At 44.4% G+C, this 71,774-nt stretch overlaps 2 protein-coding genes across 3 annotated transcripts in view; both read left to right on the forward strand.

Annotated features, from left to right (window-relative positions):
* ARGLU1 (arginine and glutamate rich 1) overlaps window positions 1–1,004 on the forward strand; it is a 24,913-nt gene extending 23,909 nt beyond the window's left edge. The window contains exon 5 of one of the 2 annotated variants that reach the window (XR_009049006.1): window positions 167–381. Coding sequence is in view for 1 of the 2 variants with exons in the window: in XM_057707359.1 (XP_057563342.1) it covers window positions 167–331 (165 nt within the window). In the remaining variant the exon portion in view is untranslated. Of the gene's footprint in view, window positions 1–166 lie in introns of both variants that reach the window. The other variant, XM_057707359.1, reaches the window with a different exon arrangement.
* Window positions 1,005–7,979: 6,975 nt separating this feature from the next.
* Window positions 7,980–52,225, forward strand: EFNB2 (ephrin B2). The gene is made up of 5 exons (XM_057707671.1): window positions 7,980–8,481; window positions 30,782–31,065; window positions 47,367–47,459; window positions 48,182–48,295; window positions 50,012–52,225. Exons 1-5 carry the CDS (start codon window positions 8,360–8,362, stop codon window positions 50,398–50,400), a joined length of 1,002 nt encoding a protein of 333 aa, XP_057563654.1. The 5' UTR covers window positions 7,980–8,359; the 3' UTR covers window positions 50,401–52,225.
* The last annotated feature ends 19,549 nt before the right edge of the window (window positions 52,226–71,774 follow it).

Below are 71,774 nucleotides of genomic sequence, written 5' to 3' on the forward strand. Positions count from 1 at the left end.
CTTTTCTAATTCCTCGATATTTTTTGTTGATACTTTTTGTGTAATCTTAGGCAAGGTTTTTTAAACATATACTTTTGTATGCTCCTTTTGATTAATTTGTCACCCAATTTCCAGAATATTACTAATAGAAGACATGAAATTATAATTTTTTACTTTTAACTTTCAGGCTGAAGAACAGTTGAGAATTGTTGAAGAACAAAGAAAGATTCATGAGGAAAGGATGAAACTAGAACAAGAGCGACAACGTCAACAAAAAGAAGAACAAAAAATTATCCTGGGCAAGGGGAAGTCCAGGCCAAAACTGTCCTTCTCATTAAAAACCCAGGATTGAATTGCAGACTCGAAACTTTTTACAAAGAAAAATGGGAAAACTTTGTATGGTAGCTTCATGTTGAAGTGTTTTTTTTTTTGTTTGTTTTGTTTTGTTTTTGTTTTTTTAATTTGGAAAACCTGGAAAGTTCGCTTGTTCTAATAGGGACTGTGCTCTGCAGTTCCTCCGCCTCCTCCCCTTTGATGTCCATTAAGTCAAACCCTTATCAGATCGTTGTTCTCTTCTAAGAAGCGATATATTTTTCACCCGTTGGATTCTGTATCCGTGATCTGAAGAAGAGCAGATCACTTTGTAAACTATGGATGGTCTGATAAGGTTTTTACTGACCCACTGACTTCAGAGTTATACTCTGTTTACTGCATCATAATGCTGGTTTTGCTGACTTTTTGTTTTTTTATATATTTATAAAAAAAGAAAAAGTTGGTAATTGCATTGGAAGCACCCAGGGTGTCACTGGACCTTGGTGGTGTATTGTTAACCAGTGTCCTCGTGATACTGTTACTCTCGATGTTCCTGACACAGGTAAGGAAACAGTTGGTCAGCTCTGATACAAAATATATATACAGTTCAGTATTGTCTCTGTTCAACTTGTTTTTATTTCATTGATGAAATCAAACCAGCATTCCCCATGTGTAAATAAATGATTTTGCCGAATAAAGTCGTCTTAAATTCATATGTGGAAGCAATTTTTTTTATGAAGTTCTGTTAAGTCTTAAAGAGGGTGGTTTACTTTTTGATGGTCAACAATCTAGAAATCCTAGGACTATGCTATATATTTCTTCTCACTTTTAACATAGGATTTATATGTACATTAAATATACTTGAGAATTAGTATTTAATGGCTATTTTTACAAATATCTAATTTATGCTGATACAACAAATTATGACAGCAGTATTACCTTTAAGAAAGACTAAGCACCCAGAAAAAGATGTAAATTCTCAGTCCTGTGCCTCTATTTTAGGATATAAGTGTTATCACCACAAAGTATACTTAATAAAGACTAGAAAAATGCTTCTTAAAAATTTATAGTGTCTTAGATTATTTTCATAGTGGGCCATCAGAAAGAACTTAGCTTTTGTACTTTTACAAAAGGCTAAGGTAGTCAAATCATCTACAGTGTAGGGTACCTGCACGTTTATTTTTGGGACAAACACATTTAAACTTACAAGTTTTTTTTTTTGTTTGTTTTTGCATGTGATATCTTATGGATGACTTTTATACACTAGAATCTGCCTTATTTATCTTTACGTATGTTTAAGTCGACTGGTGTTAAAACATTTATTCAAGAAAAGGATATGGATATAAAAATGCTACCTGAGATACAGTATAGACCTATCATCAAAGTAGAGAAACTTTCCAATATTTTTGAGATAGTTTGCTAAGTTTTTTAAACGTGAAACATTAAGTTAATGAGATGACTAAATGGTAGACTATTTTGTGTGTGCATGCTAAGAAAAAATGCTGTTGCTTTAGTGTGATCTCATCAGTGAGTCTAATTGTGGTAAGGAACAATAAAATAGGTTTAAATATCCTTAAAGATAGAATTTTAAATAGGCATGAACTGTAGTGAGAACTGACTTCTAGTAAACTTGATACCTGTTATAAAACATTCACTTTACTTACCTAAAGAATTTAGGTTGCTTACGAATCTCTTTTAATCTCTAAATTAGGTTAGGTTTAAGAATTATTTCATGATTCTTACACTTTTTTTTTTTTAATCTTTTTTTGGGGTGCAGATCCATTGTTCCTCAAGTTGTATATTCAAGTTTTTGGAAATGTTTATTTAAAAGTTGTTTTGCTATACAAGTGTTCTAAACATTGTATCTAAGAGAGTAGCCTGGACTTAAAAATATTTGAAATCAGCTTATGCGTGCCTTTTAATTTTTAAAAAATTTCCTCCTGCCCCATATGGTGTGAAATCACAGTGAGTTGCTTAGTAACATATTGCAGTATCTGCTTGCTGTTGGAGACTCACATCAGATGATGAAATCGATCCTGTGCCAGGCTACAGGAAAGAGGATGTAATTGTTAATAAAATACACCCAGTCTTTTCTGTGCTACAACAATGTGCAGTAATTTGTTTTCATTTGTTTCTACTGCTTTTGTATACATATTATAACAGTTCAAATTCTTTCTCAAACTGCTAGTGGTTCAGATGTTCCCTAATTTATTAAGTATGCCTTTTATTCACAGTTTGTTTCTTAAGGTTATTAATTCTCAATGCATTATAGAATTAACTAATGACTGTTTATTTCAATTACAGTATTTAAAATATGTAGTTATTGCCATTTATATTGTGGAGTTTGCAGAATTAATTGTATAAACTAAACCTTTAAATTAGCTATGTGTGAGGACTCTTTAATGCTTGCAAAGAGGGGAAGGGGTGTGTAGTTTGGAGATTTACTGCTCCAGTTTCTCTTATGATGATGTAGCAAATTAGGCTTTCTATGTCCTCAGTTAATTTCTGAGTCAGTTGTGCTAGTGATATATGTCCATAGCTTTTCTTTATGGCCACCATTACTTTAAGAATTCCCCCCCTCCAAAATAACAGTAACAATCTAGTTTACAAAAAAAAAGAATTTGCTAAAGAAAGTTTGTACTTATATTTTCTGAGGTAATGTAAGTATAGAATCCTGGCCAGTTGAATTCTATATGTTGTTTCTGATGTCTCATTTTAGGGTCCTACTGAGCTAAAATTTATGCAAAGCTGTTAATAAAACGAGAGCTTCTGTTATGAGTTGTCCCAGTTTTCTGCTCCTTTAAGCCCAGAAGCATCCATCTGTTTTGTATTGGCCATAAGAAATTCTGAAAACAAGATATCTTAATTTTTGAGACTTGCCACTCCATCCAGGAGTCTTATAAAATACCGAAGTACCAGAGTGTTGTCAGTTAGCGAAAGGACCTGACAAAGGACCATTGAAGGTAAAAAATCTAGGACGGGTATTGAAGCCCAAGCAGTAGGCCCCACTCTTTCATTTGTTGAATTGGTGGTATTAATTTTCACCATTACCTTTGTCCCTAATGTTTTTTTTACTCTTGTGTTTTGAGGTTTGTTTGTTTTTTTTAACATTCTCTTGCCCAGTCATGGAGTTGCTAGTGGTGCAGTAATTTGCTAATAACACTGCACTGTATGCTTTGTAGTAGATTTGCCATAATTAGTTCTTAGATGATTAGACTGCATTGTCTGATCTATTATATATGGTGTATCCCAAATTACTGGGGTGCGTGACCTCCAGCTAGGAAACAATGGAAAGGGGATATAGAGGGCCCAATAGAAATTAAAGTTGGTGTGTGTGTGATGGAAATTCGTGGGAAGTCATTTTAAAAGAAGGTTGTTCCTTTCCTGAGCCGCCAGTGGTTGACCAGAGGATGCTGGAACAGTTCTGTTTCTTACACGTAATTCTTAATCTTTCCACATCTGAAGCCAGTACGTTTCAGAGTAATAAAGTCAACATTCCAGTAGTTGCACTATCACTCAGGCAAAGGTGTGTGTGTGTGTTCAGTAGTGTTAGTATCTTATTCTAAGATTGATAGGACTGCTGATTACTAAGCATGGTTTATCAAGGTTAGAATAAATGGGTTTCTTTCTTGTGTACATTTGGGTGATGATTGTTGCCTTCCTCATTTTCCAGGCTTTCACTGTTGATGGAATTAATGACAAGTACCATGAATTAACAAAGGAATATGTGATTGCATTTGGTTCTAGGTGCTGTTGAGTCACTTGTAAAGTGGGATAAAGGAGCAAAAATGGTTTGATGGACCCATGATAGGAGATGAGTTATCTCCTTATGACTGGTCAGTAATACTGCTTATATGTTGAGAGCAGAATTTAACTTTATTGTGACATACAGTATGCAGAGCATCTCAGTCCATAAAGTTAATGAGAGAGAAAACTGCACAGCTAGCTGTTACTCACTTGTTTATCTCCACCAAACTACGTAGGCCAGTTTGGAGTGGTGACTGGAAATGGTTGGTCCTCTAAACATGTTGATTTGCAAATAAAGAAATGAGGTCTTGTGCCAGGTACCCCATCTAGTTGGAACCATACCTGTATTCTTTCCACATATGCTGCTTTTGCATTAATAATGTTACAAAAGCAATGGTAATTTGAGCTAAAGACTTAAATTAACTGTAGTGGAAAATAATGGTATTTTGGTTCCATAAAGAATAGGTTGTGGTCTATAAGGTATGAGTTCTCATGAAACTTCCCAAAGGGAAAAATGATTCTTTTGACGAAGAGCCCCACGTAACTAATAAGTAGACACTAACATGCTACAATGTGTAATAATATGAATTTCAGAAGCAGATGGGGGCAGAAATGTATGGCAAAGTTGATCTAAGAAATTTACTCGTTTTGAAAGGTCTTCCCTGGAATAAGCCAAGCAAAGTGTCACTTTGTGAGAGAGTTCTAAAAACTTAAGTGACTTGTATGCAATAAACTGCATGCAGTTTAATAGAGGCTCCCAGCTATGTAGAAAGTTCATGGCTTGGACCACATTTGATCAGCATACGTAAATCAAATTTCAGTAATTTTTCTGTGTTTCTGTGACATTACATTTAGATGAGGCGTTCTTTATTTTCATAGAAGTTAAAGATGTCTTTTTAAGTACATCTTAGAATCAATGGATTACTGTACAAGGAATATATAAGAAACAACTAAGCTTGTGTATGAATTCAAAAGGGGCAGGAACATGACTGTTTAGTAAGGCACATTTACTTGGGCAAAATTCATTGCCCTCATGTTTTTAAAATGAACCATTCAACTTTTATATGTGCCACTTCATTCTACATTTATTCAAATTTGTATCCATCAAATTTTATACTTGGCTATGTCTCTGAAACCCCCCAAATTTTTATTAACTAGGCTTTTAGAAATTTCTTCCTTAACTCTGGAAACAGTTGAAGTAACTTTCTTTGCTGAAATAAAATCTCAGTTTTTGACATGGGGTTACATATGTGCTGGTAGAATTACAGATTTTCAAAAATAACCAAGTTTCTCCAACAATTGTAAAACAAAGTCCAAATACAGAGAGGTTTAAACTGATGTGATTGGTAGAATTTAAAGTTTCAACTTTGTCTTGTACATGCAGATGTTACTGATTTTTTTTTCCTCGCATGATATCTGTAGGATAGATTCAAGTGACTTGGGGTGATGCTTTTAATTACTGAAATTCTCCAAAGAGCAGTGGAGTTGCTACTGCTGATACTTTTCACATAGTTTCTACAGCTAATTATATTTACTGAAAGTAAGTTAATACATATTCACACACTAAAGTTATGCAATAGGAATCTTTTTATGTAGTATTTTACTTTTTGGTCAAATACACACTTTTGGTTTTGGGTTTTTTTTTTTTTCCACACTTTGTTTTAAAAAAGGAAGAAGTTTAAACATTACATTTACATTTTCCCCAAGGTAAAATGCTTTGGATGAGAGAGTATCAGGTTTACTAAAAATGGAAGCCAGGGTTATTTTCAGACAATGCAAATTTCCTTTATTTCCTCTATCTTACTTAAGAGAGGATGTCGATGCTAAGAGGTCACAACTTAAATTTCACAACATAAGTTTGCTAAATGTGAAACAGCTACAGAAATACTGTTTTAGTTCTTTTAGAAGATTATACTAAACTAGCTTTATATTAAATTTCAGATGAATAGCTTAAATGTTGTAAGCTTATTAGAAAATGACTTTCTTTTTTGCCTTTGTGAAATAATACCGCCTGCTCCTTCCTGGTTTTTCAGTCCTCTGGAATCTGACGATGACTTCGAATCTGTTTACTGCCTTTGAGCCTTTAAAGAAAAACATTTCCTCAAGGTGGAGGCTTTCATTTAAAAGTAGCAATTGCAGAAAACAAAGTTTTCTTCTTCCAAAGATCTACTTGGAATAATATGAATGTATTCGGTACCTCGCGTGCCTTAGTGTTTCGATCTTAACAAACCGGTCTTCACAAATATTTAACACCCGCAGTTGAAATGTACATTGTTACGTTTAATGTTCAAAAAAACGAATACTTAATGCACCATAAAACCCTTCAAAAATTGTTACAAAAAAAGCGAAAGGAAAACTAACAAGTATAGAAAGGAGATGTTTTTATCATATATATTTTCTCTTTTAAGTTTCGCTTAGCGGATAATTTGGCTTAAAAAAACAAGAATTGGTAGAAACAGTGGCCGGTTCTTCGCGTTTAAACCACTGAAGAAACCGGCCTAGAAAGGAATTTTTTTTAAAGCATGTTGTAGGTATAGGGCATAGTTTACCTATTTTTTTCAAACTGTGACTTGTGACACGGGCGCTGTGCATTACTCATGCCGCGCTCGGCCTGCTCGCCGGTCACGACAGCGGGCTTCCTCCGGCCCCTCCGCGCGGTGGGCTCTGGGGGGGCGCGGGATCCTGGGGGCGCTGGCACCGGGGGGCGCGGGGCCCGGGGGGGGCGCTGGCACCCGGGGGCGCGGGGTCCGGGGGGCCCGAGCGCCGCGCTCCCGCCGCGGAGCACGCAGGCCAGCCGCTAGTGGGCGCTGCGGGTCCGCGGGAGCCGCGCTGGGCGGGCGCTTGGCCGAGACGCCCGGGGAGGAGCGCCCGCCGCCCCTTGTCGGCGCCGCGTGTCCCCGCCGCCTCTGGCTCCCCGGCCGCCTCGGGGAGATGTGAGCGCGCCTGGGGGCCGATGAAGGAGCGGGCGCCGCGGCGGGCGCGGGTGCGCCGGCGACCCTGGCGGGCGGCGGGGGCTGCCCTCGATGGACTCGAGGCGCGGAGGGCGCGGCTCCCGGACGGCGCTCTGCACCCCGCGGCCCCGCCGCCTGAGGTCCGGCCCAGCCGACGTTCGGCCCTGAAGTCGGGGGGCAGCGCCCCCCTGAGAGGCCCGGCGCGGGCGGGCTGGGAGCGCGTCTCCGCAGACGGGGCGCCGCGCGGGACGAGAAGACCCGCGGGGAACCCCCCCGCCCCGCCGGGAAACTTTCGGGCCCGCCGCGGTCCCTCCGCGGACGCGGGCACGCATGCCGGGCCCCGAGGGCGCGTGCCGGGCGCGGGGACAGGTGCCCGGGCCGCCCCGCGCGCCCCCCACGCCGGCCGCATCCCCAGCCACGTCCCCATCCCGCCGCGCGGGGGGCGCCGCGTGCGCGCGCAGGCCGCCTCCCTCGCGGGCTCCCCCCGCGCTCCGCTCGCGCCGCCGCCGCCGGGGCCGGGAGCGGGGGCGGGGCTCACCTGTCAGCCGGCGCCCCGCCTCGCGGCGCCCAATGCCGGGCGGGGGCGGCTGACGGGCCGGCCGGCCGCCCAACCGGCTGGCGGCTGCCGAGCGGCGGGCCAATGGGCGGCGCGGCGCGGGGCGGGGCCGCGCGTTTATAGCGCTCTGACAGCGCGCCGGCCGCGCTGACTCTCCGCGGCGGGGACGGCGGCGCCGGCCGGGGCGAGGAGCCGCGCGCGGAGCTGGTCCCGGCGCCCTCCCCGCACACAAAGGCCCGCGCGCGTCCGGCGCCCGCGCCGAGGACCGAGCGCCTCCCGCCTGCTGCGCGGGCTGCGGAGCCGCGGGGACTGTGGAGGCTCCTGCGCGCCCGGAGGCGCCCCTCGCCGCCCGCGCGCCGCGCTCCGGGACATGGAACCGCGCCGAAGCGGCGCCCGCGCGCTCGGGCCGCTGCCCGCCCCCCTGGATCTATAGTGCGAGGCGGCCCCGCTCGGGGCGCAGCGCCCGCCGCCTCCGCCGACGCGTCTCTCCGCCTTTGTGTCCCGGCCGCGCGCCCTCCCTGCCGCCCCGCGCCCGGCACCCTGGAGCCGCACGGGAGCCGGCTGTCCGAGCTGCGTCCGGCGCGGCGCCCCGGAGCCCCGAGCCCGCCGCGCCGCCGCGCCCCGCGCGTGCGCTCCGGCCCCGCGCTCTGAGGGCCCCGAGGGGAGCGCCCCCGGCCTCGGCGACCGCTGGAGCTGCTCGGCGCGCCTCGGAGCTGCCTGCGGTCCCGCCTTGTCTGCCCAGAGGACTGGGGCTCCCGGCCCGCACCTGGTCCCTCCGACGCCGGGAGTGCGCGGAGCTGGGAGCGGCTTGGCCATGGCCGCGAGGAGGGACTCCGTGTGGAAGTACTGCTGGGGAGTTTTGATGGTTTTATGCAGAACTGCGATTTCCAGATCGATAGTTTTAGAGCCCATCTATTGGAATTCCTCGAACTCCAAGTAAGTAGCGTCCACGATCCCCCTCGATCGCCGCCCCGGGGTCCGCCGCGCCGCGCTGTCCCAGCGGGAGGAAGGGTCGGGCCGCGCAGCCTCGGAGCCTGTGTCTGGATCCTCGATTCCTCGCGCCCCCTTGTCCCCCACCCCCGCCACATTTCACTAGGTGGTGACTCCGCTCGGCCTTCCAGCTGGAGCGCCGGCCCTAAGGGGCGTCCTCCTCGCCCTCCTTCCCCTGTGGGCTCCCCGGCGCTAAAAGGCCCCTCTTGACTCGGGTGTCGCGACCGGGGAGGTGCCCGATGTCGATACCTGACCCTCACTTCTAGAGGACGGAGAACAGGGCCACAAACAGGGCCGACCGGCGCGCAGGGGCTGGCGGGCTCCGGAGAGGTGGGGATGCTGCGCCCCCGAGCAGCGGCGGAGCGCGGTCCGGGCCCCGCGGGCGGGCGAGGCGGGCGGGCCGGGGGCGGTGGAGCGCACCCCGGAGAAGGGAGCCTGTGGTCCCCCGGCCGCCCGCAGCTCGCGCGCTTCGGCGCCGTGCCGCCTGCCCCGGGGTGCGCGGGGAGCTCGGCTGCTCCGGAGAACTCGGGCGGCGAGCCCTTTCCTCCCCGCCCGGGAGACGGGCCTTAGGCTGCTCCCGGGGAACCCTCTGCACCTCGGCCTCTCCCTTCGTTTCTCAACCGATGGCCTCGAACTCTGTGGTCCCAGTAGCTAACTTGATTTTAAGAACGCTTTCTGCAAAAGCTTCGTTAAGGCCCTGCCCAGTCGACACAGCTCCTGAAGCTTTCGCGCTTGGGAAGCCCGGGCGGGAACGGGATCCTTGGATCCGACTTGTTTTTATCAAACAGCGCAGGCGGGAGAAAGCCAGGCCTTGCGGAGATTAAGTTTCAGTGTGAGCAACCAGAGTACATTTAGAATTTAGAAAAGGCCATCCATCCCTAAATGTGTACATATGGCCGTGACTCGTAATTACTCATCTGTGCCTTCAGTATTGCATATTACCTCATTCTCGGCATACATTTCGAATCCTAGCCAAAAATATTTTACAGAATCATGGAATTTTAACCTTGGGAAACTAGGGGAAAGTACGAAGACGTTGGCTGTTCAGGAGCAAGCATTTGAGGTCAGAAGCAAAATCAATGACCTAATTGAAGTTGAGCAAGTTGGCCATGGGTTTAGGAATAAAGGGATGGGGGACTGATTTAAAGATCACATCTTAATTTAAAAATTATCTTCACTCTTTTAAAAGTGGTAAGTTTCAAATTCACCAACATGCTAACCAAGAATTCCCTATTAAAGGGCGAAAAACGTCACCGCTGTAAATCGGATTAAACAGAGATTCTTGCACGGCGTTAGATGGCATTTCCCAGCACGGCTCCGGTGTGAAAGTTACTTAATGCAGCCTCCTTGCCTGTAGCCTGATCTTGAATGGACTTCTGTTTTTTCCTTGGTGCACGATAACCGTAATTGCTGAGAAAGTGGTGGCAGTGACAGCTCTCCGCCGCTACCGCAGCGTGAGGCGCCGGGTGGTGCGGGAGAGCGCGGGGCCGGGACCTGCGGGCCGGGGGCCGGGGGCCGGGCGCGGGGCCGGGGGAGCGGGGCCGAGACCCGCCGGCGCTCGCTTTCTGCCTCCAGAGGTCACTCTTCCCTGCGCGATGCTCGGCGCGCCGGCCCTCACCTCTTCCCCCAGGCGGCCTGCTCTGCTCCGCTTGGCACTTTCACTCACCGACTGCCTTTGGGGGCTGGTTTTGGGGGGCTTTGGTACCCCCGCCTCAACAGGATGTAGTTTCTACATTTATATCTGGTGTAAAGAAATTCCCATGAACCCCTTCTGCGTTCAGCTCAGTAGAAGTTATCTTTGCCTTATTAACTACCGGTTTGTAGGATTACAAATACCTACTTGGAAAAAATAAAGGTAGAGCAGTAATTATTTCAACCCGAGGTTTCGACAGGAATATCTTCTTTCCCTCGTGTGTTGGGGGAGGGGGAACGGCTGTTATTTACTCACCAGCTTGATATGAAGATCAGGCTGTTTTTCTGAGGTGTGGCCACAGATTGAGACCCTCCCCGAGGCCTGCTTTTGGAGAAGCCTGCCTCCGCGCACTGACCGTGTTGCCGTGGGCGTGATTGCTCTGGCACTCAAGGGTAGAATTTCTTTTAAAATTCTTACGATCTGGCTGGGCTAAAGGAAGGGATCACTTATCCCCTGGAAAAAGTCTGCTCGACAAAGTTATGCAGCTGAATGCTGGCTTGAGAGATCAGAAAGATTTCTTCCTGGAGGAATGATATGAAAGAGCCTTTTCTAAGTTTGAGGATGAATTAAAAACCCCGGTGCCAAGGAGTTGCTCTATCTGTTAGGGAAGCTGCGTGTTTATCTCCAGGGAAAAGTTTCGGTCAGTAACTGTGATGTGGCAGGAAGGTAATCAGATGCATTGAAGTTGCACATCAGTTCATCCCAAGTGTAGAACAATTCATTTGTAATGAAGCAGCCATCAGTAATTAGATTTGTTTCATGCGGAGGTCAGCTTTGTGAGCAGGTGGTGGACAGAGGGAGGGTGCAGCAGCTGTTTGGGTCCAGGGTCCAGAAAATCCTTTGTAAATTCACCGTCTCCATAACTACTTTAATCACGCTGTCTGCCTCTCCCACCTGGGAGAGTTTTTGCAGTAGTGGGAAGAAGTTCTACTGAAATGGAAATGACTGCAACCATAGGTTCTGGAAGAGTTGTGTCCATTGTAGCCATTTGAGTTGTGTAGCTTTTTTTTTTTTAAACTCTGGAGAGAAAAGCAAAGCCTGGCTTTCATTGTTAATTAACATTTCAGTAGAACAATTTTTTCCAAGCATGATGTTTGTGCCAAAATAAAGTGGTTGGCTCTTTTTTAAAATAAATGTATTAACTTCAGAGTGAGCAAGTCTGTATTGGTATGGTATCCTAGAGTGAATTACATTGACTGTTGAAGATTTCAGCAGAGCATTCATTTCTTATGTCTGGGGTGCTGTTCCCTGTACACCAAATACGAGTTACACCAAACGTTTTGCTTTCCCAGGTCATTTTCTCCTACATGATGGTGAATTTCTGATATTAATTGACGTGATACAAAAGAATGGCTGGATAATATCCAGATAACCTATAAGGCACGGGCCCCACCACAGCCAGGCTCTGAATAAATACGGACCTGTCAGAGATTGATAAACTACAATGGATAGTGCTGTTTAAACAGTCCATTCAACACCATATATAAGCCAGCCTGCCCTCCATTGTGTCTGAAATTCTTATTTTTGTAGGTAAACAAATGCACATTCAGCACGGATTGAATAGCCCCTTGAACTATGCTCCCCAGTTTGCGTTTGGGTTAATCTTGTCGGTTTTAATATAGAGAGGAAAAAAAAAAAGGCGCAGAGCACCAGGGGTGGAACTGTTGGTGCTTTCACATCTACATTCCTCACATTTCATCAGGATGATAAACTGTAGGTAATGGACTGTCGCTGTTGCACGGGACAAAGACGGGGCTGCCGCGAGATCTCACGACAGGCTCGGGGGCCTTCTTTTCAGACGAGGAGAGAATTTATTTGGGAATCGTGTGTCCAGGGACTGCACTTTTTAACCTCAGCAATTACCGCTTCGAGCCCCAGAAACGGGAGCCGGAGGTTAAGATGATTTGTGAAGCACTTGGTTCTAAATCTTTCACAAAGCGCAGCTCTTGACACTTGTCCCAGGATGCAAAGAAATGCAAATGCCTCCAGCATTCCGAAGTGTTCCCAGCTCCCAGGCTGAAGCCGGGGGACAGGTAAATCAGCCATCAGGCCCCAGACCAGCTGAGAACTGCCGATGGGCATGGATTCTCCGTACAGAGCCAGCTGAAGAGTAAGCGGTGTGCTTAGAATAATTATTGTAAAACCTCTTATCTGGAAATTTACAGAGAGGAACCCTTTGGCTGGTGGGTCAGCGTGATAATTACCTTCAGAGGGACATCACTACCTGGCCTGGCACGGAAATGCTTCAGGTAGCGCCGGGCAGGTTGAGTGTGACAGCCACCATCCGGCGACGTTTCCCAGCATGGTCACCTAATGGGAAACGATTTGAGATCTCAGCGTGACTGCAGTGACGCGTCACAGGAATGGGAGTGGCGGGGGAAGGAAATACAGACTGGAGACCCTCATCAGAAAAGAAAAAAAGAGAAAGAAAACCGCTAAGAAGGATATTTCTTGAACATTTCATGAAAACTTTATTCTGAAACTCTCCCACTACAAATTAGACAAAAAGAAGGGCTCTTCTAAGGAAAACAGTCATTGAAATGGTCCTCAGGCCCACCTAATCTCTGCCTTCGCGGGCTGCTGACAGAAAGAGCCTGTTTTTCAGGTCACTTATCATATATCTACATAGATTTGCTTATGAGCTCTCCCTTTGTGCGGTGGAGTAGAGCTTTAAAATAGGAGTGTTCAACTGTTTAAAATATTTTGATTAAAATATGCAGAACCCATAGAACTAGAAGCTTCTAGTCAGGAATTAGCTCTTTCAGGAAAGAGCTCCCCCCCCAATCTTTGGTTTTTTTTTTTTTTAGGGGAGGAATTAGAATGAGGCTGGGAGAGGGGAGGAAGAAAAGCAAAGAGGGAAGGGTAGGGTATGGGACAGGGTTCCTACCAGCTTGGAAAAACTCCTGTGGCTTCATTGTCTCTCTAAAGGCAAAGAATACAAAGACGTAAGCAATTCAGCCCTTCTCCCATGATGGAAAATGTAAACCGTGGACATGGCTTCTCCTGTTTGACTTGTTTAATTCTCATTTTAAATTCAGTACTATACGAGCCGTGTGAACTCTGCAGATTTCTTTAGTAATCCATTTTGTAGTTCCGAATCAAAAACAAAGTGAAAGGGGCTGACACAATTTGCTTTTATTTTTAGGCAAATCAACCCTGGTCATAGTTAATAAGGGGATTACAACCCAGACTGGGTCTTTACAGATGTAATGTAAATCAAGGGCAGAGTATAAAGAAACTGATCCCTTTTGATTGAAGTATGGTAAAAAGGCATAGAGAAACTAGCAGCGGTAATCTGATTGTATGGCAATAAAACCACCATTTTCTGTCTTTCAGATAAAAATAATGTGGTAAATCCATGCAGTTCATAAGATGTAAAGGCAGATAAAGGGTGAAGCCATGGCAACATATAGATTAGCTGGATGTGGGGAATGACACGTCTCTGAAAAGGGTGTAGAAAGGAAGGCCCTTGCTCCAGGCTGTTGGCTATTATGTGCAAGCCACACAGACTTGGAAACTCGGATTAGAAAGTATGAAAGCCCCACTTGTGGCCGGGGAGGGTTGAAGCCGGGAAGAAAAGATGCTCAGTTCTTGCTCATTGGTGGCGGATAATACGGCAAAGGTAGGTTCCATTGACCGCCTTTTCCAGAGATTGAGATTGGGGGCTGATTAAAACTTCAGATCCCTGCAGTTAGTGCAGGCCTGCAAGCTTTTCCTTTTTAACTCCTGGCCTGACAGCGGCAGCCGTGGTGTAGGATTAGCTGCACTTGGCGGTGCTCGCCTTCATCTCTTTGGGCTCCCGGCAGGGACCCGCTGGGAAGGCACAGAGCCCGGAGGGGCTAGGTAAGGCCGGAGGGGTCTGAAAAGAAAACACAGACCTTTTGATTTCAGCCATCTTTCAGCCCCAGCCCGGGGGAAGCTGAGGTCAACATTGTCCCCCTCCCTCTGCCCGAGAGCTCTTCTCTGAGTTTTGTCTTTCCCACCCTGGAAAAAAAACACCTAATAAATAACAGGGGCAATTGCGTTTTCATTCGAATCCGTGGTAGTGCAATATGTCCAAACCGATGGGCCCTGTGGAGGTGAGGTTTCGCTCCTAACTGTGAGTTGAGTTGAATGGGACAGGTCCCCTTCATGTAAAGGATAGGGTTATAAAAGTGTGAGCGCTGCCAGCTCGAAAGTGAAGAACAGAAGAGGCTCGCTGGGCTGCTGGATCTTATTGCCCCCTGTCCGGAACAGCCTTGTGAATAAGCTGGGCTTTTGTTTTGGCGTCCACACTCTCCATTTTAGTCATTAACCAGAATCAGCCCTTGAAGCTGTTACTGGGTTCTGGGCAGAGTGGTGTCCACAGTTGGGTCAAGCCAGAAAGGAGGTTTTTGCTTTGTTGCCTCCTATTTGGCGTCTTAGAAAAGTCCCAGTGTTTCTTTAAGAAAGTCTGACCTCTTAAGACGCTGACAGTACTCAACGCTAGGAACACCCCAAGTGTGTGTCTTGCAGGAGATGATGGAGGGGACTGAATAGCAACATGGGGACTTTCTGGACGAACGCTTTCTGTGTCTGAAGATCTTCCCTAAATCCTAACGCTTCTATGTCAGACCCATTTCGTGGATTTTGTTCCTAATTCTCAGAGCGCTGACTCGACTGTCTGGAGCCGAGGGTTTACTGCACTCGTTGCCTGTTTTTCTGGTCACTACTGTGTAGCTTTCACCATTTAAAAACATGTAAAGCATGGCACAGAGACCTGCCCTACCCGGTCCCAGCTACTTTACCTTTCTTTCTAATTTAATTCAGAAATCATATCAAAAGATCCAGTGCGTTTGTCCAGATTCATCAAAGAGAAGGGACACCCCCTAATTTATAAGCTGGTCACATCCCAGCACCTTGCATTCTCCGTCTGACAATGATTGCTAATGGCCCGTTCAGCGAGAGTATTTGCTTGTTAGCAGGGAACAGAGCATGATAAATGTCCGGCAAGCTTGCGGCCTCCTTCAGCCTTTCACAAGCAGACTGGTGCATATTTATGGCAGGCAAGTGACAAAGGGAGCCGTTGAATTGCCCTGGCCTCCAGCTTTCTATGAGGAACAGGGTTAAAGTGATTAAAGAAATGATTCAGGAAAGTCCTGCCACTTGTTTACGAACCAGCATCCAACACCAGCATCCAAGACTAGCTTTGGGTTCTACCTGCAATAACCCATTGCAGGAGCGTTAGGGATAAGGATGGTTGGCCCCGTGAAAAGAGTAGGTGATCAATTAGGACATGTTTTCCACACACGCTGAATGCCTGGTGCACCAATTGGGGTGGCTCCGGCAGAGAATCAGCAGAGGCCCTTTATTTCCCTTTTTGTGTGTAAATATCAAATATGTAATTCTAGGCCAAAGCATTTTGTGGCCGGTGAGTGCAGACGTGCTGGTTTCAAATAGAAAAACCGTAGCCGGAGAAAGCACCATTCAAGGAAAACAAGTTGTTTCTGCCCTTAGTAATCCCCCAAACAGAATGTGAAGAAACAATTGGCAGCAGCAAAGTGTTAAGAGTTTGCTCTTTCCATTCTCAGGAGCACGGGTAGGTAAATGTTCTCACTGCTCAGTGGTGGGCAGGCATTCAGACGATGACGAGTGAACCGTGCTTCGAAAACATCATTTTCTTCGTGTTTTCTATATGAAGCTCTTACACAGTCCAGCGCGTCCTCTCCGTTTACGTTTGGTCACATCCAGTTTTGATTACCGTCCTTGGATCCTTCTACCAGCCCTTGCGAGTTACATCTCTCTTGCTCCTGAGGCGTTACTCGGTGCTTTTCATGTACTGAGGATTCCCTGTCCTGCCAGAGTCCTGATGACTGCTACCCCCACACCCCTGTGCACATCAGAAGCTCTGACCTGCAGAGCCAGTGTCTCAAATACCACCTTCCAGCCTCTCTCCAGCCTCTCATGCTCGAGGTGAGAAACCTGAGGTCCAGCGGCGGTGCCGCCGCCTGATGAAATGCTTCTGAACCTCTGTCCTTGCTTTTTCCACCTGTTAAGCTGGCTCACCGTGGCCTGAAACGTTTGTCCTGAATGGGAACTGTCTGATGAGGGAGTGGGGCCAAGACAGTCCTACATTTGAGGCCAGCTCAGAACGCATTTACCTGCACAAGTTAGAGAACGTCAGTTTTCACTTAGTTTACCAGAACTGCATCTGGGGTACATTGTAGATGAGAACAGGCTCCGCTTCGCCCTGCATGCCCCTTTGTCTATGGAAAGATGGATCTTCATGAAAAGGGACTGTCCTTAAAGTTCACAGTTTCCCTGAAATGACTGCTCTCTTGTTATGGTGTAGATCAAACGTAATTTCTTTAAATCTTTTCTCTGTAATCCCACGGCACTTTAGTTAAGTACCGCGGGCATAGGAAGAGCGTGATACATGGCGTTGTCATGATTCATACGCGAGTCTTAATCCCCTTCACCACCCTGCCCATCCCTGAGAGGCAGGGACCAGTGTTCTTTCATGTCATCCAGCTCCGCCGGTGAGCACTGAAATCCAGTAAGTATGAGTCGAAATGAGCAGACACAGCCCAGATGTCTGTTTCTGGCTGTCCCCGTTAACACATCACCTGCTACTGGAGATCTACCTCCAGCCCAGAACTTTAGGACATCAGAATCACTGGAGGGCTCAGTAAAACAGGTTTGCCGCCCGCCTCCAGAGTTCTGGATTCCTGAGCTCTGGGTGAGACTTGAAATTCACATTTCTAGCAAGCTCTCAGCTGATGCCGCTCTGAGACCACACCTTGAGAACTGTTGCCCTAGATCAACTTTTTTGGGGGGAAACAACTCAAGATTAGATCATCACCCTCTTATAGGCTGTTGTGGATCGCTGAAAAGAAATATGTGGCTCTTGCCTCCCTGCTCTCGGCCTCCATCCTTGCCTGGTTGATCATGCATGCTGGATAATTCATTGATTTGTTCGACCAGCGCTTATGGACTGAGAGGTCTGTTACACTAGGCTCTGAGAATACAGAGAAGGGCAGTCTCTACCCTCGAGAGACTTAAATCCTAAGGGAGTAGGGGTTTCCCTGGTGGAAGCAAGCACATTCTGTGCCATGGAGCACGGCGAGTGTGTCCCTGGGAACAGAGGGAGGAAGGGAATGGCGTTCCTCCCAGGGGAGGGGAAACTGAGTCAGGAGGGACAACGGGCTGCGCTAAGCAAAGTCCCGGGAGATCTCCACACAATAACCACAGTATGCAAGTCAAAGTGATACATTTCAGCTAAGAGCGGTGAGTGTCTACACGGTACATCTGTAATAATCTACATCATTTCCTACATCTGAGCAGAGCTCAAAGACAGATTCCCACAAATGAACAAATGGACCCTGTGGGAGAGCTAACCCAGCAATCTCAGCCGCTGTCTTCTCAGGAGAATTAGCAGTACCTATTGGTTTTCAAAAGGTCTGCACTGATAATGGACAGGTCAGGCAATTCAATTTAGCAAAGTGAGCTGGGCCAGTGCTATTTTCGTTTAGTTAAGAGGATGTGCCTTGGACTCTGGCTGTAAGAGCCCACTCCCAGTTTAGTCATGTTTCAGCTGTGTGACTTTGGAAGCAGAGTCCTCCATGTCTCTCACTTGTCCCATCTCTAAAATGGGGACAGTGATCTAACAGTACTGAAGAAAAGAGTGATGAAATTGTGGTCCGGATTTAAAGACCTTAGCTCTGGACTTGGCACAATGAACCAATAAATGTCAGCGCCTGTTACTGAAAGTTAACTGAGCATCTGCTGTGTGCCTGACCCTCGTCCATTTGCCTTCTCCATGCAGATGCAGAAGAAATAAAAAGAAAATGTCAATAAAGATTATGACATGGCATCTGCCCCTGTGAAAGTCCCTGATGTTATATGGGACCGTGTTTCGCTGACAGACTTCCACTGATTCTTGCAGACTTCTCTGCCACGTGAAGCACCTTTTTATTTCCCTTCTACTAGCAAATTAGATGCTCTCTCCTCTGCTTCCTACCCTGATGCCTTGTTGTAACATTTATACCCCTGAATTCATTCAGCTTCTCCACTATGGGTGGGCTGAGTCCCCTTTATGTGCAGGGTACAGTAAGGGATTGGGTTGGGTTTTTTGTTGGTTTTGTTTTCTTTTATTTTTTTAATTAATTTTATTTTTTTTAAGAAGTTTATTTATTTATTTTTATTGGCTGTGTTGCCGCGCAGGCGGGCTTTCTCTAGTTGTGGCGAGTGGGGGCTACTCTTCATTGCAGTGCGCGGGCTTCTCATTGCGGTGGCGTCTCTTGTTGCAGAGTGGGCTCTAGGCGCTCATGGGCTTCAGTAGTTAATGGCACTCAGGCTCAGTAGTTGTGGCTCGTGGGCTCTAGAGTGCAGGCTCAGTAGTCGTGGCACACAGCCTTGGTTGCATGTGGAATATTCCCGGCCCAGGGCTCAAACCCACGTCCCCTGCATTGGCAGGTGGATTCTTAACCACTGCGCCACCAGGGACATCCCAAGGGCCTGGGTTAGGGATGAGCAGTGTAGCCTTTTTGCATTCATGTTACCTGCTGTTTCTTACTCAAAAACCTCCTCCCCTGGTGGACACAGTTTGCTTCAGTTAACAGCAGGGGTGTGTGGCACACACTAGGGGCCAGTGGCTGTTCTAACTGCTCCACAAATACTGACTCATTAAACCTTCATAATAGCCATCTGAGGGAGGTATTGCCATGATCCCCAATGGGGAAACCAAAGCAGAGACGGGTCCCCTATCTTGCCCAAGGTCACCTAGCTCATAAGTGGAGTGGTTGGCGTTTGAACCTGAGTTTCCTGAGCCCAGGATCCTTCCTCTTCATTTTCCAGCCCTTTCTTAGGCTGTTGTGAAGAGTGATTAGGAATCACATCGCTAAATGAAGCGTGCGTTTGCTCCAAGTAGGACACACGAGGTGGATTAAAAGAAGGTCTGGGGTATAACTCTTCCCTCGTCCACCTGAGTTTATAATCTTTCCCGTGATGGGTGTGCGATTCTGATTGGATCCTTTGCATCTTTGATAATGAGGTTCTACCCAGTGGAAACTAGACGGTTACGAAAGTCTATCATATTAATGCATTTATTGAGTATTTTCCCATTGACTCTTAACAACCTCCTTTTAAAAGTGGAAACGTTTGCTCGTTTCTCTGCTGCGAGGAGACAAGGTCAGGTTTCCGAGGAGAGTGCCATGGGGTTCGATGCTGCGCGTGTGTCAAGCTAAGGAGATAGTATGACATCTTTTTTAGAGTCTAGTCACAATGAAATGCCATTTTATTTTAGATTTTGGGACCTGTGCCAGCTTCCAGCTTGTCAGAGCTGAGAAGACTCAAATCAAGTCCAGGCCTATTTCTACAGCACACTGGGCTTCTGGCGCCCTGCCTGTGCATTCATTCAGTGTCGCCCATCTGGCTCTTGATGTTCTGCGACTTTGGAGCAGTTTGTTTCAGGAAGCGGGGCGGGGAGGCTCGGTGGGCCTGGGGTGCTCTGGACTCCTGAGCAGTCCCTGGTTGCATCTCCCCAGGCCTCAGGGTCTGCTCACCTGCAGCCCCCGGGGGTCTCACACCACCAGCCCCTCACTCCTTTCAGAGCTCAGGACCTCAAGGCATCCTCTTACCCCCTCGTGGTCCAGTTCCCCTCCCTGAGTTCAGTAGCAGCCCAAGTGACTCGGGGTGTTTAAGTTTGTGTTTGTTTTTTCGAAAAGTCAGGATCATTCCAGGCTGCTCGTAGCGACAGAGCAGGAAATATATTCTCTGCGAAGTGACAGTGGCACAGCATTCACATTTTTTTTCTACTGTGTACAGTTTGGGGGTGATCTGTGTAGGCGTCAGTCACCTGGTCCAGTTTTCGTCCTTTTTGGTGTTCCCGGCACAGCCTTGACTTACGGAGCTGCTTTCTTTCTCTTCCGTGTTCTGCCGCGGCTCTCTGGGCTGTTGCCGAGCCAGGAGAGGTGCAGGGGTGTGGCTGCTGCCCCTGCCCACAGCACACCCGCCCCTGACCCGCCTGGGAGCCAGGAAGAAGGAAGTGTCCAGAAGGCGGCCGTGTAGGTGGCTGTGAAGGGCTGGCGCACAGCCGTGTGAGTTGTGTTGGTAGATTATGCTTGCCTGGCGAGGGGAATCTCTGCTTACAGCAAGAGACAACTAGAGTCTGGTCTCTCTTTCAAACCTTACTTATGAAAGTGCTGCTTTGACAATTACACAAACACCCACTGAGCACCCATTCGACGCAAGGCACTGGGGTGGGGGGTCCGGGGTCCGGCAGTGAACATGACGGATGCGTTCCTGGGGTCACACTCCAGCCTGGAGAGGGGGCATCACATCCCCTTGACGTATACTTTCAGGGCTTTTTTCCCAACCAAAGGGAAGAGGTTTCATGCACCTGTAAAACATGGGTGAATGGGCTCTCTAAATAGGCAAAATTCTTTGAAGTTAAAAAAAATAAAGTGTTGATGGAAATGAAAGGGATGAGGAGGGTTGATGGAAAAGATACTTCTGAGCGCTCGATGGTGGTACTGCGCTAAGATCTTAAGTCCATTCCTTCAGGTTCTTCAAATGCCAGCCCATTTCTGTATGAGGGCCATGTGCTTTTCCTCCCTGCAGTGCTCCCATGCGGGTAGATGAGCCTGTGGCTGTCCACCGTTAGGTCTAAAACAGCAGAGAGCCAGCTGGAAATGCCCTTCAAAGCTCTTTCTGTAGGAAAGCCAGTTTTCTCTCTGGGGCCTCACCTATGAATAATGAGAGTTCCACCTTCCTTTATAGACTCTTGCTAAGAGCATGGTTGGGAACAAGACCATACAGGTACAAACAAATTACACTCGGGAAAGAAGCTCGCACCGTCTCTCACCTCCGAGGGTTATGAAATCCCTGTTTCGATAATGGGGCCGCTTGGTCGGGCCAGCATGACAGAGGTTGGCCTCGGTGATTCACCCCCCAGCCAGTTTCCCACTGCACATCCCAGCATCCCGGCCCATCTTTTCCAGCACCCCCTCCCCCCGCCCTGCACCCCCGTCCCCTTTTGCCTCAGCTAGCTACAAAATTCATGGCTTTTTTTTTTTTTTTTTGGAAAGTTTTGAGGGAGGAGATGTTTGGATCCCTTCCATAAATAAAGACCTTGATTTTTTTGTTTGTTTTCGTTTTGAGCTAGGTGGTTGATTTTTGTTTCTAGTTCCGTGCCAGAGATTAACTAGTCTCTGTGAACCTGGGAAGAGAAAACGATGATCTCTGCCCATCACATGCTTCACGTCCGACTTACCAAGGGAAGGTATCTCGTCCACCTTCAGCTCATTATAGGCTATCCTTCTGTGAATTGGAGAGTTTTGTTACAGTGGAAATTATGGTACGGATAAAAAAATTAAATACGTACATGTGTTATTTTCCTGAACAGAAACGTAAACCATGAGCATCTTACCTTTGAGCATTGGAAAGTGAAATTTACTTTAGCCACCAGTTTTGAGCGTTATATCACAAATACCAAACAAGATTAACATCAAAAGGAGTCAGTTTTCATTCCATCATGCAGCATCCTAGGCTGTGAAATTTGATATTATTTTGACTTGTACGGTAATTGTAGAATGACAGAGGGAAATGGATTATGTTGAAATAAAAGGGTATACACCACAGTGCACACAGACTGCCAAAGACAGGTTGAGGTCGTTGGGCCAAGGATGGGGCCCCTGAGTGCCACTCCTGCAGATCAGAATTTTATAAATAAAACTTTGCTTCAGACTGCAGTTTACAGTTCTTTCAAGCGTCTGCATAGATGAAGAGGCAGCCTCCTGGTGAAGAGTTGCAGAACTGGATTGGGCACCTAGAGGCTCCCATTGCTTGTGAACTTTGATGCTTCTCATCTTTCCTTGCCTTGAAAAGATGCTGCTTGTCCTCGGTGTCAAGTTTGAGATGCACCCCGCCCCCCACGCTCAGCGCTCGGATTTAGACCGCTGTGATGGTCCAAATTGTAGAGCCTGCTTTTATGCACCTTTTCTTTTCCTTGAATACATCAGTTTCATGTTGCAGGTGATATTTGTTTTTAGAAAAGTGTGAAAGAAGGGGCACCTGTGAAAACAGGCAATGGTCCCAGCACCCACACACACTGGCATCAAAGCAGAAAATGCCAATTAAAGCCTCTAGTTACTACCTTATTTCTTGGAGCTTTAAAGGCACTGAGAAGTTAGTGGTGCATGTACTTGGAGTTTTAAGGTAATTACTTGTTCCTCCAAGCCTGGTGTCTGGTAACCTAATTCTGTGTCAGCCTGACACCCTATAGCGACACCCCACTATCTCTCTGGTTTCAGAATGTTTGTGCAGAAACTTGTTCTGATATTAAAGTGCAAAAGGGGGCAGTAAAGTGCTATCCACAAAAACAGGAAAATTGTTTCCCCAAGTATTTCTTATGGTCAATACTGCCTGAGTCTTTCTTGGGCCCCGCTTTTCTTCATTTATGACAAACTCTTCTGTTTGGGGCATTTGGAGTTGATTTTATTACCCCGTAGCAGCAACCTAGCACTAAAAGGAAGTAAGGCAAGCCCGAATATCCTGCCTGTTTATGAAATGTGCCGTCAAATTCACATGCTCGTGAAATTGTCGTTTTTTCCTGGAGGCCTTATGTTCCCCAGTGTACAGAGCATTTCTGAGAGGACCTCGGGCTTCTGTGTTAATGCTGTTTTTTCTCCACGTAGACCTGGAAGGCCCCAAGTGCATGAGCAGGGTATGGGGTCAAGGGTTTGGGCTCCTCCGAAGCAGTGAGCATCCTTTGTCAGGAAGGAACTGGGAAGATGAGCCTCAGTGAGAGCAAAGCAGCAGCGGGCTTGTCCTCACTCAATTTCAGACAGACCAGTTTACAAACTGACTGCTCTTCCTCCTGCAGCCTTTGCCATTTAATTAAAAATAAAAGCATTTTCTGGGAAAAGTGCACATTTTCCAAAATGTGGTAAACTCGAAGTGTATTTAGTACAGAACTCTGGCTTGTGAATAAACCTATTCTGTGGTATGATTTGGGGTGTGCCAACTGCTAGGGTAATAAACTTGTTCTCAAAGCTGGGATTCAGAGTCCCTGAAGTGTTAGCCAACTCCCAGATCTGGGCACTTGAATGATTAAGCATAAACTGTATCCCATATTTTTCATCTATTTGAATAAACTAGTTGTATGTCACTACAGCTTTTGTAAACTCGAGAACTGATTTGTTAAATAGACCACAATTCAGAGAAGAATAATTTTATGTAGTTGCATTCTCAGGAAACATCACAAAAAAGTTCAGAAGTCTACAGGCCTTGAATATTTTGTTTTAAACCAGAGTCATGAAGGATTGCTCAAGAACATGCTAGTTTGTTCTTTGAAACTGTACATTGAAACCGTGTTCCAATCTGATCACAAAAGCATTTGACGTTTATTGCAGAAAATTCTGAAAAACACAGAAAGCTAAAAATCACCCCAAGTCCACCATCCAGTAGCCCAAAGCAGCCTCAGATAAAGGCCCTGTGTTTGACCGTTTGTGTGTGTGTTCTCTGTATGGTCAGCAAAAAAAGCAGAACAACACGCCACCCACTGTGTATATGTGTATATTTTCAACTGAACTTAACCATTTACTTACGATAATCATATACTCTAATGATGTAATTTTGAAACGAAAGGAAAAATCAGTTCTCACTCAGACACTGAATCTTCGTTTGCTTGGCAATTTGCTCAGAGGTAGAAGAGTATCATCTGTAGGTCTCTTCTCCCCCAGTATGCACACTGGCAGGATTTGCATTGGTCCTGTTATATGAGTAACATGGTCCTGTTTTTCAGGCGGATGATACCTGCCGAAAGTATGCAGAAATATGAGATATTTAAATAGATGTTAAAATTGAATGTCACAACAATACACAGAAATGGCTTTGGACCTGAGCCAACACTAAATCGTCTGGAGGGGGTTTGCGTGATCCAGTTTTTTGGACACACAAGCTGGTCATTCTCGTCTACATCCTTTCATTCTGATCTCTTTCGTCCTGGGTCAGTTTGATATTTTTGCATTTGGCTACAACACATTGATTCGCCCTTGTTTCTGTGGTAGTTCGGCATACCCTTCCGTCATTTACCTCCATGCATTGTTTCCCTCAAGAGAACGAGGGCTCCTTATTTCAAGTCTCTTTTCAAGTCTCTTTCAGCATCAAGGGGCCACAGAGATTTGGCTCTTCTTCTAGGTTCTCCTACATATGTTTGGCAACCTTGAAGAAAAGTGTGAGATGTCATTGCACGTGTGTCCTGAGGTGCATGTGTGATGATCAGGGGAAGATGCAGGAGCGGGAAGGGGGGAACAGAGAAGCGGGGGAAGTGGGGCATCCAGGTGGGGGGAGGAGAGCAGCTGTGACTCCACTACCCAGCTAGCCCTGAGCATCTCAGCTCCAGAAGTCAATCAGGCAGCCATTGCCTGTACCTGGTTTACCCAGTGAGACCTGGGAATGTGGTGCTGGTCAACAGACATGGTCCAGGCTGGAGATCACAGCGCATGATGCTCTGATCTGTCAAAGAAAATTGTATGTTGTGACCCCGAACTCTCACGTGGCAGGCTTAGGCTTTTGGATGCATTATGCTAGGGTTTTAAACAAGCATGGGATCCTAGTGTGGATTAAAACACTAAAGAATATTGTGTCGCCAGGGAACTATATTCAATATCCTGTGATAAACCAAAATGGAAAAAAATATGAAAAAGAATGTATATGCATGTATAACTGGATCCCTTTGCTGTACAGCAGAAATTAACACATTGTAAATCAACTCTACTTCAATAAAACAGATTTTTTAAAAAAAGAATGTTGTGTCACATATGGCTGTGTTATTTTAAAAGCTTCTACAACGATGAATAGGAAGTTGAAATGTCTAATTGAGATTATTAGAGATCTAATTTAGATTATTAAATATTAAAGTCTAATTTGGGTTATTAGATTGATTCAGAGTATTCCCCGTGGAAGTATTAGAGTCTAGTTTGGTGAGTAACTTTTAAAAACTTGGATTCAGGTTGATAGGTAATCAGAAGATTAAAAACAAATTCTAGTATCACTCATTTCATTTCAGGGACTTCCCTAGCAGTCCAGTGATTAAGACTCTGAGCTTCCACCGCAGGGGGTGTGAGTTCAATCCCTGGTCAGGGAACTAAGATCCTGCAGGCGTGGTGCTGCAAAAAAAAAAAAAAAAAAATCGCTTTGTTTCAGGCAGGGAAACTTCAGAAGCCCTGCTCAGAGTTTCCACTTTACTCCACATTATACTGCCTCCGGATTTGGTTCAGAGTTATCTTATTGCATTGCTTGGGAGTGATTCACTGGGAAAACCACAGGAGTCACCCATCTCTGCTCAGCACACCCCACTCGTGCGGCATCCCCAGGGAACCCTCCAGCGAGAGACACAGAAGCACAGCACCGATGCCCGGGAAGCAGTCCTGACCCTAGATTCTTCTGATGGGGTGGAAGATGCTGCTTCCGCCTCCCAGGAGGGCAGCACAGGGTGACTTGCTCTGACTTTGAGTACCTGGCCCAGAAGGGGATCTGGCCCCCTGTGTTCACTGTCCCGTACAGGACGAGAGGCACTGTGAGTCTCCTTTGTTTTTTGTTTTGAATTAAAAACCAGCAGGTATTATTAGAGAAGACCTCTAAGCACTTTTATTTTGGATGTGGTTTAACAAAAACAACCTCACCTCTGCGGTATGGGTTACGAACATGGGGATTTTCCTCTAGGCTTCTTTGGCTACAAAAATGGACATTATCTCATCACACAGAAAGAAATCTGCATTTGATATTCACTAGGCAGAGTCAGTGTAGTAATTTAAAATTAGCCGGTTGTCACCACCATAATCATTCATTAAAAAAAAATTTCCAAAGTCAACAATAAGAGAAGTATCTTGTTGACTATTCCCAAATATTCAGGGCATAGATGTGCTATGCGGTCTGACGTGTTAAAGTCTCTGAGCAATCTGGAGGTAACAAAATCCAAATATAAGTGACCTGGCTTCAAAAATAGAACTCTGTGGTTACTGGCTTGATTTTAACCTCTGAGATGCATTGTTTTCCATTTGAAAATGATATCATTAAAAAATTCACCCCATTTCCTTTTCATGTACGTTCTGCAATTCTCATGAATTGTCTAGATCCATTTGTAATGTTACATTTAAAACACAGGTTCCATATGTGGTCAGTTTCTTCCTCACCCTTTGGTCCTTGGCTCCCCAGGACGCGGCAGGGGTACCAGATGGCCACCCCTGTGATGGACAAGAAGATGGACCCCTCTGGCTCTGAGCATCCTCATCTCTGAAGCCTGGACAAATGCGTGCGCGTGGATGGACTTTCTTTCTCTTGATTTGCCTTAACTTCGTGCCTTATCTATGAAAAGCTTAATTTAGAAAAGGCTGCGTTTCCTCAAACCAGATTTGCGCTTTAATGTGATGCAGCGTGAGCTGAGAAGTGTGCAGGCAAAGGGGCTTTTCCTGTCGCATCTCGCGTTTGGCCTGGCCTGTCTTCATCTGCTTTGCGTGTCAAGCCCGTGTGAGGGGACTGAATGCAGGCAGTGGTGGAAGGTGCTTTGATGGGTGCCTAGCAAAGAGTCAGTGCTGGAAAGCAGCAGTGCTTCTGTTATGAGTGCTTCTGGGGGTAGTGAATTGCCTTGCATTTTAACTAGGGAGGGATTGCAGAAAACTGCCAATATGCATAAATCCAGAGAGAACGAGTCCAGAACTCCATCTGCACCGCTCCTTGCTGTCCAGAAGCACCATCGGGCCGGGGGTGATCCTGCTGCTCTCAGCACCCCCCCGTCCCAACTGGAGCTGGTCCTGTGTTCAGAGTTCCTCCCGTGCCTGCGATCTGCAAATATCAGAAGTTCGTGGCACTAAATTTGACTTAAATTTATTGTGTATATCTTAGCTGCCATGTGTTCTTTCCTATTTTAAGCATCTACAGTTGTCAGTCCTTGGGCATTCAGTATTGAGTCAGCCACACGTGGGACCTGCCTGCCCTCAGGAAGCTGGATTGTAAAATCTTGACCGTCCTGTTCCTAGTTTTCTGTCACTCAGAGCATCTGGTGTGGAGGTGCCTTAGCTGTTACACTCACATTACTCTATTTGCTCCCATGTTTCGAAGCACATGGAGAGACCCGGAGGGTATCGTGCTTAGTGAAATAAGTCAGAGACAAGTATTGTAGGTGATCACTTATATGTGGAATCTAAAAATCAAAACAAACTAGTGAATATAACAAAACAGTAACAGGCTCACCATTATAGAGAACAAACTAGAGGTATATATTATAATATTACTATTTATTATTATATTATATGTAATAATTATATGTAATTATATAATAATTGTTAATATTACTTAAATGGAGTAGAACTATAAAAGTTTTGAATCATTATGTTGTACACCTAAAACTAATATAATACTGTAAATCAACTATATCTCAATTAAAAAAAAAAAAAAACCCGTGAAGCCTCCTGGGAGGCAAAGAGACTTCTGGGCTCAGTGCACTTAGTGGTAACGTGTACAAAAAACCTATGACTTGGGCGCTCAGCTCAACCACAACCTTTGCTGAGAAACCATGATGTCATCAATTAAAGAGACTGGTGTGCTGACTGGCTTGTATGTTTATATACCTAGATACGCTTAAAAAGTAAACCTCTAAAGCACTCAGTATTGGGATCTTTTATATAAATTTAAGTAAAGAAGCAAAAAAGGGTTTTTTTAGGAACTCTTGCAACCATTTTTCAGGCTGAAGGAGCAAATCCTTGCCTTACTTTTTGCCACAGTGTCTTCCGAAAAGGGAACTGATGCTTTTTGAAGCATTAGGAGTAGTGGGTTTTATCAGGAGTTACTTTTTATGAGGGTACCAGATACGCTTATTGAAATTGAGATTCCTTCCTTTCACTTTTATTTTGAAAAGCCATCCCATGGGTTAATTCCTGCCTATATATTGCTCCTGCATCACTGACCGTGAAAGCTTTTTGCGTGAGATCCTTGTAGCCAAACCAACCCACGTGTTCTCTGTCCTTGACTTGACCCCATCGACCCCAACAAAAACTAGAACTTGTATTTGGTAAGTGAAGAGAGAGTCATGAGGAGGTTCTCACGTGGCCGGGGAGGACATCAACAGTGAGTCTTCAGTTAAGCAGGAAGAAATCATCTTCGTGAAGGAATCAGGATCTTGGTAGCATTTTGAATGAAGAAAGAGCTTGGTGAGCCAAGCTTCAGATGTAGCTGTGATGTGGGAGAGTTCTAAGATGTGGCAGAGATGATACACAGCTTTGGGGTGGGGGCGGGTCTGATGTATCCTCTTCAAGAAATTGAATGGATGGGCGAGAAGATGGATCCTGATGTCTGAAGCCTGGGCGGCCCCCAGGGAACGTGCTCCAGGGTGAAAGTCACTCAGTGTGGAGAGCAAAGCTAAAAGGACACAGGTACCAGAGTCCAGGCTGCAGACTTCAGTTCTGATTCAGGAATACTTTTCACTACAGCTAGCATGTGGTGCTTGCTCTGTGCCGCTGCTAAGGGAGCAGGTTTAGGAGAGAAGATGTTTGGTGTCCAGTGAGAAACCCCAGGAAGGCATTGGCCTCTGGTTTTTGGATGCAGTAAAGATTTCCTAATAAGGTCCAGGAGTAAGACATGAGAAAAAGGATGTGTCAGGAAGGTGAGGCATGTGATACTCACCATGTCTCATTTATATTGACGCCAGGCACCTTGTGCCGCCTCCCAACCACAGAAGAATCACTGTGGGGCCAGGGCCGAAAGACTGAAAAGCTTCATCACAAACATTCGGATACAGTCCTTCAATCTGTCCACTGGAAACCAGAGCTGTGTTCTAATCACAGAGATGATGGAGAGCTCTGGCCCTCGGGTGGTGGAGAGAAAATCTCGGAGGGCTTCCATCCGCTGGAGTTGAATTTTCCAAGTGCCTCCCTAGAAAACTGCAGAAATGGCCAAGAAGGTCACAGAGAGGCTCTTCCTAAGTGGTGATCTACATTTGTCAACAATCCTAGAGAATTCTATAAGGGTGCACACATGGTTGTCTGAAATTTGTCATTCGAGTTCTACTTCACAGAAAGATTTTGTTAGGTGGTTCTCATTCACTTATCTTCTTTCTTTTTTAACCTTTTTTTTTTTTTTAATAAATGTTATATGTGCTTGCTTTAGCAAACTCAGTTTAAAAAAAATAAGAAAGAAATGGGGACCACCCTCTCGTTGGGATCGTAAAAGAACAGATTCCCAAGGAAGAGAGACAAACCGCTGTGTACAACATGCATTTTTCCCTGCCATAAAGAGTATTGGTTTATAATATATATCTATAATGTAATTTCTATGTTCTATGATGCTTTATAATCAACCTCACGCATGTTTCAGAAAAATTAATACCACTCATTAGCATACATCATCATCTGTTCTTTCAGTATCAGTTTGAAGTTGGGGATGCCCCATCATCCTGGTTGTCTCTCTCTCTCTCCCCTCTTCTCTCTCTTTCCTTCTCTCTCTCTGAATTATGACCCATTCATCATGGCTGGTGGGCTTCCCTGGTTCAATAAAAGGTTGGATTGGAAGGATTCAGACGTGGTGCTTTGTTCTCTGGCTTTAATATTTTAATGAGCCTGCAGGCCTGGCTCCTTTGGAAGGAATGAGATGGGATTTCTAAGTGTGTTTTTGGTGTTAGCACTTGTAGAAGGATTTTCATTAGGAAGCTCTTGTTTCACTTTCTCGGAGACACTCCCCATTAGGAAAGATCTTTCAGCAGCGGGGCTGGGAAGAAAGAGAAAGGGGAGCAGGGAGCCTGTTAGCTGTAAACATTGAGGGGATAGTGTATCAGTAGTTTGGGTTCTAAAGATTTGCTTCTAAGAATTAATTGGAGCAAATACATCTCAAGGGAGGTGGGGAAAATGTTTGTGGGGCAAGGACAGTAGTTGCTGTCCTCCGGAGTCGGAGACTTTTCATCTTGCAGCTGAATCAATACTCCAACTAATTATTTCTGGTTATCTCTTATGGATTTGTAAGACATTTCTTTTGTTTGGGGTAATAAAAAACCCATTGTTTGATCAGTGACTGACTAATTATGATAAGTAATTTGAAACATTCTTGATGAAACTTGTCTGTTAATTGGCATCAACAGCAAATGGAAACTACCAGGACAACAAAGTCTTAGTGAATCCACTGTTCCCTGGAATTGCTGCCGTCTTTCTGTGGCATGCCCAATAAACTGAGGCTGCCAGTGGGTAAAAAATAACAAACAGGTGGGAAGGTCTGACTCACCACCGGGGAAAAGTCATTGTGAAGTTACACAAAGGAGCACTGAAATATTACAAGCGAGGCGAAGGTAAAGAAATGTCAGCAGGTTGACCTGATCCTATTGGGTAAAGTCAGGAGTGTGGTTTCTTTCTTTTTCTTTTTTCTTTTTTTTCTTTAAAACCTAATTCCTACATACATTCATTCCATGCCGATCTGAACTTTTGCGCAATAAAAGTATGGATTTATAAAACTGTAGTTTGGAATTCTTGATGTTATCTGGCTATATTGTCATTATCGTTAATACTGTTAATTTTTTATCAACTCAATGGCACTTTTTTTTTATGCTTTTAGATTTCTACCTGGACAAGGACTGGTACTATACCCACAGATAGGAGACAAATTGGATATTATTTGCCCCAAAGTGGACTCTAAAACTGTTGGCCAGTATGAATATTATAAAGTTTATATGGTGGATAAAGACCAAGCAGACAGATGCACTATTAAGAAGGAAAATACCCCTCTCCTCAACTGTGCGAGACCAGATCAAGATGTAAAATTCACTATCAAGTTCCAAGAATTCAGCCCTAACCTCTGGGGTCTAGAATTTCAGAAGAACAGAGATTATTACATTATATGTAAGTATAATTCTATTCATTTACTTTATAGAAATTAGGATAAGCTAAATAGGTTTGTATCAATTTTTGTTTCCTTAAAATTACTACTGTGGTAAGTAATTTGGTGAGACTCTTTACTGAAAAATTTTTTAAAGACGGCTTAATTGAATGAGGGACCCTGTACTAGTAGTGCTCATTAATATAAATACCCAAAGAGAAAAAGCCTCCTAGAGTTTTTGTAGTATTGAAATAAGTGGATATATATGAATATACTCAGTATCTCTGCTGACGAAACCATTTTTAAGAACCATTGGTGAGATTTTGATAGGTGAATCTTGTGCGATGACTTTTCTCTTCACCATTAATCCATTCACGCGTCCATCATTCATCCATGCATCCATCCATCCACTCGTTCATTTAGTATTTACTCTGCCAAAAACTGTGCATAAGTGCTGGGGGTTCAGCAGTGAACCAGATGGTAAAATGGTACCATTCCTCATGGAGCTTGTAGTTTCAAAGGATGGAAGTTACAGGCAACCCACACTAGTACATGGGCACATTACAACCAGATTTGGAAGAATAAGAAAAATCTTGGGTTTGTTCAATGAATTACTTGTTTTCTGTGTGTACAGTAACTTGACACATTGTTTTAGGAATAGATACTGTGTATCCTCTGGGTCATCTCTGAGCTGCTGTTCACTCCTGAGGCTGTGAAATCTGATGAATGAAACATGTGGCTACTAGGTGCAGGTCACCAGCTGGCACAGAATTAGGATCCTTCCAGGCCCAGGGTCTGTCAGAGGGCAGTCTGGGTGACCAGGATAGCTGTTGACGTTACTCAAGCGATGAAATGGCTTTTCTCGGTTCCTTTGGTGGGAGCCTCCACCCACTTGTGATGGTGGGGTCCAGGTCATCAGAGGCACTGAGCTGCTGTCTGCTGGGTGTGCTCTCCCTTCTCTGGGTGATCAGGTTGAAACTCTGGCTTTCTCCACCTCCTAGCTGCTCTTGAGAATGCAAAATCAATAATTCATTGACTACTTATTAAGTACTCAATAATATACTATTTTCTATTTTTAATTACACTCATTAGTAATTAAAAGAAAGATGGTCATAGCCATATAATCCTTGTCCTTTGCTGTGAACCTGAAATGCCACAGAAGCTGAAAACCTGTTTTTAAACCAACGTGATGCACGGAGTGTGGCTTAGTGAGGATAAGTAACAGAGAAAAAGGGAAAGTGGTGAATTATATATTTAGAAGCACAATGATCATAAAATGAAAATAAAAGCATTTTGAGGAATGAGACAAGCAGATGGGGTGGTAAAGTATATGAAATAAGAGAGAAAGCTTTGAAAATATACAATAGTCATTAGGTAGAATAAATGGAAACCTTAAGCTTTTGGGAGTCCAACAGTGTCTTTTAAAAAAAAAAAAAAGGCTTTTTTAAGTAAAACTGTTTACTAGGATGCTAATGTTTAGGATAGCATTTATAGGGAGTGGAAACCCACCCTACAGAATTCATTAAGCAGGTTAAGACCCCTAAATAGGGTGGGAGAAAAGACATGGGGGCCTGGAGATCAGACGTTCCTCCAAGTTAAATATGTCTCTAAAACTGTGTCTACAGCCTGAGCTGCTGACTGGCTCCTCATGGAGATAGGCCACCAGACCCAGGTCCCTTCTCTTCCTTCAGTTTGTGACTTCATACAGATGGCTTTGTCCACCCTAAGTTCCCCCTGAGTGCAAGTGGGATTTCAGCAAACGCTGTGAGCTTAGTCTGAAATAATAGGCAAGAAATGCAAATGAATACCTGGCTTATCAACATCTTTGTGTCTGATGGAGTCAGCATGTAATGACGACTTCTTATCCACACATGATGGGTTTGTATTTAGAAGCACAATTTAATTTATAATTATAATATTAATCCACACAGTAATGGCACCTCTCATTTTTCTTTCTCTAAAAATTCATCATTAGGCTCCGTAACAGATTCACCAGCAGGTAGCTGAGCTACGCCGACCTCCAGAACCTTCCCTGGAGGTGTGGTTTACCATGGAAAAGCACATGGTAGCCCAGGATCAAAGAATCCTTCTTCAGATAGAGATGAGGGTTTCAGGTTTGAATGCTGCCGGTTGGGTGGTTGTCACAGGCAGGGTGGGGAAGTACCCACGGCTGAGGGGGTGGCCAGGAGCCCACGGAGACTGAGCACGCAGCTGAAAGACTTCCACCACGTCACAGATGTGGGAAGACACTTCTTCTTGGGGAGACACAGGCGCCGTTTCCCACCCATCCTGCAGCAAAGCCAGTGGGTGGACAGCTTTCCCTGGAAAGGAAATGAATGATGAGAAGTAAAACTCTTAAAAGAGTTGAAAAAGTTAATGTTGAGTTCCCATTGCTTCTTCAAGAATCACGAGGCACCCAAACAATTAAGAGATTTTTCAAAGTCTGTACTTTGCACAGCCAGCGATCACTCACACGTACACAGAGTCACACTCTACTTAAAATAGTACTATACTAGGTGACATGATGGAAGGCACACAGACTCACAGGTAAACTCTTAACACTGAAAGTCACCACTTCAACTTTGAGAGAGTTAACAACGTTGGTATTTTTGAGTTGCTACAGTGTATATATTACACGTGTTTAAGGCCAGATCTTCGTGTCTAGTAGTAAGCACCTTCATAACCAAGAGTATTAATAGGAACAGCACTATTGTGTCCTGGTTTCTTTCCATGAGAGGGAAGAAGAGAAGTGATAGTTTGGAGCGGAGCTTCATAACCCCAGAGGGGAACAGTCCAAGTTGCCAATGGACTGAATTTGAGTTGGTGTTGGGTCGTTCCTGAGATCAACTGATTCCAGGAGCACTGGCCCAAGAGCCCAGAGACCTGGGTTCTAGTCCTGCTGCCTGAGCTTGACAAGAAAGTCACTCTATTTCTTTGAATTTTTATTTCTTCTCTAGAAGCCTCTTTTAGTGTTGTTGTTATTCTGGCTGATGATGGAAATCTCCAGTTCCAATCCATTTTATGGTTAGACGCACACATCCAGTCAGGGTGGCTCTTCTCCAATTGAATGGACAGGAGCCGCTGTAAACTTTTTAAAGATGTTGAATTTGATTTGTAGGTTACCAGATTATTTAAAATACAGGCATCACACTTTTAAGTTTTAGAAGTCGATATTAATTTTAAATTGGGACTGTATTTTTAAACCTACCGAGTATCCACTACATTCCCCTGGGAAATGACATGACAAAATAATATGCACCCTCATTAGTTTTTCTCCTAGATGATTATTTGCTTTGACATGTGGCAAAATGATATATATGGGTTTTCTTAATGTTGAGAATTGACTTTTTCAAATGACCCGTTTCAGTCATTAGTCTTGGGTTTAATTTGCATAATAAAATCTCCTCATCTTAAATGATCCAAAGGTGGGGATGTTACGACCGTTTGGTCTGTTTTTCATTACATTCAGATTCTTAACTGCCTTACAAACAAGGTAAACATTTTATATAACCTACAGTTATTTTTATCATGTCTTTAAAAGTGTTTTTAAGTTTATAAAATATCTGTCTGTTCTGAAGTGGCCCATTGTCAAAGGAAGCTCTGTCTTAGGAAAACACTCCAGTTAATACAAGGCAAGCATTCCTGTGTTCTCAGCCTCCACAGGTATTTGCGCCAAAAAGTTTTCTTGCAGACACTTTCTGTGCTTGGTTTCTAGTTTCTTTTTAGAAGAGATAACTTAGAGTTGAATGAGTCGCAGCTTGGTATGGAGACCGTTTGCAGTATCTACCTTCAGGAAGGTTCCATGGCTGGGTCATTCAGCCTCAGCATAAAACCTTGCAAGATACCTTCAAAGAGGTTTTCTCCACACTACCAAAATCGCGTGAATCAGAGACAGATGGAAATGAATGCCATTGTGTGGATACTTTTTAAGTGAACAATGGCCACGGCCCAGCTGTTAGAAAGAACACCTCATGCCCAGGGCACCTCCCAGTTTAGCTTTGTGTGTTTTTTTTTCCCTTATTTTACCTCAGATCCATAGCCCAGACATGGATTTGTGGAACAGTCTCAAAGTCATCATTTCTAATGATTGTTTGATTAAATGTTTTTCTGTAACTACAGCCTGCTGTGTTCACCATGGTCCTTCCGAAAGCCACCCCTCACTTTTCTTGCCTGGGAAAGTCTTCCTTGAGAAACACTGAATGAATTCGAGTGTCACCATTTCATAGGCCCTTCACTGGTTTCACTCTCCAAACCAATTATTTAAAAAAAATTTTATCAGAGCATACAAAATTGGAACGCTCCTCAGTCAGCTTTGCTATTTTTTAGGCATACACTCCACTTATGAGCAAAATTGCAAAGTAAATTAAAATGCTTGCACGCAAATATACGGAAACACTATTCTTAAAGAATCAAAACAGAAGAGCAGCAGATTCCATTCCTGTATGTTTGTTGAGTGTTTGTTCTCTTTTTGTTTGTTTGTGTTTTCCTCTTCTGTTTTTGACTTACTTATTTCTGGGGAGTAAGTGTAGCAAGTGGCGCTAAAACGTACTGAATGTGCTGCAAGACCTTTCCCCAGCAGGATGGTTATGGGAGGTTTCAAATGTCCTTTTTACACATAGATTTCTTTTAGAATATATGCGTGGCCTCTGCAATGTGATTATGTGCTTTAGTTGATGAATTATTTGTATAATAAAGGTAGCAAAAGTTCCATTGCCATCACTAAATATCATCAAGTTCAGGGACGTGATGACATCAGCCTGTCACTGATCTGACTTTGGGGTGGGGATTTATGTCCGATCCTTTGCACGGAATTACTGAATTCAAGCGTTTAAACACATTTTTATTTTTAACTGACAACTGTTGGCTCTGTAATAGAACGGTCATCAGAATCTTGGGAGTTTGGAGGATATATACACAGACACCACTCAGAGCGACAGATTCACGTGGTAGTTAGTTAAGAGTCTGGAGTGAGACCTGGGTGCTTGCGTATGTCCTCCAGCAAGTAACCTAACAAGTCTCTGCTTCAGTCTCTTCATCTGCCCACTGGGGAAGATGTGCATTGAAATGGGATGATGTGTGTACAGTGCTTACTTCCACGGCTGGCACCAAATAAGTACAAGGGAGGGTCTCTTTGGGGGGAGGCGGGATGGGAGAGGAATGTGTGAGGCAGAAGATTAGAGGCAAACCGGTGCTCTCCCGCGAGCTGGTGGGCGGTGAAGGGGGGCTCAAAAAGTGTCCTTTATTTGCAAAACCATCCACAAAATGAAACTCCAGAGACTTTATAAGTTTCAGCAATGCTGCGTAACTTAATTATAAGATCTGCCCTCTTTTTTGTCTTCTTGGGGTGTTATAAAAGTTCTTTTGTCCTTGGGCTTTCCTTACCAAGAAACACGCATTTATGAATCTTTTTGTTGGTGGAATTGCCCAAGCTTGTTAGCAGATCCTCTGTAAGACCCAAAAGAGACAGACTGGGAGGAGTCTTCCACACGTATAATCATTTCCCACTTACCATCTCACCACCCTTGCCAGGGCCTTTTCTCTGTTGCCTGTTACACAAAGGAACCAAAGGAAATGCTTATTTTTATTGGTCATATCGGCAGCATTCCAGTGTAGTATAAATATTCTTCTAGAGAAGAGAGTACGTGTCAGGGTTGCCTTGTCACTGAGACGAGCTGGGACAGTACCTCATTGCACTAGTCTGGTAATGAAAAGCATCATTTCTTTTTCTTTTTGGCTGTGCCATGCGGCATGTGGGATCTTAGTTCCCCAACCGGGAATCGAACCCTCAGCCCCTGCAGCAGCAGCAGGGAGTTTTAACTGCAGGACCGCCAGGGAAGTTCCCTGAATTTCTCTTATTTTTGAACTTACCATTTCTGACCATATTGAAGGCTGTCTCCCAAAGTATATCAGTAAGGCTCCTTGTTCAGTTTAATATGAATACAGCTTAAATTCTCTATACTTGAAGGAATCAAATCTCAACTTCTGCTCAATGGGAGCTTGTGCTGAGAAACTTCTGGCTCAAGGATCTGATGGAGTCATGGCTGTTGGGATATTTATCCCGTATCTCTTGATGTTTAGGAGGATTAGGCTATTGTACGCTGAGACTCTGTTCATATTCACCTAGGCAGTAGTGACAGCTTATCTCATTTAAAGCTAGACAGAGATTGTCCTGTGAGCACTATTCCTTATTCCCAAAATAACCCATGAACAGACAAGGTGACTCTGCTTCTTAAAGCAACAGGGAAAGACTAAAAACCTCATGTGTAAAATAAGAGCAGATGAGAAATGAAGGCAATTCCTTGGAAAAAAAGAATTATTTAGGAATTGCTCAGAATAAAACTGCCTTTACTGTTTCATAAAATGCATCTTAATATCTCTAGCACCTGTATTTATAGCTTTTTCAAAGTTTACTTAGACTTGTAAATAATTCAGCAGTCCTAGAGACTTCGTACAAGCATGAGAACGAGTTTCTTTCTTAATAGCCTTTAAATATTTATGATGAAAATCAAAATTTAAAGCAAAATAAAGTCCTTTAAGAAACAGCTAAGAGGCATTAGACAGACGTGAAAAGATTACTGGGTGAAAACTTATTTATATACTTCTTAAGAGTCCCACATTCGTTCCTAATCACCTGAAGTCTCAGGCTGGCTGTTTGGTCACTTAGAGGGAAGTGTTAGGGCCTCACACATTCTGTGTCACTTTGCAGCCCCCAAACAGAGGAATTTTTATCACTGCGGGGAAATAGAAACTTAGAAAGAGTGAGTCGTTTAGTACGGTTCACACAGCCATGGAATGTCAGGGGCAAGACAAACCAGGGCTGTCAGACTCTTAGACCAGCGTCATTGGTTTATGACAGTGCCTCGTGGGTCACCAAGCACATACATTATACAGAGCGAGAGGAAAGATGGTCTGTGTTCAAAGCACGCTACACACATAGTATGGTAAAGAGAGTACAAGTACATGCACGTCACATGTATAGTGACAGTAAAGAGAGCATATGTACATACATAGTGCATATGATGTATCAAGGATGCTACTTGACATGGATACCCAGCGACCTCTATGCTCGGAGCAAACGTGTTGGACCAGAGGCCCTGTCCTATGTAATGTAACGTTTACCTAACTTCAGTCACATGCCCCATACAGAGAAAATTCTACAGAGTAGCAGGAAAGGAGAAAGGGCTATAGGTTACCCATGGTTGTGAAAGCAATCTGTCAGCTCTCCCGAACTTTCTTTTTTCTTTTTAGAGCTACTATCAATGAGTTCCATTTCTTCAATAAGACCATGCTTTTTGTTTTATCAAGTACAGTTGACCCTTGAACAACACAGGTTTGAGCTGCTTGGGTCCACGTACACACAGCTTTTTTTAGCAGGAAATACTCCAGCACTGCACAGTCCGCAGCTGGTTAGATCCTCGGATCCGGAGGAACTGCGGGTGCGCAGGGACAACGATAAGTTATACTCGGACTTTCCACTAGATGGGGGTTGGTGCCCCAACTCCCGTGTTGTTCAAGGGTCAAATGTACTTTGAGCCCCTCAATGGGAAGTGTCTAAACAGTCAAATGAAAAATAATAAAAAATCTTTCAAATGTACAAAAGAGGTAGTAGTAAGAGCCTTCAGATTTCCTTAGCCAAGTACAAGTGCTACAGCTTGTATGGATGGATGGGAGGATGGATGGAGGGAGGGAGGGAGGGAGGGGAGGAGGATGGGAGGGATGGATGGGCGGACGGATGGATGGATAGATGGAGGGATGAGCGGATGGATGGTTGGATGGATGGATGGATGGATGGATGGATGGATGGAAGGATGGATGGGTGGTAGGTGGGTGGATGGATGGATGGAAGGATGGATGGGTGGTAGGTGGGTGGATGGATGGATGGATGGATGGGTGGTAGGTGGGTGGATGGATGGATGGATGGATGGATGGATGGATGGAGGGATGAATGAGCAGATGGATAGATGAGTGGATGGACGGATGGATGGACAGGCAGAACCTCTGGCAGGAGCATAATTGATCACTTCAGAGAGGAGCCAGGCTGTGTGTTGCTAAAAGACAGTTCTGCTTCGCAAATGGCCTTTTGCATTAGTGGAGTAACCCAGTTTCATCGTTCGTGCTGTTAAACCAGGAGATGAAGGTATTCTTTTATTGAAGCAAACATGTGGAAAATTGCTCTGGCTTCTTGGAGTATAGAACATGTCCCCCGAACGGAATTAGGTTCATGGGTAGGGCACATTCAGACAGGGCACTTTATCGGGGTTACCACTGGTCTCTAGATGGTCAAAGCAAATAACATCATGTCCATCTAAGCTATTACGCCATCAGAGTGGTGCGTTTTCTCATCCGCAGTGTTGTGTTCTAAACTGTCAGCAAACATTAATTCAGTCACTGGTGAAGCCCTGCCACCCAGAGATGAACTCTGCCTCAGATGGAGGTTTTCCACTTCAGTGCCGCGGTCTCCCACTTACTGGGTCATTAATATCATTGCATGCGATTAGTGACAGCAGACTGAGCAGGAGGCTTGTGGGCGGTGTGCCCTCCCCACCATGAACTTTTTACTCTGAGCCTTCGCCATCTAGACATTTCCACATCTCCACAAAGATATTTTAATGATGAAGACTGTTAAAAACTCAGGAGCGGACTAGAAATTGTGTGCTAGAAATAATTCACTCAAACACATGCTCTTTCATAGCTCAGAATATTTTTATTAGATAGTATCACTATCTCTTGACAGGAAAGTCTCATTTTGTAAACCATCAGAATGCGTAAGTAAAGCTAATATAGACAATTAGGGAATTATGTTTTTATCTGTAGAACTCTGACGTCATTCTTGTCTTAATGTGAGTTTGGTCATTATATTGAAGTGGTCATCCGGCCCCCTGTCTTTAAAACACAATTCCTCTTAGTAGATTTCAGCCCGTATTAAGGTTGATTCTCATATATAAAGGTAATTATTCTTTTACCACTGACTATCACATTCTTACAGTTAATTCTGAATCATTGTGACAATAAGATGAACTCCCTTAAAGCACACTAGATATAAAGCTTTTTTAGGAAATCTTGTTGAAATTTTTTTTTTGCCCAATGAGCGATTCTACCTGCATAAATCATTATAACTTGCAGCAATACAATTTTAGCCTCAGAAAGGGATGGTTTCCTCCACAGAATTTATGAAAAATCAAGACATCAAGGTGTTGCAAGCCATATCTTGAGAGGAAATAAAGTAAGCCAATCATAGGTGATCTCATGTTTAAGCATGTCTCTTGTAAAAAGAGGGGACTGGCTATTTATTGCCAGGGCTGTTTGCTCTTTCTCAGGAGAGTGTCAGAGCACCATTGAGCCTGAAAGGTTTTCTGTCCTGGACATGTAACTGCTGTGTGTGTGCACACACTCACACACACAGTCACTGCTTCCCCTTTCCCCATCTTTTCTACTCTGGTTGTACACAGTCAGTGACTTTTCAGGGGTATCTCGTCAATGATTGTCACCACCTTGATCTTTGCATATACTTCTTAATGGTGAAGAGGTTTTATAGTAAGCTGTGATGGAATTTCTTATGTTCTAGGGATGGTGTTTATTACTTTATATTATCACTGTTTTCTCCATAGGCTGACCTCCCTCAATGTCCATGGGAGACGGGACATACAATAACATATATTGGCACCCTTAGACTTAGGTTTACCTAATATCTTTGTATCTTCCCTCTTCCCAACAGAGTTAAAGTGGCAAAGTAATGTCATCCAATCTTTTAATGAACACACAAACAAAAGCAGTTTATGAAACTGTTTTGAGATTGTTACATTTTTCAAAACTCTCATTTCTAAGCTGTCAGTAGAATATCCTCTTATTGTTCATGGTGAACGTTTAAAATTGAGGAAATAAAATTATACCATTTTACTCGAGAGCATCCATTTACACTGGATACCTGCTATCTTTACTCATATTTTAATATGGGAGGAGGGGCAAAATTGTGATTCTGGTTTTTTAATTCATTTTTCCAAATCGTGCTGTCTAGTGGAGAAACTAATGAATTGGGTCGTAAAGAAGTCACTGGGGCTAAGCTAGTTATTACCTCTTAATGCCTGATTTACTGCTTTCAAATTTCAAAACACAGCCAGAATGATGCTGGTTTACTGCAAGTGATTCTTCCCATCATACTGAAACACTGTTTCCTCAGGTGAAAAACACACACAGCCTGTATCTTCCTTTGTATTTTTCTTTCTTCAAATCGAGACCGTTTTAAGAAGTATCTATAAAACTTTTACTGTAAGATCAGGCATTCTGGGATGAAATGCCATATGATGTGAAATAATGCTGAACTGTTTTTGATATTACGCCAAGCGAAAATAGTGAGGCCCTTGGAAAATCATGACAGTATATTCGCCATTTCTTTGACTGTAAATCCACAGAGAAAAGCATATAAAAAGGAAGAAGTTAGAAGTTATTTTTTTTTTCATCACCCTTTCGGCACATTATACAGATGTTTTTGCTTCAGTTTTTATTAATTAAAGAAAAGGGCATTTATTTTTGGCATTTAGTGCCTATCATCATTTCCACGTTTAGAATTTTCCTTCTGAGTTGGTGTTAGAGGATAACCGTGATACCCAAGGCACTGAACTACGCTGACTTCTAGGCATTGAATTCCTGTCTCTTTAGTACAATATTTTGAATGTGCATCATATAATTTGAATTTGAATTCATGTCAGCGTGTGAAGTTAGATAGGTCTTAGCTTCCTGGGTTGTATATTCACATTAAGTAGTTATATTTTTATCAGCCTTCTGAAGTCTTCAACTTGCATATCTCAGTTAATTTTTTTTTTTATTTTAGACACTGAAAAATTTGCTAGCCCTGGTAGAAGAAAACAGTAACCTAGTTTATGTGTCATATTTACTTTAACGTCATGGCTTTACTTTTCACATTTCTCACTTGGTTTTGCTCCTTTGAGTTCCTCAGTTTGCCAGGTAATAGGCTTCTAGTTCTTCTAGTTCTTGGGTTGACTTTCAGGAGATTGATGCGTAGAAAGGCTGCCCTAAGAAATCAGAATTAGGAGGGCCAGCATATGATGGCCTGGTGGACTAGAATAGTGCCAAGAGGATGATGTTGGTAGAGGATTTTCTTAAAATGCTCTTTGTTTCATAATCAAAGAAGAGCAAATTATGTCATGTGCAGCTGTATATGAACACAAGGTTTTTTTATTCTTTCTAGAAAACCAAATTCTCTTGTTTTCCTGTCCCTGTATGCTTATTATCTGTGTCTCTTTTGTGGACCTTTCTGATGAAGTTGATAAAAAATATTTACTTTGGAATGTCCATCAACCCCGCACCCCATCCTCCCCGTCCCAATAAGCTACATTTTGAAATAGTACAGGGACTTCCTTGGTGGTCCAGTGGTTAAGACCCTGCACTTCCACTGCTGGGGCCGCGGGTTTGATCCCTGGTCAGGGATCTAAGACCCCACATGCCGTGTGGCACGGCCAAAAATAAATAAATAAATGAATAAATACATAAATAAAATAGTATAAAATGTCCTCCATAGTATGTTTTGGTGTTTCATTTTTTCCATCATAACCTAAGAATATTCCCTCATAGAGATGTACTTACTCTGCAGAATTTTTTTCTGCTGCCCTCATTCCTAACCTCTGTGCATGAGACCCATATGTCAGCGCACAGCCAGCAGTTAATTCTCCAACTGATACCGAAGTGAGAGACTAAAATAAAAACAGCCAACCTCCAGGGCAGCTTACCCTTCCCCGGGGGCAGAGCAATAACCACCAAATGAAGATGCAGTAAAATGCGATAGGACTTCCTCTCCGTGGGCAGTCTGAAAAACACAGCCGGAAGTATTCTTTTAATTTTGATTTTATTTTTATTAGTTATCTATTCTATACATATTAGTGTATATATGTCAACCCCAATCTCCCAATTCTTCCCACCACTCCCCCCCCCGCCCCGCACTTTCCCCCCTTGGAGTCCGTATGTTTATTCTCTACATCTGTGTATCCATTTCTGCCTTGCAAATTGGTTCATCCGTACCGTTTTTCTAGATTCCACATATATGCGTTACTATACGATATTTGTTTTTCTCTTTCTGACTTACTTCACTCCGTATGACAGTCTCTAGGTCCATCCACATCTCTACAAATGACCCAGTTTTGTCCCTTTTTTATGACAGCCAGAAGTATTCTTGTCCTTTTGGTCTGCTTTGCCCACTGGTTCTCCTTGTTTCCACTCAGATAACCAGTACCCCAGTGAGTAAGAGCTGCAGACAAGCTCATGTACAAATAAAGGGAAAGCACAGATGCTGGCAGAATAGTTATCAGATGTGAAGAGAACTTTTAGGCAGTGTGAACTCAGGGTCCTTTTTTGCTGAGCAGTGATCTCCACCCACTTAAAATCAGGCCCTGGGGGAACAATCTAGTGATTTCAGTACACTCACTACATGCAATTAGATCCCTGAAGCAAAAGCTTTTAAAAGCAGGCTATCAAATGCCCATGTATCTTTATTAAACCTGTTTTCTAACTAGATAATACTTTTCTAGTAATTTTTAATTTCATAAAGCCTATTTTTTTCCCTGGACCAAGGCGGGGAAAAACAGTCTGGGCACTAAAAGCTTAGATATAACAATGTTATTTTTTCTATCTCTAAATGATTAAATGCAATTTCATCCATTTAGTACAGTAATACTATGATTGTGGTGGCATTACAGGATGCCGGTAGAGAGATGCAGAGAAAAACTAAGTAGAATGAGGTTAACAATTTATTTTGACTTTCTCCAAGTTAAAACTTCCCAATACATTCAAATCAACAGTAAGAATAATTGCACAACTGTCTCCTAAAATGGAAGCAGATTTTATCCCCAGGCATTAGCCATTTCTTGTCATATTTCAAAGTCAGCCACTAAGCCTTTTAAAGCTTCTTGGTGACTGGCTGTTGCGGCAGAAATCACAGTATTAATCTTGAGGCTTTATTTCAGAGTTCACTGCCAGTACAGGCACCATCAGTGCTGAAGACTTTCAGCTGGGCCATTTCTCAAGGTGGTGGGGGTAGGGAGGGCAGAACACCTCTAGAATGAGGCCCACACTCCCTGCACTCCTTGATACGAAGATCATGGGGAAGAGAGACACTAGTTTTTACTCTGAGATCAAATACAAAATAAGTTGAAGTTACTCTGAGTCCTTTTATAATTGAACCTGTTGTGAAGTTGACCTTCTGGAGTTTCCATTGGTACTGACATCTTGAAACAGGCTTTTCCCTTGCAGCTTACCTCATTCCTAACTTAGGGCAAAAATCTTTCACAGCAGAACATCTAACTTTTTTTTTTTTTTTTTTTGGCCACATCACTCAGCTTGCAGGATCTTAGTTCCCTGACTAGGAATCAAACCCCTGGGCCCCAGGAGTGAGAGCACAGAGTCCTGACCACTGGACCTCCAGGGAATTCTGTCTGTATTTTAAAGTTTAGCCCCCTTTTAAATAGCCAAGTATTGGTAATGCTGTTTTAACATTAGGAATGAATTTTTCCATATCTTTCAGTAGCCTTTGCAACTTGCAAGTTGACTTAAAGGGGAAAGATACAGAGTCCACAATGTAGCGGAAGAGCCATCCTTACTCACTGTGTTCTGCCTCTTGGCCCACCCTCCCCCTTCACCCCTTGTCCTCCCCCACCCAGCAGTGGCCTCAGCCTCCAAGAACTCAGCAAAGGCAGCATTTTTACTTTTCCCTCTCTGCATCTCCAGGGCTTGAGAGTTTTATTTCTCCCCAAGGAATAAAAAAGTTTCCACTGTTAAAGATGCAAAGCAGTTTCATTCTCATGCTACACAGTTTTCTTCCTACCATGTATAGTCTGTGGCTGTTAAATTATAGATTGCAGTTTAATTTGAATACTTTTGGAGTTCTTTACAGTTGAGGGTTCTTCAGACATCACTCTGAGTAAACCAAAGGGAGCTCTCCACGAGGACATTGGTATTCAGAAAAGGCGTTGATCTACAAATTAAAGGAAAAAGCCACTTAAATTATGTGCACCTCTTGTGCTTCCAAAGTGACAAAGTAGAAGTCGTCTGTAGTTTCTGCCTCTGCAGATGCAGTTCTGAACTACATTCACCAGTGCTTCTTCTCTGCCAAGTCTTGTCTATCCTTTCTTGTATTCCTTTATTTATTTATTTATTTTTAATTTTCGACCTGAATCTTTGATCTTTTTACCTCAAGGGTAAAATAAATGTTGGTTTGGCCAAAAAGTTTGGGTTTTTCCATAACTTTTTGGCCAACTCAGTATCTGTATTCCTTCCCCTCACTCCCCCCCCTCCCCGGCATACCACCCTTCAGCTCTTATTGTTATCATCTGTCAGCTTAGTGTTAAACTTTGAGCAAGAAAAACTTAGTCATTGAGCTTGGCATTGGGGTGCATTTATGTATATGTTAATTAGAAAACATGGAGATTCCAGTTGAATTAAGTAAACTAAACCTTTGAAACCGTCAGTCAGATAGAGACATCAGCTTTCCACCATTTTTTTCCTATTTAAAACATGCCCTAAATTTTGAGAAAAATCAGATGAGGAAACTCTAAATAATTAAGGGAAGATTCTGTTATAGCGCTGCGCTGAAACTGCCCAGAATACTGCCTGCTGGCAGCTATCTGTACTGTTCTAAGCCTTTAGGAGGAGAGCATACTTTGAAATTTAGGCACATGTTTGGAAGGAAGAAAAGGGAAAGAAGATAGAGAAAATGGGGAAAAAAGGCAGTTTTTTTAGAGTCATGGAAGCATGCAGAGCTCTTCGGTATTTGTTCTAACTTATCTGCCAAACACTTTCTCAACAATCTACAAGAGAATACTATCTATTTTTTACCCTAAAAAAAAAAATTATAATGGCAATTTTTGCCCAGTTTCCCAGGAGAAACTCAGTGTCAGCAGTAGCAGAAGAGTGAGATAGGATGGTGAGGCTGGACTTGAAGGAACCGCTCAGATAAGCAAAGAGATATGTACACACACAAGAAGCAGCCATTGTTATTAAGCTAAACAGTGAAAGTAAAAGTTGCTAAATGGAGAACACAAAGCCAAGTCAATCCAGGCCTTGTTTTCCAGCTAAGGTAATTATCTACAGCAGAGTCTTTCCATGCATGCCTGGCCAACTGGTCTGCTGCCCATTAAAAGAATGTCTTTGGATGTATTTTTATCAGAAAGTCTGTGCTTTTAAAAGTGTAGCGTTAGCAGACAAGACTTTGATAATTAACGTAGAGAAGCAGTGACATGGCAGAATCGCATATGAAACACTTGTGTTCCCTGCCCCTTGAACTGTGGAGGAATGAAAATGTCTAACTCTCCACCCCCTTTTCTCTTCTGGAACTTGACCTGTAATTAAAGCCTGTCCCTCAGCAAGGTACCTGGCAGCCTATCTTTTTACAACTTCAGTTACAGCACTCTTCAGAGAACTCACTGTCCTAAAGAGATAGAACAATGGGTTTAAATAGAGTAGGGCATACACAGGCCGTTGAAAAAAACAGACACTGAAAATGGTCAAATGTTCTGTCCTCCTTCCTCCTCCTTCTTGAGGCGGAAAGGGAATCAAACTGGTGGACCTAAGCGAAGTGCTCACCTTACGTCCTGAGCTGTCCCGGGCCCCTCACAGAGCAGTGGGCACGGTGGGTCCCTCTGTCCATCCAGACTTCTTCTGCACCAGGGAGCTGGGTTGAAGAGTTTGAGCCGGGTTGATGGTGATGGTAATGACACATCCGCTCTTTCGGGTCGAGTACAGAATGATGGAGGAAAACTCCAGAATTTGAAGACTTGAACTCGTGTACAACCTCTTAGGCTCCAGTAAGGCTGAAGAAAGAAAAGGGGCGTGGGAGGCTCCTCTCTGAGTGTTTCTAGAACTTGGACGCTTGACAAATGGGGAGCGTCAAGGTGATTGTTCTCGAGGCAGGAAATCTGCAGTAGAGGAAGCAGGTGCTGTACGATGATATTACCACATTCACTATTCTGCTCTTTGGAGGTTGAGTCCAAAACAGTCAGTCAGCTTTTTGGAAGATGCTATCCCTTTGATCTGTGGATTCAGATGAAATCTGTTGATTATAAAGGGAGGCAAAAGCACTTAAGTACATTGGAAACCAGAGGTCATACGTGCGGCAGTGTGGACCACATCCATGTTTCTTCATTTCTTTATTTTTTTCGTTTTGCCTTTCAGCATCCCATACTTTCCGAAAACTTGTGACTAAGAGTGAATTCTTATTTTCCAAATTGCTTTCAGACATTTCATGTTCATGTAAACTTGGCTTATTGATTTCCTGATTTTTTCTTTATTTTTTTGTTTTGTCCATTTTATTTTTAATCAGCTACATCAAATGGGTCTTTGGAGGGCCTGGATAACCAGGAGGGAGGGGTGTGCCAGACAAGAGCCATGAAGATCCTCATGAAGGTTGGACAAGGTAAAGACCGCCTGCTGCTTCACGGAGCCACTGACCTGGCCCAGCCCCCAGCTAGTCTGGCGCCAGCACTGCCCACGCGCGCCTACACTCGCTCTTCAGTTCAGTGTCCAAAGCAGACCTTTCTCTGCACCTTGAGCCGCTGACAGAGCTCCTCAAGTTGATGCAGCCCACTTGTTTTACTGGAGATACTTCTAAAAGTTGAGGTCAGCCAGGTACAATGTCCATTGCCACATCCGTACCTACGGATATGTTTTTCCTTCTTAAAAGCAAAACTCCTCTTGGGTTCACGATTAAGATACCCAGGATGCAAACTAAGTGCCATTTTGTCCATTTCTGCATCTTGACTACAGAAGCCTTGTGTTCATTGAGCCTTTTCACACAGAGATGACCTCTTGTGCAGAAAGAATTATTCTTCTAATTAGAAATTGGGATAGTAGTCAGTCAACTCGCTCAGTTAAATTAAAATGTCATCTGCAGTGTTCTGCCGGCCAAATTTGAGAATCCCTATAGTTTCCACAGATGGCCTCACCATCTAAACCTCTGAAATAACTAGTAGAACCGTTTTGTTTTCAAAGGAAAATTATATTCTTGCATCTCGTAGTACTTTGCATAAAGAATCTTATGTTCATTGCTATTCATGCCTCTTGAGATATAGATCCAGTTCCTAAAGCTAGAGCCCGTCAGATGTCTGTGCTGTAAGTAATCGCTTGTTTTTCATGTAGATGCGAGTTCCGCTGGGTCAACCAGGCATAATGATCCAACCAGACGGCCAGAATTGGAAGCTGGTACAAATGGAAGAAGTTCAACAACAAGTCCCTTTGTCAAACCAAATCCAGGTATAGCAGCATGACCCGTGTGTGTCTAGATCTGTGTGTTCCACACTCCTCATATCACAGGGGGTAGAACAGAGTCCAAGTACTCTTGCACCAGGGGGATGAACTTGTAGTTACCACCATCAGCAATTGTTGCTCTCGGTTAGTTGTTAGTAATTACTCAGTCAGAATAAAATAATTCATTCCCACAAAAGTCTTACATTCGAAAGAGTAGAATTCATCAGGTGTAAGTGCCAATTATTAGCACTGCTCTTTCAGATCAAAGCTATTTTCACTGGCTGACACTTTATGGTGCTGGTTGCAACACTGGCTTCAAGCCGGTGTTAATGTATATATAATTAAGGTCCTAATGCCTCATCTAATTATATCTAATCCACAGAGAGCCTGATTGATCCTATTCTACATTTAAGATGGTAACATCTGAACACATTGCATAATGCCACGTTTTTCAGGTGGTTTCGTCAAAACTTTTTTTTTCACGTTTTCAGTGCAAAATAAAATATTAAACGGATTCCTGACAGAAGTTTAGAATACTGGACAAAATTGACTGCCGTTTTACTTCGTTTTCTCAGCAGTCTTTGAACAAATAGCTATGTATTTGTTACCCCGGGAATGAAGTGTTTTACGGTGGCCGCTGAGCAGACGTCAGCAGTTCTGTATTCGGGATCCGCGTGCCTGGTTGGTCGTCCTGTGAGTTTAGCGTCTGTAGCAATATTCCATCTCCTTCTAAGCGTCAAGGAGGGAAGTTGTTATTTCTAACTTTCAATGACAAGATGTGTCAAATTCTTATGACAAACTGATAAATGGATAATATAATGATGCCAGGCAGTTTTTTAGTGCTTAACATTTGGGTTGGCAGTCTGTTCTGCGTGAGAATTTCTGCTGCCTTCCAAATCTATTTTAAGTGTAAATCAAATAATACAAATGAGTTACGGGTGGAACGTTTTTCCCAGACCCCATCACTCCCTGTGAGCTCTCCAGCACTTCTGCCGGTAGGCAGGGCTTGCCTTTAAAGGCAGGTGGTTCGGAGATTCCCGTGAAGCCACCGGAGCTCGAGGAAGGAGCAAGAGCCGTGCAGCCCAGGCAGCAAATGTTGACCTGGAGAATCGGCCGCTTCCTTTCCTCTTTCTGGTGGTGGCCGCAGGCTGGCTGACCTGGGCTAAGACGTGGGGCAAGATCAAGGGCTGGCTGCCACAGCCGGTCCACGCAGCTGATGGATGGTGATGTATAGAAGAGAAGCGATGAGGTCTGGGAGCAGTATCCAAGTCCCACCTGGAGTCCCAGCTCCCGGATGGCTGGCTTCTGCTGTTTGCATTTAGCTCCTTTTTTTTTTTTATAATTGAAGTATAGTTGATTTCTAATGTCATGTTAGTTTCAGGTGTACAGTACAGTGATTGAGCTATACATATACACATATTCTTTTCCAGATTCTTTTCCCTAATAGGTTATTACCGAATCTTGAGTCTAGTGCCCTGTGCTTTACAGTGGGTCGTTGTTGGTGATCTGTTTTGTATACAGTAGTGTGTATCTGTCAATTCCCAACCTCCTCATGTATCCCTGCATTGAGCTCTGAAACGAGGTGATGGGTTTGCCAGAGTCTAGCTGCCGGGAAAGTCTTTGGCCTCCGCGGAGTTTCCCCACCTGAAGGGCCCCGCCAGCAGCCGGGCGGCCCTGGAGACAGCGGTGACCCTTTTGGCTCCTCTTTCCCGCCCGCTGCAGGTTCCAGCACAGACGGCAACAGCGCCGGACATTCTGGGAACAATATCCTCGGTTCCGAAGTGGCCTTATTCGCAGGGATTGCTTCAGGATGCATCATCTTCATCGTCATCATCATCACGCTGGTGGTCCTGCTGCTCAAGTACCGGCGGCGGCACCGCAAGCACTCGCCGCAGCACACGGCCGCGCTGTCGCTCAGCACGCTGGCCACGCCCAAGCGCGGCGGCAACAACAACGGCTCCGAGCCCAGCGACATCATCATCCCGCTGAGGACTGCGGACAGTGTCTTCTGCCCCCACTACGAGAAGGTCAGCGGGGACTACGGGCACCCGGTGTACATAGTCCAGGAGATGCCGCCGCAGAGCCCGGCGAACATTTACTACAAGGTCTGAGCCTCGGCGGTGCCTTCGCTTTCCCGGAGGAAACTTACTGTCCCGCTGCCGCCCGCGGAGGGCCCGAGGCCCCCCCTGTGTCTGCGACAGACTGACGCACAGCGCGGAGAGGGCACCCTCCTTCTCGGAAGAGCCCCGTGGAGTCGGACAGCTTACTAGTCTGTAGCGTTTCGGCCGCGGTGACGAAGGATGCGCCCCGGCAGCTGGAAGACTCGCGTAGAAGATGCGCGTGGGGACCGCGCGCACCCGGCCCCTCCCCTCCTCCTCCTCCTCCTCCTCCGGGTTCCACGGGCGCTCGGGCCTCCGCAGGAGCCGAGGGGAGGCAGAGCGGTTGCTGGGCGGGAGCGAGAGCTGGGAGCAACCCGGGCAGGTGCCCCAGGTCACCAGGCCTGGAAAAGCCGTCCTCTGCCTCGGGAGTGGCCCCTACCCCACCCCCCCGGAGCTGCACCCCGGACTTGTCTTGTCGCACAGACTGGCTGCGTGAGGCTTTCGGAGAGCGCTAGCTTTTAGTCCTCACTGTTGCACACACTCCTATCATCCAGGGCTCTGCAGGCCTTCACACAAGATTTCCTCACACGCCACCCTCCGCATCACTACTGGGACATTCACGTTTGGTGTCTCCTACTCCATCCGTTCGCAACAGCAGCTATAGCCGAAGCAGTGATACATGGATAGAAATCGCGTTTGCTAATCAGGAGCCTTGCAGCCAGACGCTAGGCTGTCAGTCCAGGAAGATGAGGCGTTCATGGAAGTGGGGGACCGGGGGAAAGGGCCGTCTGCAAAGGCAGTTCACTGCTGCCGCCTCTGAAACACAGTTGGGAGGAAGACCCCAATTAGATAGCACAGCACTTTGGTTTTGCTAAAATTTTAAGAGGCAAGTAGGAGACACAACGACACACACAGTAGATTAGGGTGCATTTGAAGGAATTCACTCTTATCAAATAGCAATGCACAGGAAAAAAAAAAAAAAAGGAAGGAAGAAATAGTCCCACTACACCAGGTGGAACAAAGGGGCATTGTTGGTAGAGAACCAGGCTTGGAGGGAAGGGATGGACTGTCGCGGTACTGGTAATAGGATGTACAGCTCTGAAGCTGTAGGAAAGTCGTCCGTCTGCTTTGGGTGATGTTTAAAGCAGACTCAGCTGCTATACTTATCACATTTTATCCAACACAGGGAGAGCATTTAGGAGACTAGCAGAGAGCCAGCTCTGACCTAGAAGTTTAAAAGCCAAAGGTCACACAGGCTGTAATTCCATCATCATGAAGTTATTAAGGCATTCTCTTATATAAAAGGTAGGTCAGACTCCCCTGTCCCCCCAGTGCCCCTGCCCCGCCGCCCCCTCCCTGTCGCGCCCTATGACACTTTGGTTTATGGGGGTGCTGTCCCGGCCGCGGGGGCCAAGGGGTAGGTACTGAGCGAGGCCGCAGCGTGGGGCCCTGTGTCAAGGTGAGGCACACATGGCAGACCTCTTAGAGTCCTGAGGACCGAAATAAATTATGATGTCAAGGGGGAGAAGGAAGGTAGGATGTATTTATAATAGGTATATAGAACACAAGGGATATAAAGTGAAAGATTTTTACTAATATATATTTTAAGATTGCACACAATCCACACCAGAAGATGTGAAATTCACTTGTGGCAATTAAGTGGTCCCAACGCTCCACGCTTTAAAAACAAACAAACAAAAAAAAATTGGACAGCTACTTCTGGGAAAAACAACATCACTCCCAAAATAACAATAATGGGAGCAAACACAAAAATAACCAAGTCCTCTGAAGGCATCTCACATCACCGTAGATTAGGAAATGCAAGCCCCAAATACCAGGAAATCGGTGTTAACTGCATCATGTTTTCGACAATGACAAGATACGCCGGCATTTATTTTCTGTGCTGTGTTTTCCCTTGCCTTTATGGGCTGAAGTGTTCGCTAGAATCCACCGGGTCACATCGAGGGGGTTTCAGCTGAAAGTTCAGCCTGAGCCCCTTCCTTCCTCTCTCCCCCTCCCCTCGCCCCCCTCCCTTCTGGGAAAAGAAGCGAGTAAACAGGAAACCTACTTTTTATGTGCTATGCAAAATAGACATCTTTAACATAGTCCTGTTACTATGGTAACACTTTGCTTTCTGAATTGGGAGAAAAAAAAATGTAGCAACAGCATTTTAAGGTTCTCAAACCTCCAGTGAATACCTGCAAAATTGAGTTGTCACCGACATTCTTCTTCTCTATTTCCTGAACCTGAAAATGGTGTTGGTCCAAAGTGCGTGTGTGTATGTGTGAGTGGGTGTGTGGTATACATGTGTACATATATGTATAATATATATCTACAATATATATTATATATATCTATATCATATTTCTGTGGGAGGTTGCCATGGTGACCAGCCACAGTACATATGTAATTCTTTCCATCACCCTAACCTCTCCTGTACGTGAATTCATACAAGATTTTCTTGTAAGCCATCAAAAATTACTTTTAGGACAGGGGAGAGGGGCAAGAAGGGGAAAAATGGGAAATGGTCTGATTTTAATGAAATCAAAGGTGTGTATCGTCAGTTGGCTACATTTTGGGTATATGCTAAACTGTGAAAAATCAGATGAATTGATGAAGAGTTACCTGCAAGCATTTGACAAGTGTCCTGTGCGTCTGTTTTGTGTGTGGTGCATAATACGACAATCTACCAACTGTCCCTTTCTTTGAAGTTGGTTCAGCTTTGGAAAGTTACTGTAAATGCCTTCCTTGTATTCTCCTCCCTAGTCGCCCGACTTTGGAATTTGCACCATAATGTTTAAGTGAAGATGCTGTAAATAGGTTCAGATTTTACTGTATATGGATTTGGGGTGTTACAGTAGCCTTATTCACCTTTTTAATAAAAAGACACATGAAAACAAGACAGAAATGGCTTTTCTTACCCAGATTGTGTACATAGAGCAATGTTGGTTTTTTATAAAGTCTAAGCAAGATGTTTTGTATAAAATCTGAATTTTGCAATGTATTTAGCTACAGCTTGTTAAACGGCAGTGTCATTCCCCTTTGCACTGTAATGAGGAAAAAAAAATGGTATAAAAGGTTGCCAAATTGCTGCATATTTGTGCCGTAATTATGTACCATGAATATTTATTTAAAATTTCGTTGTCCAGTTTGTAAGTAACACAGTATTATGCCTGAGTTATAAATATTTTTTTCTTTTCTTTGTTTTATTTTGATAGCCTGTCATAGGTTTTCAATCTGCTTTAGTTCCACATTACAGTTAGCCCCCAGAAAATGAAATCCGTGAAGTCACATTCCAAATCTGTTTCAAACTGAATTTGTTCTTAAAAAAATAAAATATTTTTTTCCTATGGAAAAAGCGCCTTCAAAGTATTCTCCATTCCTTCTTGTTTTCTTTTCCTTTTTTCTTTCTTTTTTGTTTGTTCTTTTAATTTGCCTTCTCTGTTTCTCTGTGATTACAGTTACCCAAACCCTCCTGCCCACGGGCGTGCGTGTGCCCATTTTTCAAATCAGGCCGTGCACGCCATGTGAAGGTTTATCCTGCAGCGTTGCAATGTGAGCCCATAATGGTTTCCCCATAAATCTTTTGAACTCACATTTTAGCATAAAGTTTTATAAAATCCTCTTCATCCTGAGCAGTTTGACCTGCACAGTATGAAAGTAGCCAGGAGAAGAAGAGGGAATTTTATCCCAACCCTTAGTTCCAGGTTGATCTAGTTTCCATTCAAGCAAAGCAGTTTGTTATCGACGGCTTCACTTTTCTTCACAAAATAATCCCAGGAGGAAGGAAAAAGTCAAATGCTTTTACAAATGTGAAAATGTAACAGGGATGAAAGCATGTATTGTGATAGTGGATGGAGGCAAACCAGGGGCCGGCAGTGAATGTAACCACCTTTCCACGCTGCCTTCCTGGAGAAGGTGGCTGGGTGCCCTGTGTGTTTTCCTCGTCCTCGTGATATTTGGGGTCTTAAGACTGATCTGGGCCCCCACCCTCATCCTCCTTTGAGATCTGAGGACAGAGCTGTGGTCAAGGCAGAAGCAGCTACTAGTCACCACGAAGTGCTCGGATCTCTAGCTTCATTAACTCTGGTTAATCCTTACCTTCAGGAGTGAAGTATGTTAGGTTGGGAGGATGAGAAAGGCCCCTGAAGTAAAGAGAAGATTTTTCCAGCCCAGACTGATGTGCCCACGATCACAGCCCCAGTAAATGAAGAATCCGTGTGTTTCCAGAGCCCCTCGGGAGAGTCCCGGAGAGGCGGCATCTCCGCAGCCCTGGCCCAGGAGGCTTGTACTAAAGGACCGTTTGTCGAATAAACGCTCTCTTTCCAAAACACAAAAAATTCTCCAGAGGCCCGCCGTTTCAGTTGATGCTTGAATAGTACTTTCATTTTCTCCATCACGTTATTTCACTGTCCCTAACTGCCCCTCTACGGCAAATCCAAGTTTCGGGGTACAGTTTACAGCCACGTCACTAAGCTGAATGCTTGACTGCACATACCAGGATCACAAATGATTAGTCTGAGTAAAAGAAACCAATGATGAAAAACTGCATTTACAACCTTTACTTTGTGACCCCTTTACAATTTAAATGATCAAATACACCGTGTCATTTTCTCCACCTTGTTTTTGAAACCACACCTTCCAAACTTACTCAAGCCAACGTCAGCTGAGAAAAATAAAATGTGCCCAGTTGTTATTCTTTTCAACCAGCGTGAAGGAATCTCCATACAGAAACTTCTTGCAGAGGGTGTAAAAGCAGATGCTCCTTGTTCTGTTTGAAAGGCAAGCCTGCTCTTACAGCATCCCTGTCCTGTATCCCTAAGTGCTGGCGACTTCCAAACGTCTCTCGCTGTTGTCCATTTCATTTTTGGTAAAACAGTTGCCCATTCGAACACTGTGATAAAGGTTCACGATGGAAATGATAAAGAAAAATCAATAAATTATCAGTCGCAGGACTAGTGCAGCTTGCTGTCAGTCTCTGGACCGAACCTGGAGAAGAATCAGGGAAAGACGAAAAAGAATAATAAAAGCCAGGTGAGTGAAACTGACTTCCTAACATACGTAGAAAAGGATGATTACTCTTTGGCTGGCTAGCAAATATGTCTTCAGGTGGCTCAAAAGGAGACATAATTGCTTTTGTAGTACAAAGGACTGGGATGTTCTCTTGGTTTTGTTTTCAATGAGTTTGGGGTTATGTTTGTGATATTTACACAATAAACATCCTTGAAGGCAAATTTTCTGTGTTGTGATAGAAGAGAGTATTTCCTATCCCTCGTTTTTCCAGGTAGAGAAGCATTTATCAATGATGGGGGTAGGGTATTAAAACACTATTTTTTTGTAGTAAAGTACAGCACACCACGTAGGTGATTCAATTTTTTACTGATGAAACTGTGCCCCCAAACCTGAAGATATATTCATTTCAAGGTTTTTATACTTGTGGTACATGGACTAACGGAATCTCTTAGGAACAAGATTCTTCATATGAAGTTAATTATATTTTTTAAAACAACCAGCCCCCTCAAAAGAAATCTCCATAGGTATAAGTACACAACGCAGGAATTAATGATACCCACACCATTTATGGACAATCATAGATAGTTGATAAATGGGTCCAATGAATGAAAGTGAAACCTGGCTTTCTGCTCTATTTCTGCTTCTGTTGGCTCCATGGCCTTTTAGCAAATCGCTTTGTGTTCTGCACCCCAGCAGCCTAACCTGTAAAGTGAGAGGGTGGGCCTCGAACACACGGAAGGTCACTTTCAACTTTTTATAGGATGTGAAGCAAAGCCATCAGTCTTTTCAGCTGTACAGAAGTATCTCGACGCACGCTTCTGTGTGTCCTGGCCTCCCACGTCAAAGCTCTGAAGACTGTTCACAGTCAGACCCCACCCGATTTGGGCTGCTCTTGACCGTTCATCCCTCCCCTATCCGGAGCCCGCATCCAGGCTCTGAACTCTGCTGTTCTCCACCCCGTCTTCGCATTAAAACTCAAAAAGATCCAATGACTAACAATTGACACATACCAGTTGAACTGGGGGCCCTGCTCTTGTGTTTTCAGCCTTTTAGCCATAATGTTTAAGTACCGGCACACCTCAGAGATATTTCGAATTTGAGTCCAGACCAAAGCAAAGCAAATATCACAATAAAACGGGCCACAGGAATTTTTGATTTTCCAGTGCATATGAAAGCTATATTTACACTATACTCTAGTCTAGTAGGTATGCAGTAGCATTATGTCTTAAAAAAATGTACAGACCTTAATTTAAAACTTGCTTTATTGCTAAAAAAAAAAAGCCAAAACAATTACAATAGTAGCATCAAAGATCATTGACCACAGGTCACCATAACAAATATAATAATAATGAAAAGTTTTGAAATACTGCAAGAATTACCAAAACATAACACAGAGACACAAAGTGAGCAAATGCTATTTGGGAAAATGGCTCTGATAGACTTGTTTGACACAGGGCTGTCCCAAACCTTCAATTTGTATAAAAGGCACTCAATCGAAGTGCAGTAAAATGGCACATGCCTGTAAATCTTTTGTCTGCATTTACAAACATTGTCAGGTCACTGTGAGCAGGCCCCCAGCTTCTATTTAAACATTTCACCAGGGTCCACCAGGGCCAGGTGATGTGTTAGCTGCTAGCAATGTTCTCTTTCACCAGTTAACTGAGCCCAAGTTCACTTTGTCTTCCTTGCACTTGAGATTAATTTTCTTAGTAGTTCATTCTTTCCATGCTGGTATCTGGAACACATCCTCGTTATTTACACCTCCTTTATTATTTACACCTCTGATTCTGTAGTCTGTGACAAAGAATCTTATGACTGAAAAACATCTTTTGGTTGAAAATGGAACTATTATTTCCTAAGTGCCATTCACGTTTAATACAGAAATTAGAGTTTTTGTGTGTGTTTTGTTTTTAAAGCCATCGTGACTCTATCTTAAAAAGTTCAAGAACACTAGAGGAATTTCGTGTCATCAAAGAAAAACTGCTTAAAATCAACTGAAACCATAAGCCAAACACATGATGTCTCTGAGGTATATCATTTTTGTATGGTAGCTTCATTAATGCAACCTGAAAGGAAGACCAAAAAAGTAGCAGAGATTAATGTCTAGCTCGGGGATCTCTCAGGTGGGAAAAACAGCAACAACGTTACAGACAAAGCTCCCACCTTGCTACATCTTTCATTCGAGTCTGTAAGTTATTTGGTCCCTTTCGTTCTCTATCACCTGGGCAACCTACATATTACTCAAGATACGGAAAAAGGTGTAAGAGGTTTCTACACACATAAGCCCAAATTTCTTGGTTTTACACGGGCAATTTTCTGTATTTGGATTCCTTTACATCATTTTGATGAAGTGGCATTTGCCTGAGGGAAAGCATACAACCCACGAAGTTGGGGACACCTGTCTGGAACTTCCGGCTCCTTGTATGACCGCCAGACAAACTGCATAGCTGCTCCTCTCCCCCAAGGCCAATCATCTGAACTTGGGTTCTTTGGGACACTCACAGAGACTTCCTAAGGTTTAACTCAATTACATGCATCTAATTTTGAAGTGTAGCTTATAAAACACAACAGATCAAAAACTATTTATGTCTATAGCTTTTCGGCAGTGAACATTAAGTGGTTAGTAGAGACTCCTGATGTAGAGGCAGAAGCAGCACTGGCTTCGGCCATCTTCAGTGAGAGCCTTTATCAGACTGACCCAAGGCACTAACAAGGGGCCCATCCAAGCACACTCTACACAAGTCTAGAAGCTTCTGTCCAGTGATCACACACACACAATTTGTTCACTTACCCATCACGCATCTAGTTAGCACTTAATATATGCCAGGCAGGGTCCTAAGCCTTGGAGATGGCCACCTGAAAGCCAAGATTCCTCCTGCTAGGGAGCTCGCGGTCCAGTCGGCAATTCAAAACTTTCACGAATAAAAATGAAGCATCTCAGACGTGTGTAAAGAATGGGAGTAATAACGATAATAACCACTGTATGTTTTCCTCCTGGAGCATCTTTTTAAAAAGTGTTTGTGCATTAGTAGCCTATGTGTCTGTTACTGTGGGTTGCATTTCTTTCCTTTTAAATCTTTCATTACATATATGCCAACTGGCTGGTTCAGATGCTAAATTTAGTACAACGGTTCCTCAAAACATCCTCGGAGTTTGCCTTAAGTGCCTGCCTCTGGCCTTAAAGGGCAAATCAAAACGTTTCCATTTGGTTTCCAGCCCACATTACAATGTGTATGTGTATTTGAAAGACTGTTTCTTGGCTATAATTGGTAGTTTTCTTGTAGCTACTTCTGAGGAAAGAATTGCAGTGAGCTTTATGTCTGCTAACAGTAGTTAGCACTGAGCTCAAAAACAGCAGGAAAAAAATGAAGTCTGAGCATCTGGGATGTTTGCCAGACCGACCTCCAAGTTCCGTGCAGCAGAAGCATTTTGGCCAAGGAGACACAGGGCTCCTCCTACTGAGAACTGGGTCTCTGCCTTTTAACTTCCCTCCTTGTAAAGGAGAGAGGAAAAGATAAGGGGTTCCTCCAACTCCCTTAACTGTCTTAGATAAAAATAATGACTGTGTTAATCTCACTGTAATTGACACACATGGATTCCTCAATACTGTTGGCTGAGTGTCAGGAAAAGACAAGACCACACCATGTGTGTTCTTTCCAGGAGCACGTGTGTCAGAAATTCCTATCAGATGGAGCAGTCACACACAGGTTCATCAAAAGGGTCTCCAGCACATGGTAGAGGCACTACTCACCACTTCCAAAGAGGAAGCTACAATTCACTTTGTCAGACGATGGAAAATACCCCCGGATGGTTCTTTCTCTCTGGGCCCCTTGGCTTTGCACCGTGGGGACTTGGCTGCAGCGAATTGCTGAGTGTAGGAAACATCAGGGTTTGTGTGGAACACAGTAGGCAGGACTTGTAAGCCTCTCTGTGTCGCATCGTTAAAGGATGCAGAGAGAGGCAGCCGTGAATTCGGATGGCAGCATCCCTGCCTCCCAGAGAATGACCTGGAGGGCCATATCTCCTCTGAGAGTCACCACCACCTCGAGGATGCAGGAGAGAATAGACTACAGCCCCATGGCTTTTCATCCCCCATGCATTATTTTTAGGAGTCTCCTTTACATTAACTTGAAGAACAGATTCCAGAAAAGTGTTTGAAATAGGGCAACTGAATTTTTCAAAGAGTATCTTCAGGCAAGCATGTACCATGATTACAACAGCGATGAAGCAGTTTGAAGAGTCTGGTTTTGTTTAACAAGGTTGCCCAGCTTTTGCCTGAACAGAAATCCTTTTAGAGAACTCTTTCCACTAGACCGTTGTCACCACTGTTTCCTGTGATGTGTCTTGACTTCAGATTTTGATGCCTGATTTCTGACGTTCTAATATGGCAACCTCTGAACTCCATCTACGTCAGAAAGAACAGAGATCCGTGGAGCTCTCTGTTCTCAGGTGCTAAGCGTTTTATCATTTCATTTCATTTTCCTTAGCTTTTTACTTTGAAAATGTTCAGATATACAGAAAAGTTGAAAGGGCAGAACAATAAACTGCCATAGATCTACCATGTAGATTCAACAGTTCACATTTTGCACATGTGTGTGTTCTGTGTACATACACACACACACAAAAACACACACACACAGGATTCTTTGGCCGAAGAATTTGAAGGTAGTTGAAGACCTCATGACACTTCCTTCCGCATCTCAGCACCTAAGAGTAAAGATCTCCCCTCATGGAACCAGAATACCATTATCAATCTTGAGAAAATTAAGAATTTCATAATATAATCAACTAGTGTGTTAAATATACCTTTTTGCTTTTTTTATTTTGGATAAAATGAGTACAGTTCTCGCTTGTGGTAAAAATTACATTTCCTTTCCCATCCCCTTCCTCCATTCCTCAAAGCAACCATCAAAAACAGAATCTTGTCTATCTGTTGGGGAAAATATTGCATGTGTATACTTGCATATATACAAGTTTTTTTGTTTTTTGTTTCAGAAACGATGTCTCTGGGGAAATCACACTATGCACATTGCTTGTGCTTCTTTACTAAATAATACCTTTAGGGGATCTCTCTTCATTGGTATATTCAGATTCACTCTTTCTAACAACCATATACTATATATACCACAGTTCTTTTAAACCGTCACCCGCTGGCAAAATTGGGTTTTTCGGCTCCTACGCACAATACACCATGCGTATCTCATAGTTAGTGGCAGAGACAGTAGGGTTCCCAAGCAATTTATGGACGCCCTTTTTTCTCAGCTTCACTTCCAATGAGGTTGAGGGCAATGGGCCATGATGGGGATGTCGTGTGAAAGATAAAGGAGCAGGTGTGGGGTCCCTACGCTCCCCTCCTCCCCTGCTGCTGTGATGAGGATGTCACAAGCTTCGGAGGGTGAAGCTCCAAGGCAGTGGAGGCTCTATCTGCCTGGGTCCCGAGTGATGGTATGAAGCAGAGCCTCCCGCTGGTCTGTGTTACTTCTGTGCTCTGTGTGTGAGGACTCATGTTTACACAGTAAGCCAGAAGATCTGGGGGGTTGTTTGTTACCATGGCATGTGCCGACCTACCCTGATTTATATATGCGCACCGTCTCGAGGTATTTTTCCAAGTATATGCATAAGGTAAATTCCCAGCGGTGAAATTGCTGTCCAAGAGGGAATGCACATTTGAAATTTTGATAAACACTGCCAGATTGCCTTCCAATTTGCTTCCTTTTTTCTTTTTCTGTTCTTTTTTTTTTTTTCTGGTTTAAATATATAACTCCTGCTCCACTCCATTGCCTCCCTTCTCCAGTTTGTTTACATTTTTCCTCTGTGATGTACTTTAAAACCTGCAAGAGGCAAATGGGATAAAAAAGATTAATACCACCAGGAGCCTTTTGTTTGCATATGTGGCTGTATTTAAAGTATCATCTCTTTAGGTAGCAATTGTTGAGCCACTAAATATTGCTTTGGTGCCAAGCTCTGGGAATTAGAAATGTCTCATAAATAAATACACATACATATGTATATATAAAACTAACACAGGACCCAGTGTCTGCTAGTGTGTCCAGAACCTGTGGTCTCAAGCTGAGACCAAGATGCAGGGAGACATATTTTGATGCTTAAATATAAGTCACTAAATCACAGTTACCACATTATCTTGCTAATGCAAACTGCACTAAATATTCACGATCTAATAGTAATTTCATCTAGTGAGATGTAGGTAGTAATTCTCTCATGAATTTGATATACTTTTTACTTCTGTCTCTGTTTTTACTGTTCACATGTGGCCTGGGATGCAGAACAAGTTAAGATTCTGGATGTGTTAATAGTTCTATGGAAAAATCCCGAGACATGGGGTTTATTTTGTTCACCCCATATTTACTGAGTGTCTCCCCCAAATGATCCTCGCTTGCCTAAAATTGTGCTGGAAGCTGTGAAGAGGAAATAGAAAGCACCTAAGATAAAGGTGCAATTAAAATAGTAATTATGGCCCAGTACCTTAATTTAGTACAGGAACATATTTTTAGGAAAATAAATTTTATTAAAAAATTTTAAGACAATAAAGAATTATTCTAAGAATTACTACCCTCCACTGAAGTAGTTCTGTAAACTTTGATGCCCCATTTTAAAATAGAGCTTCCTGTACCCAAAGCCAGAGGTTCAGATTCAATAAGGGCTAGAGTGTGACCCTCAAACCCTTTTTTCTCTACAAGCTTGAAAGATTACTGACAGATACACGTCTGATAATACCTTGCTGTTTTTTCTCTCATGGGGGTATTTCCTTTTTAACCAAGGCTCAATCTCTTCCATTAAAGGACATTAACTCTCTCACATAATTCTAGTTATCAGTTAAGAAGGAGGAATGGGGATGCTGAGATATGGGTGTGTGTATATATATTTTCCTTGGACGATAATTTAGAACTCCTTAGAGCTCTCAGACCCCACAGATGGCATTGCCTTGTGGTTGTCCATTTGGTTGTGAGTAAGGCTTGTCCCAAGCCTCAAATGTCTCCATTTATGAGGGTGTGGCAAAAAGGGGACCCTCCTACACTGTTGGTGGGAATGTAAGTTGGGCAGCCACTATGGAGAACAGAATGGAGGTTCCTAATAAAACTAAAAACAGAGTTACTATATGATTCAGCAATCCCACTCCTGGGCATATATCCAGACAGAACTACAATTCAAAAAGATACACGCACTCCTATGTTCATAGCAGCACTATTTACAATAGCCAAGGTATGGAAACAACATAAACCTCCATTGACAGATGAATGGATGAAGAAGATGTGGTACATACATACAATGGAATATTACTCAGCCATAAAAAGAACAAAATAATGCCATCTGCAGCAACATGGATGGACCTAGAGATTACCATACTAAGTGATGTAAGTCAGAAAGAGAAAGACAAATATCATATGATATCACTTATATGAGGAATCTAAAATAAGGCACAAATGAACTTATCCACAAAACAGAAAGAGACTCATGGGCATAGAGAACAGACTTGTGTTTGCCAATGGGGAGGAGAGGAGGGAGAGAGAGGGACTGGGAATTTGGGATTGGTAGAAGCAAACTATTATACATAGAATGGATAAACACAAGATCCTACTCTATAGCACAGGGAACTATATACAATCTCCTGGGTTAAGCCACAATGAAAAAGAATATTAAAAAAAGAATGTATATATGTGTAAAATCACTGTTGTACAGCAGAGATTGACACAACATTGTAAATCAACTATACTTCAATTAAAAAAAAAAGTCTCAGGCTTCCCTGGTGGCACAGTGGTTAAGAATCTGCCTGCCAATGCAAGGGACACGAGTTCGAGCCCTGGTCCGGGAAGATCCCACATGCAACGGAGCAGCTAAGCCTGTGAGCCACAACTACTGAGCCTACACTCTAGAGCCCACGAGCCACAACTACCGAGCCCAAATGCCACAACTACTGAAGCCTGTGCACCTGAGCACATGCTTCACAACAAGAGAAGCCACCACAGTAAGGAACCTACACACCACAATGAAGAGTAGCCTCTACTCTCTGCAGCTAGAGAAAGCCCATGAGCAGCAATAAAGACCCAATGCAGCCAAAAAATAATAAATAAATAAATAAAAAATTATAAAAAAAAAAAAGTCTGCATTTATGGGCAGACATCTCCTCCCCAGGCCTCTTCACACCCACCTGGGTCTCACCTGTTTGCACGTAGTAGAGATGGTTCAGAAACAGAGATGAAGCCAACAGATCATTCTTTATACAGAGGGGCTGGCAAAAGGATCAGCTGTTAGAAAGACAGTGAAGTTGGTTTTGAAGGAGTTTAACACCCCTCTGCTTCATCCACATCCCACCACCGCCGCCCCTACCCCCGCCCCGCCCGCCATAGAGCAAGTTGGCACTTCTGCCCACCGCCCCCGCCAGGCCCCCTTCATCCTGCCTCGACGCTGCCAGGTTTGCTCTGGCAGAACCACACCAACCGACGTCTCCCTCTATCCTGGTTCCTCCACCCCCAAATTTCAACTGTCTGATCTGATGAACAGTTTCTAAAAGTGAGAAGCCCTTGCTCAGGAAACACATGGTTTATGTAACTCGGGCCTTCTGAAGACAATGCCCCTGTTTTTCTTGTTTCTCCCAATAAAAGTCAGCTTATAGCAAGTCAATACAGAATTATTTTCTTGGCAACAAAAGCTTCTCTGTAACATTCAGACTATGCCTTTCCCCTTCCAGACGTAGGATTGGCTCTGGCCGTGGTTCCCTGGAAGAGTAAGGGCAGGCGTAGTCGTTTTTCCTTCCGTCTCTCCTCTTTTTCACACCATGAACACTCCCAACTTTTTCACAGAGGCATTAGAAACTGGGTGAGGCTTTTAACTATTTCTGAAATGCACACGACTCATAGCTAATGGTGATAACCAAAAAGAGAGAAAACGAGGGCTGTTTGTTTGCTTTGAGGCTCTTTCCCTTTCTTTTTTGCCAATTTCCACAGGCAGGGAAATAGCTCACAGGGCTTGTGCTCTGTGGGTCTGAGCTACGGGAGGTTGAAACGGAGCATTAGCAAAACACATTAGGAAAAGATCACATTGCAAGAAGAGCAGGTTGGAGCGGCCGGGCCTGTCTCCCCCTGAGTTTGGAATCCAGGGGTGTCAGCTGGGGGCAAGGCTGTTCGTCGCTGCTCATTTCCCCCTCCCTGCTTGGCGCAGAATCTGCCAGGGGCGGCCTTCCTGTTCAATCCAAATCACGTTCCGTAGCATCTGCTGTGTAGAGGGGCTCTTTCAGAAAGGCAGTGCTGTCATCTTCACAGCTTTCATGAGACGTCGCTCAGACTGCGTTCCCATTGGCTGCAGGTGCCCCCCCGCTGCTGATTGGCTATGCGATCTGAGAAAGGCACTTAACCTCCCGGAACCTCGGTTTCTTCATCCATGAAAAGAGGTCTATGAACACCCACCTTGAAGAGCTGTTGTGAAGATTAGTGGAAATAACGTATGGAAATGGGTCTAGAAGACAACAGGCCCTCCACAATCATCTCTGAAGTGTCTGCAGCAACAGCTGATCTCAAGGCTTGGCTTTGTGATGGATTTTGCTCTTGAACACAAATCATCCCACGCTACGGACCTTTTTTTAAAGCTCTACCTCTTTGAATGGACATGGAAGGCATTAATAGTAACAAAATTACATTATATAGACAGCGTCTTTGGATGCCTCTAAATGAAGGAGAAAACCAAGAGGAGATTTTTCCAGAATAAGAAAAGAACAAACTTTCCTTGCACCTCACTTTTCTGCCCTGACAATTTAAGCCGACGCCAATACCTATGTACTTCAAGTAGCTACTGATTCAGATCCAAAGTAAGATCTTGTTTTTCTGGTTTATACAATAAACCAAAATGCATGGTAGCTGCAATAATATAAAGGTGTACATCGAATGTACTGCTGCTATGTCTCCTGTTCACCTGTCAGGATTCTCCATTTGCTAGCTGCAGCCAGAGAGCAGAACTTTTCCACACTCAGATAAGGGCAAGAGTGAAGGGGTCCACACGTAGCCACCGAGTTCCAGAATTATCGGGAGGGTAACGGGTCTGCTTCTGGACATGGCCACGGCAGTGCAGTTCTCACAAGCGGGTAGAGAAGCTGACCGTCTCCATGCTGTATTTAATGGGTGTACACATTCCTTTCTAACCAAGTGTGATGGAGCGAAGGGTGTCCCCTCCCAAATATCGAAGTCCTATCCCCAGCCCCTCAGAATGTGACCATATTAGGAGAGAGGGTCTTGACAGGGGTGATTAGGTTAAAATGAGGCCATTACGGTGGGCTCAAATCCAACAGAACGGGGGTCCTTAAAAGAAGAGGAAATGTGGACACAAACACACACAGAGGGAGAACAGTGTGAAGACACAGGGAGAAAGCGGCCGTCTGCAAGTCAAGGAGAGAGGCCTGAAACAGGCCCTCCCTCACGGCCTCGGAAGCAACCAGCCCAGCCAACACCTTGATCTCAGACTGCGGCCTCCAGAATCCTGAGACAAGGCATATCTATTGCTTAAGCCACCCAGTCTGGGGTACTTTGTTACACCAGTCCTAGCCAGATAATACATCAAATCTCTCCCTCAATTAGTTATTGGTCTGAAAGAAATTCCTAGCCTCCTTGTCACCTGCTTTTTAATAACATACTAAGCCACGGGCTTTAGCTGGTAGAAGGAGAGAAGATGCTTCCATAGAAAACGGGACATAATCTAGAGCAGGAATTGGTGACATTTTCTGTAAAGGGCCAGAGGGTAAACAGTTGAGGCTTTTCAGGCCATCCGGTCTCTATTGTGACTATTCGATCCTGCCATTGTACAGTGAAGGATGCTGTTGACCACAGGTACACAAATGGCGGTGGGGGGGGGGGGGTGGGGTGGGGTTGGTGGTGGTGGTGCTGTGTTCCCATAGAACTCACAGAAACAGGTGGTGCACTGGCTTTGCAGACTCCTGGGGTAGAGCACACCATCCAGAGTGACTCACTCCTGCCTTTCCACGCCTTTGAACTAGTTTGTGACTCTATAAATGACAGAGAATGGATAGCAATGTAATGCTGTCTGAAGACATGGAAATAGATTCTGTCCGGTAGAGACAGGAGTCTGGTGGACTTTCCTCCCCGACAGTGGAAGAGGCTGGTTTGGCCTCCATCGGCCCACCCACCTCCACACTCCTGATCATCTAAAATTGTGCCTCCTTTGTGTTCTTTTCAAAACTGGCTGTTGCCTCTTACCAGATTCCTCATTCATGAATTAAGTAAAATCTTTCACCTCTGTCCATTTTTATATTGATGTTGGAATCATGATTCCAGGGAAAATTATGCTTTAACATTGGGTAAACGGATTATGTTATCTGGGTAGATTAAAACATTGACTACAGGGACTTCCCTGGTGGTCCAGTGGTTAAGACTTTGCCATCCAATGCAGGAGGCGTGGGCTCGATTCCTGATCAGGGAGCTAAGATCCCACATGCCTCCTGGCCAAAAACCCAAAACATAAAGAAAACAAACAAATAAAACCCCCCCAAAACCCCAAAAAAACCCAGAAGCAATATTGTAACAAATTCAATAAAGACTTTAAAAAATATTTCACATCAAATGTATATATATATATACACACATATATATAAACACTGGGTTATATAAAACCAAACCAACAAACAAACAACAGAGCATGGAATATATTGTCCTACAAAAACACCAAGAAGCCACAGTAAAAAAGGCAGTGAATTATACAGCTTTAATGTAGCAGGCCGCCCCTGGGTGCTGAGTTGCTGGTGTCAGCCTAAAAGCTGGTCAGTCAAAGAGAGTAACACACAGCTCAGAGCAGGGCCTGGAATTCTAAAGATCTTGGCCTGCCTTCCAGATGACAACTTAATTGTTTGTGACCTTGGGCATCTTTCATAAACTCTGTAGTGCTAAGTTTTCTCACCATACAATGGCCATAGTCGTAGTACGTACCGCAGGAGGTGTCACGGGCCTCAAATAAGTCAATGAACATAGAAGACTTGTCATATTCTATAAGCGTGATGAACAACGTGAGCTGATTAAACTTTGGCAGTTATTATCCTGAAGGCAAGAGTGAAGACTCACAGAGTTTGAGCGGATGTGCAACTTAGCTAGGAAGAGATTTTGCCTTACCCATAATTTTGTCTGGGTGGCAGCGTTACCTGTCGGGGAGGACGGTGAGCGGGAAGTGTTGTCATGGCCCAAGGGCGTAACTTCCCTATCTCCCAACCTGATAACAGCTGGGAATTTCCTTGGAAATTTTCTGCCAATGATTCATACTTGCAAATTTTGTGATAAATACGTAACAAAAACACACAGTTACAAGGCTATTCCCACAAAGGGCTGGGATGTGAACAGGCTGTGCTGCTGCTGGGTCTGGCACAGTCAGAGAGGTTTCTGGGTCCTGAAAACGTCTGAGGGTCCGGTCACAACATTAGGCTGAAACAGTACAGCTTAAGAGGACACGAGTTTTGTCTTCTCCAGAGTTGCTTTCTATCTTTTCCCTTAGATCTCTGCTGCTGCTGAATCCATCAAGTCTCCAGCCACGTTGTGCATCAGTTCCTTACATCTTATGCATTTCTTTGAAGTAATGATACATTCTGTTCTTTAAATAATCCTGTTCAAGTTATGTTTCAAAATGTCTGCACACACTAGAAGCAAAGCCCCTCAAACTCTGACAAATACGTAGTGAACTGCAACCACGCCAACTTCTCAGCCAGGAGCACATGAGACAGAGAATGAAGATGGCTTAGCCAATCACCAAGAGGCTTTCGAACCTCAGCAAGGATGCTCCCAATTATACCCAAGGGAGGGTGAGATAGGTCCTCCACGAGCACTGCTGCTTTTGCGACAACGGCCATCAGCAAATTACACTTACAAAGGCTCCTACACGGCCGCGATCTAGTTGCCAGGTTAGTGAGACTATAGGCTTAAATGCCTGTGCAGATCTGTTCAGGAGGGGCGATCAGAGGGAAGAGGGCAGGAAAGGAGCCCATTGCCATAGCTCCCTTGTGATCACCATCATAAGTGAGTCACACTGTGTATGTGGTTTCATTTCTTAGGGTTCTGAGTTTAACTCACACCACGAAGATAATATGCTACCTCGGCTCTCACCAGGAAAGAGACAGATAGCTGTCATCGTGCTCCAAAGGCAAAGGGATAATATAATACCTGAGCTCAGGTCCGGATAAGGACCCCATGAAGCATTTTCAGGCAGGGTCCAGTTAACTCAGCAAGAGCTCAAACCCTCACTGTCCTGCCCCAGGCTCGAGACACACACACACACACACACACACACACACACACACCTGAAAAAAAATTCCATGAAACATTCACTATTGAGATGTAATCTGCTATTTGCATACCTTTTGTTCTATTTCAGCTAAAAAAAATCTAACTCAATACATCTATTTCACAATTTTTCCCAACTTCCAATGTGGTCAAACCCACAATTTGAAAATCACTGGTAGAGGAGTTTCACGATTCTCAAAAGCAGTTCAGAGTAATCTGGGCATTAACGTGAGGTCATCAGAGCCGTGAGCGAAAAGAAACAGTCTTGCCGCCACATGGTTATACTTCTTAAATCCCGCCTCATAATGCGAACAGGTTTCTAACGGGCCCTGGGCCTCCGTCTCTCCATCTGTAAAGTGGGGAAACTAATAGTACCAACCTCATAGGGTCATCATGATGGTAGCTGGGTTAATAAAAGGAAAGTTCTTAAAATAATATTGTCTATAGTAAGATGGTTAGATTTTATTGCTGTTATTAATGTTGTATTTCCATGCAGCAGATTTGGTGAATTTGTAAAGATGCGAACAATTATTTATTTACTTTTGTGGAGGCATAACTGACTTAGATTAGTTTCAGGTGCACAACACAATGATTTTAGAAACCAGAGCTGGGGATGTAAGCTCCTGCTGCCTTACGCTTCTCATTAAAAATTGCGCAGCCAGTAAAAATTGCACTTACAATGCCTAATAGTAAATCAACAGCTCCCATGGGGCTTGTGTTAATAATCTTTACCAACTTACAACCGACACCATTTCCAAATCGTCTATTATTAGCACAATATGCCAATGAAAAGAATATTGGCAAGCCTTCATTTTACAGAAACCACAGTTGCATCTCTGTTATGAAGACGTCCTCCAAAGGCTCCGCCAACTCGGTTCTCTGCTAATTGAACTTCACGGCAGCTGGAGGCCGAGTCCAGGATTCTGCTTCATCACCCACGCCTGGGCCAGGTGGTACCAGGCCTCGGCCTGAACATCACCCCTGGGTGCATGCCCGTCTGGGGCAGCTGGCGGACCAGGGGCACGGGCTTGCGTCTGCAAGGAGCCATGGAGTTTCCTGGGAAAGGATCACCAGCAAACCAGGAAGAGACAGGGCTCGGGAGTTTGGTTCAAGGCCGTGGGCCGAGGTCCCGGGGGAGGCCTGATCCAGCACACAACACCACCCCCTGCAGAGGCCCCTGGCCTCACCCTCACGTGCTCCCTTCAGAGTCCTGGGCAAGGCGCTGAAATCAAAGCAACGCACAAGCTAGAAGAGCCATTTGACCAAAACCTCTGCTGCCTGGTGGGAGCCCAAGGCCTCACGTCAATTCAGGAAACATCTCAGCCTGCCGACCACCCGCCGGGCACGGTGCTAGGAGCGCCCCTGAAGGCCCAGCCTGGACACGGCCGGGACGGCCACCAAACACAGGCAGCAGGCCGTCCATGGGGGCAGTAGTGGTGACGGCACCCCAGGCCCCTCTCGCGCAGCTGCTGCAGCCGCATCCCTTGGGCAAAAGTGTCACAGGGTGGGGACATGGGTGGACAGAGGGTAACGCGGCGGCAACGGGAAGCTGTTTCACAGTCAGCCGGCGCTGAGGCAGGAAGAAGGTGACCGCCTCCTGGTAGTCCACAGGAGCTCATGGACCCACATCAGATCCTCCCGGGCAACCACTCCCTAAGGGAAATTTAAAGAAGCTTAAGGGGGACGTGAACCTGATGGGGAAATACCGAGTCAGGAGCAGAACTGGGAGCCTCAGGTCAGGGTGAACCTTGCCGCGTGAGCTACCTCTCCAGATGCCCATGGCCAAGCGTCGAGCCCCGGGCAGTTTGGTGGCTATATTTCAGGACTCTGAACCCAAACAGAAAACAAAGCCAAACCTGTATCTTTATCTTCACGAACCCCTAGTTGAAACTTCGTATTTTTTTCCATCGTGAAGAGAAGCATTGTCATCGCCAGCTGCTGGTTGTGCTTCGCGGGAAGGACCCCTCTGCTGTAGCACGATGCTGAGAAGCAGAGAGACAGGTCGGGGATAGGGGTGGGCAAAATGGGTGCATTTAAAAAATACAAACTCCCAGTTATAAGATGAATAAGTCATGGGATGTAATGCACAGTCTGGTGACTGGAGTTCAGAAGACTGTCTTGCATACTTGAGAGTTGCTATGAGAGTAGATCTTAAAAGTTTTCATCACAAGGAGAAAAAAAAAACTTTTGTAACTATGTGTGGTGATGGGAGTGAACTAGACTCATTAAGGTGAACATTTCACGATATATACAAATATTGAATCATGGTGTTGAACACCTGAAACTAATATAACGTTATATGTCAATTACATCTTTAAAAAAAACAGAATGAGAGACGTCGGCTTGGTCAGAGAGGCAATTTCTAGAAAGATCAGCTGAGTCAAGAAGCAGGCAGGTAGCGGGAGATCTGGTGGCCAGGAGTGAGGTCCTGGAAGATGAGTCAAAGCAGGGCTGGGAACTGCAGACACGAGACACAGGGGTAAACGGGAGGGAGTCAGACAGCGGGCGGGGAACCAGACGTCAGAGTTAGATAAGGAGAAACGCAGGAGGAGCCTGCGGTTTGTTAAGCGGAGGCGGATGCTCCTTACCTGTCAGTTCCCACGGCCGTGGGCACAGCTGACCCAGTTCCAGAGGGGGCTGCCCCCCCAGGTGAAATCAGACCGACTCCAGACCAGGGCTGGCCCCACCCCTCGGCCCCAGCTCGCCTCGGCTGCAGGACAGGCACTCACCCTAGTGAAGGAGGAGGAGCTACTTGCCCATTTTCAAGACTGCTTCACAGCCGAGAAGGAGTGATTTCTGTACCCAAAAGAGGCAGTGAGAAGACTTAACCATTTTTGAGCCAAAGACTCTGCTAGCAATCTGGTGCAGCTTAAGGATCCCTACCAGGAACAATGCCTTAAAACCCATCCTGTAAAAATATGACACCAAAGAAACCGATTATCTGGTCCTACTGTGTAGCACAAGGAACTATATTCAGTATCCTGGGATAAACGATAATAGAAAAGAATATAAAAAAGAACGTGGGGCTTCTTAGGTGGCGCAGTGGTTGAGAATCCGCCTGCCAATGCAGGGGACACGGGTTCGATCCCT

The sequence above is a fragment of the Hippopotamus amphibius genome, chromosome 14 (assembly GCF_030028045.1).
Source record: "Hippopotamus amphibius kiboko isolate mHipAmp2 chromosome 14, mHipAmp2.hap2, whole genome shotgun sequence".
In the NCBI taxonomy this organism is placed as follows: domain Eukaryota; kingdom Metazoa; phylum Chordata; class Mammalia; order Artiodactyla; family Hippopotamidae; genus Hippopotamus; species Hippopotamus amphibius.

Coding starts and splice junctions, on each gene's coding strand:
- EFNB2 (XM_057707671.1), top strand. CDS start 8,360: ATGGCCGCGAGGAGGGACTCCGTGTGGAAGTACTGCTGGGGAGTTTTG. Junction 31,066..47,366: donor CAGAGATTATTACATTATAT/GTAAGTATAATT, acceptor ATTTTTAATCAG/CTACATCAAATGGGTCTTTG. Junction 48,296..50,011: donor CTTTGTCAAACCAAATCCAG/GTATAGCAGCAT, acceptor CGCCCGCTGCAG/GTTCCAGCACAGACGGCAAC.